This window comes from Varroa jacobsoni, unplaced genomic scaffold (assembly GCF_002532875.2).
Source record: "Varroa jacobsoni isolate VJ856 unplaced genomic scaffold, vjacob_1.0 contig01034, whole genome shotgun sequence".
NCBI lineage: Eukaryota > Metazoa > Arthropoda > Arachnida > Mesostigmata > Varroidae > Varroa > Varroa jacobsoni.
In genome coordinates, this window is record NW_019214571.1 from 992 (window position 1) to 73,080 (window position 72,089).

Below are 72,089 nucleotides of genomic sequence, written 5' to 3' on the forward strand. Positions count from 1 at the left end.
TCGCCTTTGCCGGCAGTCGGTCGACAGTCGCCGCTCCGCAACGGCCGCCGACCACTCCTCGAGCTGAACTCGAGGCGCCTGTGTTAGCAGGCATCCGTGGACCGGTCAGATATTTAAAAGTAATTATGTGTCCGACTTCTAACAGCTCCCCCTAATTTGAGGCCGCTTTCGCTGGCCGACCTCGACTATAGTCCGCCGCGGTGCTTGCAGTCGCCGTGTTCCTTGTGGTCGGGGGGAGCGCTAGCACTTCTTGGGTCGGCTGACTGTCTATGGCGACATCGCCGTACGCGTGGACACACAAACATACGTCCATACAAACACACACACATACAGAGTGCGTTGTCTTCAGAACTACGCAGTGCTCCTTTGCTGGCGCGATCACAGGCTGGGTCTGCTGATTCCTCTGATTCTTTCTGCTCGTATTTCTTCTACTTGAGATTCTTATGATTCAGGCCGCCTCGTTCCTCACTCGCCTGTTGCCCCCGCTCAACGCCTCTTTGCCCCAAGCGTATCTTCTCTCTTCGTTGGTGGATTGCAAAACTCATGGGTTCAACATTTATTCATTTGTTCGCCCCAAATGTTCATTCATTTTGTATGCGAATCAGGGACAGTATCATACGGCATTAGGATTCGCTGATCTTTGTAAACCGGACTGAAGCATGTGGAGGTGTGAGCGGAATGGATGACAAGGTCAAGATTTTGATTTGTCGCCTAGGACAAATGGTGATGAGACTAAAACTGCTTACATGTTTAGTTCGGTGAAATACAAAGTTACTCTTCCTGCTAAGACTAGTGTATTTACCCTGTGTGAAAGTGGACTTTTTATTATACATCCACCATTAACTCATACTCCGAATGATAAAAATAAAATACACAAGCAACTGATTCAAGTAATTCAATAAATAGCACCATTTCATACTATCCTTGTCGCCTATTTTGAAGTATTGGGGTGTCTTTCTTTTTAGTGTCATGCTTGCTTTAGCTAAAGCGTAGCATTGAACCCCAAACACTCAAAATTAGCGTACCCATATCATTGTGTTGGAGTGTCTAAGTTTGACGTCTGCCTGGCACCTTTGGCAGTAAGTAACTGCAACTTTGCCAAGTTAGCGATCTTTTGTTTCTGCTCGTTCGTCGACAATGAAGTAGGAAGATGTCTTCGGCGTATCCTTTGGCAGATAGCGACGCAAAGAAAGATGGTTTTATCCGCTCAAATATCGCCCACTCAGCAGAGGTCGACTCGTATCGAATCAACTCTGTCGAAGCTAAGCAGCGTAACGCTAAGAACGGAACACAGACCCACAAACTGAGCTTTATCTGTCGGTTTCGTAATCTTGTTTGTGTAAAACAAGAAACCGGCCCAGAACGCTACTCCTGGGACCGCCACGTTCTACGATCCCTGATACTGCACACAGCAAACACCACTCAATACGATGCCACTCAAGTAGGGATCTTATATCTTCGATTTGCAAAAATCTTTGCACGTTCCTCAAATAGATTTTCAAGATATCACGATCCCATTGAAACACGTACGTTCTCTGTTACCGCAATGTATTGAGCGATATCATTGTCACAGAAGTGTACGAAATAAGTCAAATATTTTATAGTTAGACTCATGATTCTGGAGTATCGAAAACAATAACTATTGTTATTAACTTTCACTAACTAGATGTATCGTATTTAAACTTTTCAAATGCTTAACAGTCGAAAATCGAACGGTAGGTAAGGTTGATTTTTTTCCCGTCCAAAAATCATGGTAATTTCTTCAAAGGAACATTTCTTATAGATGTGCGCAATTTGAATTTCTCTCAAGAGCAGTCGTAACAATGTTACGTAGCCTGCCTATAAGAAGCTGTTACTGTATAAGAACGTAATGATTATTAGAGCATGTTGAACGCGTTATATGCGAACACGGACGATAAAACTGATCTGTGTCCTATCTTTCTGATGCCTTAAGGAACGATTCTGCTCCCGCCTGTACAGTCCTGCCGACGTGCTTTTTTCTATTATTGTTCAAAAATATTTTCTTTTGTTGTTCGTGTAAGTGTAAGTATTCTTTTTGCTTTTTTTTTTTCTGTCATAACTAAGGACATTGCAATTGAAGTACATCAAGCCTGTGTTTTCCCTTTCGTCGCGCACCGTTTAGGGTTGTTCAGAAAGAAGCAAGAGCAAGTTTGGTCTTGTATAGTAAACGCATAAAGAGGTGTGACCGTCTGTTTCTTGCTGTCAAGGAGAACGACTAATGCGGCAAGAAGGCAATAGTCTGGCGAAGATTGAACAGGCAGCCTAAAGGTGGGTTGATATCCGGATGCACTTTGGAATTCTCATGCGATCACCAGCCGAAGGGCTGCTATGATGCGCTGTGGTCAGAATGCCCCTGTCGACGCTATGTTGGCGGCCAAATGTCTAGGCTGCCAACGCGTTTGCTGATGCCACTTTATGACGGTTGTGGAAGCAGTAATAGTAGGAATCAATGGCTATTCACTTACAGACAGATATGCCGCAGATTTGCCCCATCGTCTTCTCTTGCTCTACCCCTTCCCCATATCTAGTCCCAATTTCTACAAGCCCGCATCTTCACACCCCGTGTACCCACCCCATGCATGGCCCCCGTACTACTAACCTCACAATCTAACCCCGATCTAACTCCTCTTCTTCTTCTCTTATAGAAGCCTTCTCATAGAACAAGATAGAACTATGTAGAGTCTGTATGGGAACAGAAGGATGTCCGTGGGATGATGCCCTGGGGGAGTGTGGTCGTGGCCGCCGCCGCCGCCGCCGCTTGTCTCAAGGATGTCAGGGGCGGACAGGCGTCGAAGCGAGGTGGGTCGGCCACTCAGGCAACGAAGGAACGGAGTTGCCCTACATCAGTAACAGCAGCATCGAAAGTACTTTCCTCGGAGCACAGATATTCTCTTTCGTTCATTGTCTCGCTCGGATTCTTCCTGACTTTCCCATTCGTCCCAATTTCGTTGCCCATGAGGTCCCCGCGGCTACTGCTTTAGTAGTCTTTGTATCCAACGTTGAGCGGAATGGCGCGTGGCGCATGTTGCGAGGAAAGCGAAAAGCAGTGCGCTCAAATGGCACCTCACACCTATAAGTGTTCGCTTACCACTCTTGCAGATATCTATACGTAGAGACGTACATAGGCTTAGACCCTCACCCAACAGATAAAATAGGAAGAAGAAGAAGAATCGAGGAAAGGGGGAATGAGAGAGGTGAGGGAAAGGTATGGCCAAGCCGATGCCAGAGCTATCAAAGCTTCGCGTCCGTTGGCAAACGAAAAGCCTTCAATGAATAAGAGCTAAAGTGCCACCGTTGCTGTGAGATGACGATGCAGAACAGAATTAGACAGAAGCTTTGCAGGTAATAGGCAACATGGCAGGTCATAGTGCGCTGATAGATTTTGCTAGTGCATACCAGCATATCATATACAGAGGTCATGATATAGTTTCGTCATCTGTTTTTGTGCCATGGCGTATATGATCTAACGAGCGTTGACTAAACACTCCGACTCAACTAATTATATTTCATTAATAGCAGGCTAGCGGGATCCATGAACGTTGCCAATGCGTAACTGAAAAAAAAGCAGTCAAATAGTGCTTCTGGAGTTTTAATTCATGTGTCATTATCGTTTCCGCAAACACATTTATACGTGACATCGTAATATACGTAAATAGCCTACATATAAATGCAAAATTTTCGAACGAAGTATTTCCACATGACGCACCGTCTTGGAAATAGTCAAGCAGAATAAAATTTTGTCCTATCCAGGTCTTCAGGGCTGCTTTACACAAACTGGCAAAAGCAATATTTCTAGGACCAGGCAATCGCGACCCGAATCTCACCATCCAGGTAGTAATTAAGCTCGTACGTAATCGTGTTCCACGTGAACTTGACGCTGGATACAAGCGCCGACACCTCTCTCGCAAATTCCGCCACTGAGTTCCATTTTCCATCGTGTGTTGTAGGTCCTTGGCAAAAATCACCCATAGAAAGTCCTGTACGTTTGCTGTTGTAGCTTACAGGTGATGGCCTCCCTGCTATTAGTCCTGAGTTGGGCCTGTCTAGATTCACGCTCGCTCGCTCGCTCGCTTGACACTTCAACCCATGATATCTGCAACTATCCTCCACCTGTGAATAATGGTGCCACCTTCGTAGCTTCGATATAGTTGTATGCTTCTCAAAGAATATTTGCGGTACGCTAGCTAGGAAACGTCTTCAGATATCCGTTCGTAGATGCAGAGTTTATTGAGTCGTCGTCGTCGTTGTGGCTTCGAACGGACTTCGGCGGATTCGATATCACTCAATTTCCTGTATACAGGGAAACGAATCGTGAGTTCACTGTTCCCAAATTCTCGCTTATTGAGTATATTCGTAACTAAAAAATCGCAAATTTTCGAGAGAAGTTCGGCGAAAATATCATGCCCTATCGTTTGAATTCACGCGGGTGTCTGCATTCATAAGACGACTACAATTCGTATCTTGCCTTTCGCTTTACCTACCACGTCTGAAAGCTGCTACATCTAGCCAACTCGTACTATCTAGGGGCACCGCTGAAAGTAAAAATCCAACCGTGATATCCCTGTCAGAGGAAGCTCTACGCTAAGCATGAATAAACACTATCCTTGGGCAGCTCCTTTATTGCCAACATTCTCCATAGGTCCTTTCGATTTTCAGGTACGTTCTGCGATAATTTCTCTGACATTGAACGCACAGATGATGCTAAAAAGATGTGAAGATATATGAAAAGTAAGCCAAAGTTCGATCATTAGAAAAGCAGTCTTTTTTTACTATTCATTTTCATTTCTTATACTGCGAACACACACTCAAATAGCGATTTTTATTTGAAAATAAAAATCAACAGAAAATAACGCAAAAATCGAATATATGCTTAAGGCGCTTGCGGATTTTCATATTACGTCCTTGAGAAGCGGTAGCTTTAAATTGTCTCACTTTAGCCTTAGCTTTCTTATAAATGTGACGATACGAGTATGTATTCTTGAGAGCGGAAGCAACCTTAATGAAATATTTCGCCGTAGACTTGCGCAATCATTGAGAATGTACTAACGTTTTTAAGAAAATTTTGTATATACGTTGTTCTTTTATTTTTGATATTAACAATGTTTTTTTTCTTTGAATAATTTCTCATTTCACTGTATATAAAATATCACGCGGTAACACATACGACACTTCTTTCATGATCTTTCTATAGTATCGACCGTTTAATAAAATCGAAGTTATTCTAATCTGGAGTACAGACGGATAACGATGACAGACTAATCGTCGTCGATCTTCGCTAATCGTTGTATCTAAACAATAAATACATCCGTCTCCAAACGTCTGCAGTTGAAGAAAACTCTAATGTATGTATCCTAGGTAACGTGTTCGAGGTTCGGTAGGAGGTTAAGTCGAATACGGGATCAACTGCTCGCACTAGAATGTACCTAGCATTATTATACTAAAGTAATATCAGATTCGTCCAGTTCTATAGAGTTTAAAATAATTATGCAGCACCTTACAATGCTAACAAAACATGTTCGATCTTTATAAAATAATCCCAAATTTTCCGCAACGGAAGCGTACCCGTACCAATCTGGCTTGGCTCTTCTCTGAAATCTGTCTGACCATGAATGATCTTTACCACAATGGTCAAGTGGTACGAACAGCTTTCATAAGCTGCGCATACAATTACCACAGTGAACCAATCAGGTTTCATGCTGAATAAGTTTATCGTATACAAGAAGCAAAAAATAGCCACCGGACCCCTCGAATAAGATTCGATCCGATGCCTGTACAGCGTAACGGCATCGGCTAAATATGGTCTCATCGACGTACGCATACTGACTGCAAGTAAAACTTTCCGCAGTGCCGACAATCCTAACGCCAGCCGCCTGCTGTGTGTTCCACGCGTGAGCGAGGAAAAACGTCGTTGTGCTTAGATGGTAGTTGTGAGGTATATAATTTTGTTTTCCTAGACCGCCGCTCGCCTCACACAGTATTTATGAGATGCGGGACGCTTGATTGTGAGATGGCCGTCGTACAGTGCGAAAGATTCGTCATTTCCCACTGACCAAAAGACCATCCCGTCTGAGTTCCCTTTCCGTCGTTCCGCTGTTTGCCGTCGCTTGTGCCTTCTGTGCACATATGTTTCCGAAGCTGCTATTCATTCTGATGCTTACTCCCGGGCCGCGGCGTCGTTCGCGGCAGCTCGCTTGCCGTTGTGCGAACAATGGTAGCTTAATTCATTAGTCGGTATATAAGAAGCTTCGCTTCGGTCTGTACTTGTTTGGGCCAGTTGTGCGCAGGCCGCGCTTTGCGGACACATCAAGCGTTGAGTTTGCCGTTCACTGCTTGCAGCCTATTGGTCCCATTTTGCCGCTACTGGCCTGAAGTCTGTTCTTAACTGCTGTTGTTGCGGTTACAAGCAGCGTCGCTTCTGCTGCAACTATTGGCATCTTTCGTGTAGGCCTTTCCTGCTGTGGTATATTGTAAGCAGCACGCGCAGACAAGGTAGACCGGTCACTGCAATCGTCTAGGTTAGCCTGTGCAGTTGATCGTTTTTAGGCGAAGTTTTAATGAGTAACTGAGAGCAAGAGCCCAACAAGTCGTTGTGAGCGTGCCCGAAACTCGCATGTCTCACCGCGCCGCTTGCTACACTTTTTGGCCTACACAGAACAGTGGTGGCCTCGTGTCGCTACTCTGCGGTACGAGCGCCTGTCGCCACCGCCGTGCGACGCTGGTCGCTCTCGTAGCTCCTCTTCTATTCGCCTTGCCTCCGCAAGTCGTTACCGCCACTCGGAGTAACATAAATTGTCGCCTATCGGGTGTTTGCGCTTGGGATCGCTCGGTGGACCGGCGAGCTGTGACAGCGCCGACGGCAGTGGCAGCAGCAGGGTCGTACTACTGGCGTGAGCTGGAGTAGTAGACAAGAAGAGAAAAAGAGCGAGAAATAGAAGTGGGGCAAAGCTTGGAGACGCCGTTCGAAGGCAGTGAAGGTCTCCCAACATTGTGGAATAGAGTATACATGGGCCCAGTGTAAGGTAGGATAGGGGGATGAGGGCCAAGGGGCCGTAAAAGGTTGGAGGGACGTTGGGCTGAAGCAGACGACAGTCGCCGACGACGACGACGACGCCGCCGCCAGTGATGGAAGACTGAAGCAGCTTCGCTTCCCTAAAGCTGTCACAGTGTGCGCGTTCTATGCAAGTCTATGAGTGTGTCTGTGAAGTGGCCAGCAGTAACGGGACAGGGAAGACTGTACTTGGCAAACAATGGTCTTCTTGTTTTTCGCTATCCCCGAAGTTGCGACTTTTGTTTTCCGTCTCTTGCTGCTTTCCTGTCTTTTCCCTACCAGATCCAGTATTGGTTACGCCGAGGGAATAGATGGCTGCATGCGTCCGACTAGCAAGAAGTTGTCGTCCGCTTTCTGTATCGGCCGACGGTGTCACTTTCGCCTGTTTTTGAAGCTATCACGTCGCCCCCAAGAGTGGCGGGTGCCGGCAACGATAGACTCCCGCGACCACATCGCTCGACCAAGATAGGATGTGCGTGCGAGCAGGAGTTGTTGACCTGCCGTCTTCGTTCCCTCGCTACACAGCAATAGTTTCACTTGTATAGTGCTGGTACTCGCATATGGCTGAAGTGGTGCGTATAAACTAAGCACTATTCATACGCTAGATCGTTCAAGACAGATTCTACCAACAAGTGTTTCATGCGCCCGAGTCGAGCTAAGCTTTACGTATATGCGAAAGTACGTACTTTCGCATATACGTGTATATGGTACAAATAGAACTATTTTCTAATTTATTCAATGTCGGACAATTATATGTGTTCCCAATATTTTTAGTTTTCGTTAGCCGGATATGGAAAACTATCTTCGAGAACAAACAGTTACAGCAGAGCTTCAACATCAGCATACGACAATACAACAGACACACATCGCTGGTTGCAAATGTTACCGAAGAAATATATGGCGTTTTACAGTACTTCATTTTGATAACAGGCGAAAGCATCAAAATTACTGAATTGATTTAAGAACAGTTAGCATCATCGCTAAAGAGTTACGTTTCAGGACAAGGACAGGTTCAAGTGATTTCAGGACATCGTGTCTGATCCCTAGTTGTTTCATGCAATATTCCATCTAATATCTTGGTTAATTTAACGTTTAACCTACCGAAATTTCTTACTCAGCAGTTCCTATTCTGGTAAAAGCGATCAAACTGACCAATACGAGTAGATCTAGCTTTGAAACTAAATAAACAGTAAAAAAAAATGTCGAATTTTAAAACAAACCTATAACACTTCTTCCAGAAATAATTTTTATCCTGAGAAAAATGGTCAGTCATCAATTCACAAGCAGAACTTCTAACCAAGCAGTTACAGTTCATGCCCGACTATTTAAGGCCACAAACCACCTGCAGTTGTAGTTGCAAACCCGACGATAATCTGTGACTGAACCAATGTAATAATTTAATAGAGCTGCGGTAGAATAGAGCGGCAACAGACAGCAACGACTGACATTGTAAATGCGGGGAACGAAAACCCCATCCGCCAACTAACTCGCTCTCTGGTTAAAAATTAGACCGGTAGACTACCGGTCTAATGCGCGTCATTTATCCTCTGAATAATTGGGCTATATCTCTTCAGATATCAGCGTCCGTAATCACAGCTACCCGAGTACAGTGGACAACACAGCCAGTACCCTTTAGCCAGCGGCAACGACGACGGCGATGATAGTGGTACCAACGTACGCTGCTGTTTCAAAGTTCAGCGAGTGAGAATTTATAGGCCGCGATAGGATGACCCCGACCACCTAACACACTATTCGCCAGATACAGCATAGGCACACGCTTGTATATGGGGATGGATGTACGAGTCTATATGTGCCTGCGTGCGAAATGCGATGGGCGGCACAAAGGTGCTAGCTGAAGCCCGCCGGCAATTAACAGTATACGTCACTGGCGCTGATAACAAGAGAGAGCTGTGCGGTCCTCGCGTCGACGAACTGGCAGCTCGATGAAATTTCAGATCAGCGCATAAACGGAGCTCACCGAAGGAACCCTAAACACTACTCTGATTTTCTACACAGATACGTTTGTAGTGAAACAGAGAGGGAACAAGTGAAGGATGAAGAAAAAGAGCGTGTGTTACAAAAGTGCGCAAATAAAGCTTTGCAGCAAACCGCCCCACCGCCATACGCTTATCGACTTTTTCGCCAACCTGTAGCAATCTCCGAATCTACTACGAAAGGATAAGATCTGAACGCTGGCAAAATCCTTAAAGTCACTAGTGGGCAGCTAGTCGAGGATCGGCTTTTTTTCCCTATAAATTATCTTATGGATTTGTACAAACATGTATGGTGGGACTTAGTTGCAGTTTTTCATGAGTGAGAAAAAAACATTGTTGGAGATAGACGTTGGGAAATTCGATTTACAAATACAATTAAAAACAGTCGATCTTTCACTGTTGATCTTGTTTAGAGTATTTACCACTTTGATGTCTCGTTTTCATTATCGGTCAAATTGCTAGGCAACATAGCACGGCTTTCGCACCCAAACTCGACCCGACCCAAGCAAAACATTTCCTTACTTCAACCGGGTCCAAGAATGCCACAGATTTAGCATAGGTGGGAATATCATTTGAGTTATCGTGTCTATCTCCTAGGGTGGTTATATCAGCGAAATGTATCTAATTTTGATGTTTTATCACGTAACTGCTTGCTACGATGTACGTCGTTTATGTGCCTTTTGTAGCCGCTTGCGGTTGTCGTTGAAGAGCGGCGGGAGTTCGAATTGTCTGTCTTTCGTTGACTCGATTTACGTCGATCCTTCTATTTTTCTTTTACTCGGTCGTTTTCATCTTCTTAGCACCAGGCGACTATACAGTGAGATATGGCAGGTAAAAGCGGCGGAGCACAAGCTCAGTCGCTAGTTTCTTTCCGCTCTGTTCCACTTCTATCTTGGTATCTGGTTTGAATCCTTGCAACAGTGCGAGACGTCCTATGCTCGTCGTATTCGTGTCTTGGTCTGTTTTCCGCTCGGGCACTTGCCCGCGGCGGTACACAGATCTCTCTTCGACCATGAACGAAGAAATAGTAAGATCTCTCAGTTAGACTCGAAGGGAAAAGCGAGAGGCTTCCTTTAATTCGTGCTGCTCGACTGCTGGAGTGGCCGTCTGCCCGCCGCTCAGAACGCGACTTCCGACCAACGATCCCGCCGACTCTGAGTGCCGCCATGATTGGACCGACGCGCCACCAGCGACCATTCGAAATATTCATCTTTTGTAGCAACAGCGGCCAACAGCTTCCTTGTATTGCTTCAACGTATCACAAACGTTTTCAAGCGGTTCCCTAGCTATCAAACGGTTCACAACGAACAACCTCGAGATTTGCTCTGAGTAGAAAGAAGCAAACCAACAAGATATGTCGCAGTACCCCGGTCATATCTCTTTTTCCTGCTGCTACAACGACGACAACGATGACTACAGGGTTTGGAAATGGCAAAGTCGAGCCCGGCGAAATGGGAAGTGGGAGCATTTCAGAGAGTTTGCTATCTTCTGCCGTGCCTTTTCCATTTTGGAGGCGCGAACATACTTATATCCTGCTAGACTTTCCTCTGAAGCGTTTCTTCTCTATTCCTTAGCGTTGTCACCCACTCGAAGCCCTCTGGCCTGTGCAGTGAGGACTAACAAAACTCAAATTTAAAGTTGCCCTCTCGGCGATGGCCCATGACATCGAGGGACAAGCGGCGACAACAACAACAACAGCAGCAGCAGCTACGAGACACCGATGGCCGTGACTACTGTTAAGGCTAAAGCCTTCGCGTGTTGCCACACAGGCCCTTTTCCTGTCTCTCTGCCAACCAACTGTCCGACCTACGGACTGAGTAGACAAGCAGCAAGGCAGTTGCTGGGTTACGTAGTCAATTTTGGCGCAAGTGGCACTTTTGTCGTCTCGGTCGATTTCGGACGGACATAAGGTTTAATTTTATTTGTCTCCGTATAATCGCAGATACGCTGCCGGCTAAACGGGAGTGCGGGCGAGTGAATGACCATTTGTAGCTCCGCTGTACTGGCGGACGCCGAAGTCGACTCCCGCCAGAGATTGGCAGATGAAGCTTGCTTATATGTACATAGTGCTATGCAGTAGTTAATAAGCATTTGCATCTTATGCTACCAGCTGGGCCGCTCGGTTAGTTGCCCCGCCGAATGGTCCTATGCTGCGGATATCGTCGCTTATACAGTGCACATATAGAAGCATGAGCAGCGCCGACTTTGTCTCATACTCCTCTTGAATGTATATATGTATACCCTGTGTGTGTACACGTGTGAGTATGTGAGTAAGCATGCGTGAGCATATACATGCGCATGTGTATCTACACCGGTATCAGCTAGTAGAGGCGTCCCTCAGGGCCTTAGACGGCGAAGAGCGGAGGACCGAATGACGACAGGCCGCTGCAAGTTTGAATGAGCTCTGCCCTTTTTGTTGTCGTCGCCGCTGCCATCTTCCTTACAGCCTCTCACAGCCACGTTGTTCCGTGTCTCTGCCCCCAGCAGGCCCGTTCTGGTTTCCCCCGCAAGCATAGTGGCGTCGAGCATTTCGTCCATCCCCTTTCGGATACCCACCAACCGTGGTTCGCTTAGTGAGCCAATATCACTACTGTCATTCCCGCCGCTTCCGTTGCATGTCCAGAGTGTCCGCGTTGATATATTTCGCCTCTGAGACTACGGCCACGGTGGCGACCAAAGCGACAAACTGCGCGTTCGGTTCCCAGTTCCCAAGTCATCTTTTCGTACAGCTAGCAGCAGCAGCAGCAGCAACAGTAGTGGTAGCATACGGCCACACCATCGCCACTTTGCGCCGCTACTCGACGCAGGAGCTCAAAAAATTTAACTGCATTTCACGCATGGCCAACGGTTTTTAGTAGCAAACAGCTCATATCTGCCATTTGAGTGCTCCCCTGTGCGTCCCGATTCCCCTTCTGCCCGAACATAGTGTTCACCGAGCCCCAGTTACCGCCACCGCCCCTTTTTCACCCGCCTGTAGTTCCACGCGAGGGACCCACCTCTCAAACGCCCCTACGCCAGTTCCGCTGGCTCATTCACTGTTACCCCCTTCTTCTGTTTCTCTAGCCACTCTCACGTTGCGTCCAGCCTTGGCCGTTTCTGCTTCCAACAGGATAACGGGCAGCAGCAGCGGCTCTCTCAGCTTAAACAGGCTCACAGACTTCATGGCCCTCAAGAACCACTATTCCCCTAACCTCCTTTGCTATCCCGCTAGGCCTGGCGGTACCTGCTTCTCGTTTGTCCCTTCCAGTTGCCTTACTTGAGCTTTGCATCGCGTTCGCATGCGTAACGTTTCAGTCGCCCAGCCGCTCGCCTCCGGTGCTCCTAAGTGGCCCCAATGGCATAGAAAATCACACTTTTCCATCTGCGCCCACGGTGGCATCGCTGCCGACCGGTTGGACGGAATTCCTAGCTAGCCGCTCTACTACTCGGCTCAGAAACGTTTCGTGGTATTCCGCCTTTGTCTAGAGGCAAAGAAGAGCCTCGTAAGCTTCATTCGCTTCGCTATAAAGGTGTCGATGTGCAACTCTCCCTCTGACCAATGGGATGAGGACGGGCAGCCATTTGCGAGGGCAAGCACAAACGGCTGAAGGGGCATGTGCGCTTCTTGATGAGACTTCGTTTATTTTGCCAGTTCCATGCGACCCAGATACATTCGTTGCATTTTTCAAAATAGACAACGAGAATTGCATGTTCAATTCTAAAATCTTTGTTGTGAGTTAGTTCTGTAAACAACGGTAAAACATTAATAAGTTATGGATCCATAATGCTGAGCGAACTAGGCCCCGGAGATGACCAATTGATCCGTAACAACCTACCATTTCTTCTATTACTCCGCAGTACTATTTAAAAAAAGGCGCTAGGCTGGCAGAGAGTGAAACTTAAGGTAGAACGTGCGTTAATCGGTATTAATCTCGGTAGAATCAAATCCAGTCGCCGGAGTTCGGTCCGACACTACGCTGGGTGTCTATGTATCATTCGGTCCCAGGTGTATTTACTCATTAATTTCGCACTTGCAAAAGGCCCTCAGTAAACGCCCTTTAAAGAAAAACTATGAAGAGGGATGAAAAAGCATTGATTTTTACCTCGACGCCTACCAGAAAAGGAAACGTTTGTTACGGAAAGTGTTACGATAGTAACTTTATTGTAGAGCTTAAGCTTGAAAGAAACAAAGGTCAAGATTATCAGAGGCAGACTGACCACATTTCACGCTGTCGAACTACTATAAATTTGAATTTGCGTCACATGTATGTTTTTGAAAATCATTCCTCTGCACCGTAAAAGACAGTCTCTGACAAATGCCTCCAATTAAACATTTAGCATAGACGGTTGTCGAGGTTAGACCTTTTGATTTGAGCAAAGCGAAGCTCACCAACACATTAGCTAGCTTACGCCTAGTTGTATTAAAATATACAACTTCATAATATCCATATGCATATGTATTAGAATACATTTGTATCTATAAAATCCATCTATCTATCTATCTATCTATCTATAAAATCAAAAGTTTAACTAATTAATTAGATTTACGCGATCGGCAATTGTTTATTATATAGCAGGTGGATATAGAAAAAAAATGCTCACGCTCTTTTATCCATCGTCTATGGCAATATGGCCCATTGATGTTACCTGATATTACACGTGTGTGCCGAAGTACTGCCAGTGGTGTTGTTAATGGTATTAATTTTTCGAGTGTGTGTTAACAGCGAAGTACGCTCACCGACCTCAATTTCAAACAGACCCCACCATTGTAACAGCCACAGCCAACAACACTATAATGGGTGACTCCGCCTTTTATGTATTGCACGTCATGTACGTATTGTCATATACAAACCATGATTATATTAACAGCCGCCATGAGAACGACCGTTCGCGAAATTATGATACGATTAATCAAAACAAGGCTACCATTTTGCTTGCTTTACTGTTCAGCTAAATTGTCTACCTAAACACTATTTCCAGTCTGCTTCACACGGTCACTCAAACTTATTCACCTGTTATAAAATGGCAGCGGTCCGTATCTGAATAATTGCTGACGATAATCCTATAATACCGCGTCTATTTCTCCTCTGGGTTTTCTCATTCTTGTCCGCTCCGCGAGATCCCGTAATGTCAGTCTGTTAACCCCCTAGACACCGTCTTCCCTCCATCACTGACGGTGCGTGGTCCTCCTTGTCTACCACCTGCAATAAGCCGCTTGATTTATCTATGATAGGTGCTACCTCATGCTGGATCCGCCTATGTACCAAAAGGCTATCCTATATATGCACACACGTACCTATACTTATTCTCCCTTCTAGGCAGCACGATAAATTCATGTGTCTCAACGAACGGAGCAGCACCAAACTTGCCGATGACGACAAACTGTGCCCCTCCTTTTTGGATCCCCCTTCAAGTATCATGGCTCACACAAACGCGAAACGTACACATGGTCAAACATGTCCATATTTGCACAGATACACAGAGAATGTGCGCCGTCGCAATGAAGGAGGGACATCAGCCAGGGAGGAAGAAGGTGTGAATGATGACTTTAGCTTGTAACGTTACAGTGAGAAAAGCCATGGTTTAGGTAATGCACGTCAACGCATCTGGTCCGCTGTTTCTTCTTGTTTCACGCTTTTTAATCATGTATAGACCAAGGGCTACCCAACAAATGTATGCCCTGTCCTAATCTCACCCGTCTCGGCTGACTACAGTTTGATGTTTCTCTGACAGTCTGTCCGCTTTCGCTGCGCCATCCGGTTCGTTTGTCTACGCTAGGGTTAGGGGATGCTAAACGGCACGACGTAATACACGACGCAAAGCGGTAGACGGGCCGCGAGCCCCCGGTGGCTTTCCATTACCCATATGATGACATACACATGTTCACCAACAATGTCGACCTTAGGCCCACTCTATAGACATTAAGACAGATTCTAGTGGAGGGTGAGGAGACCATATGAACCCAATAGAACAAGGGACTGCATGTCATTGCTGCTGCTGCTGTTATGGGTGGGCGGTTTTCAAAATGCGACTTTTTCAAAATGACTAAGCTTACGAACATATGATTATTCTTCTTGTAAGCTCGTCTTTTTGTAGGTGGACTGTATTTCACTTTTATTATGTTTCTTTTTCGTACTTCTTTTCCAATAATGATTTAGATACGATAATAAAATCTTGAAAAAAAAAAATAAAACTTTCGATTGAATGCACTCGTTTCTGACTCGTCTGAGCTCAATGAAATTTTTTCCTGTTTCATGCTATTAGATGTGCGATGATTATGAACTTCTCATTCTCGTCTCTCTCCTTTTTCATGCTTTTACTGAGTCCCGTTTTGTCCGATCTTCCTTTCGTTCTCCTTCGACAGGCAGTCTCTGAACTACCTGTATCAATATGGACGCGATCGGTTGTTGCCCGGTATGCGACAGACAAGAGAGGGATAAAACTGAGACAAAGCGAAACAAAAGGGAGAACCGAGATGCTTTCGAATCGACGACTGCTGTGAAGGACGAGACAAAAACAAAAGACAATGTTGTAGTTGTAGTAGCAGCAGCGGTAGCGGTAAAAAGAGCAACAGCAAGGAAAAGGAATATGCGAGCTGGAGAAGCAGGAAAAGAAGGAGAACCGGAGAGGAAAGATGGGGGCGCGTAAGGTATGGGGCAAACGATTGTGAATGAGATAGCTGCAAATATGGCGAGCGAGATCAAGAGGGACAGCAAGGACTGAGAAAACGAAGGAAAAGAAAAAAGGCGGTGCGGGCGACGCGCGACTGAAAAGAAAAACATCGCGGGCCAAAAGAGCAAAAGACAACTAATGCTACCTGGCTTACTTCATGAGCGTGTTGTAACTCAAGCATACCGCTGCAGCTTCTGTCGTCGTTATCGTGCGAGATCGCATAGTTCCTGATTGTGATGCGGCAGGCTAGGGGTCCGCTGTTGCTAGCGGCGCCATTAATGCTAATGGATTTAAGTGTATCTCGGAATAATTTGCCTCCCTTCGATTGGACCCTCTCGACGGCCGTCGTCCACGATTGGTACGCGTATAGCATGCTATCTGAGCGTACAATATCCTTTCTAGGACACGCAGGCAGTATTTTACCCTCTCGCTATTTCGCTTTCTAATTCTCTCATTTCCTCGATCCAATGCAGCGGACCCCACACGAGTCGAGTCGCGTAAGTGCAGGACACTCTATCCCGAAATAAGCTACTGCTCCGCATTACTTTTGTACAATTGCAGCAGGCAGCTCTATCCGCACTAATAAAAATAAATAATATTCCTTGCAACGCTTTCTCTTATCCATTTCATAACGACTCGACGCGTGTTACGGTTCCACGCAAATCGCACCGACGGTATCCAGGATGATACCTGCTGTACCATACATATATTTCTGGGATTTAAGTTTATCGTGATAGCATGAACAATCATTTTTGCTTTCAGGAATATCAAAGTTTGAATACAAGTAGTTTTACTGATAATTTTTCGTGCTATTCGTTGAACTCGGTTACGGGATCGACGTAGTATATGCACGCACGTGCTTTGTTCTGCTACCCCGTGCAGCACAAAACTTTCGGCATATATACCGCAAATCGGAGTGGAACTGACCTTTGGAAAGTCGATGACTCATATCTAGGTAGTAGAATTATTCGTAATAAACTATAATAAAGAAGAAATTGCAAAACGTCAATTTTTTGTGGGGCTTCAATTGCATTGGTTTGCAGAAGAAGCTTGTAAGAAAAATGGACCGTAGATAATGTACATTTTTGTTACTATAGAGATACGTTCAAACAATAGAAACCAAATTCGTCAAACCAGATATAGCACTTTCACTAGTGGATAGTAGATAGCATAAGCAACAACATTAGAACTAGCCCATCCACTCATCAGGGACGTCTTTACAATACAGACCCCTGGAAACACGAACTGATCAATTGACTCTCTAGATATACGGAACGATTCATTGTCAATCGCCAAGCCCGATTTGAAATAAAACACCAGCTAACTATATAGCAGCTACAGGGAACTGTACAAACACAAGCTCTTAGTCGTGGCGCTGCATTCTTTCTCGGCGCCATGCGTAACCAATTTGGGGGCGTTAACGCAGGTTGGGTCCACAGCGCCCGCAGTCCTCATTAGTGGTGGTCCTCTTGTCGTTATGACATACATTAGTAGAGTGGCCGACCAGAACTCAGATCCCGTCGAGTTCGTTCATCGCTCGGCTGCCTCGTCGTCTTCATGTCGACAAGGGCCGCTTGTAAAGACTGAGCTGCTAGCTAGCGATTCGGATCTAGCCGAGAGAGCTAGCTGATGTATTGGTTTTGCTCACGCGGAATCATCATCAAAAATAATAACTTCGCCTCGCGTCGCCCGCCGACGCCAGCGCTGCCGCCACGTCCTCCTGCTCAAGTACTCCACTATAGTTATATCCCTGTCATGTCGTCTTTTTCGGCTGCCCCGCACTCGTTGGCCTCCTGTGCCCGTTAAGCAGGAGTTCGAGAGACTGAACGAGAGCGCTAGACAGAGAAACACCACCTAACCTTCTCTTTTGCACTCATTACGGACGCTGAAGGCTCTTCGGCCTCAAGCCCCAGAGTGCATACAATCAGCTCAGGCGCTTCTTGTCTCCGGAGGGGAAGGTCTTTCTCTTCTGTTCGAATAGAATCAGGTAGGAGTAGCAATAGTCAGGAAGATAGGGGAACACGGGGGGCAAATAGTAGGGGGCAGTAGCGGAGCAACGAAGTATAGAAGAGGTTTGTCTTGTGTTGTTCTTAATTGGGTCGCGGCACGCTCGAGCACGATTAACATTCTCGACCTACACTATGCCACACACATACACACACAGATCGAGACAGACACAGATACACCGGCATACAAAGCATCATGGCATACATGCGGAAAGACACATCCGTACGCATTTACACAGAGTACAGGCCATAGCGAAAGCAGCAGCGTGGTTTCTTTAGAGCAACGCTTTGGTCAGCTTGTCGCCTTCGGAGCGTTTTGAGGGGGGTCAGCTGGCTCAAAAGGGCAGGTGAGAACAGAGAGTCTAGTGTACAGTCTTTCCCTATTAATGCTATCTCACAAGAAAGGGGGAACGGGGGGAAAGCATTGTCTTGAGTCGACAGCATTCGAGTCAGTTAGCTTCGGCGTAGCAGCTTCCCTAGAGGACGTCCCATATCTGTGCTCCATTTCCCTTCCCAAGTGCCTCATCCGTTGAACGACGACGCTTTCGAAATGTTCCGAAACATCGAAGCAAGACGCCAAGACAACATCACCACCAGCACCACCTCGAAATAGTTCTTTGTTGGCTTAAGTGTCGTCGACATTTTCGATGGCTCAAGTGCCTTCTTCGACAGCCGAGATGCAGGTTGAGTAGCCAGACGGCGATTAGGACCGTCGTCCACGACACCTGGAAGTGGGAATGGTTTGGCATCTGAGAACCCGGCCGTTATTATAGTAGACAAGAGTTCGGAGATGAAAGACGGCGAAAATGCTTTAAGCTCACGGCCACCACAATCCAGTCAGGTAAGCCAACCTTACACTCTCCAACTGTCTCTCGCCCTACCTCTCTCCCCTTTACAAAGAACAACTGCCGAGCATTTCCGTATCGCGTCCATGTTAGTATTGTGGTTCGTAATGCTGTTGTTGTTGTCGCAGTCACTGTTATTGTACACTGTTGTTGTTATCGCCGCAGTTCGTCGTAGATGTCGGCGATGACGACGGCGGCGGCGGTAGGAGCAGCAGCCCTCGAGGACGTGGCAGTGGCTGCTGCTGCTGCTGCGTTAAGCACTCTTGTCGCTATAAATCATTGCAGCCTGGGCGAGCGGCACGCTGGCTCATCGCAAACATCGCACCACGCGGAGATTCGACAGACAGCCTGTCTATCCATGAGTGTGTCGTCCACCACAAAGCCGAAAGCCATGAGGAGGGGCACGGCGTTATGTACCTCCTGTCCCCTGTCGTTCACCTCTTCTGCACAGTTGTACGCGGCCCATAAAGAACTCTTCCCCTGAGCAGGTCTGGCTACCCCCTACCCCCCCCCCCCAACACGTCACACCCTTTTCCCAGTTTCGGTCACCGGACTGTTCTGCTACATGACGACAACGACGGGGTATGTGTCCACGCCGGCCGGCAAGTGGACAGGACGCTTGAGGTTGGAGAAAGGGGAATGTCCACCGTCGTGTCCCGTGCGCAGTTGAATGCACCGGTAAAAGAGGAGAACTAGAGAGGCAACGTAGCTGAACGTAGGGCCAACATCAGGGACCCTGGCAGAAGTCTCTGCAAAAGACACCACTGCAGTTGCTTTAACCATCGCTGTAGCGTCGAGTGCCGCGGCGGCATGACCCGTGATGAATGGATACGACGTGCGGCCACGTTGAACCCCTAAGGCTCGTCTCGTCACGGCACGGCAACGCTTGGTCAGACGCTGAGAGCCGCCCCTAAGCATCTCACGACGAGGGCGATTAAGGGCGTGTGACCACTTGGCGGTGATGTATACGCCGCATCAAAGGGCCGCATCACTCATCCGCCGCAATCGTTCAACCAAGTGACCACTACTACGACTGCTACCGCTACTGCCGGTAGGACAAGCGACTACCACCGGCCCCGTTTGATCCCCGTCTATCCCTCAACTAGTAGTCAACAAATACCCTCCCCCTTCCCTTTCTAATCGTTGTATCTTTGATAGCTGCTAGAGGGCGTGAATGATGACCCTACAAGAACGAGCTAGATAGAGGAACTCATGTCGGGTTTTTGGAGACATTCATTTCGCGTCATGGACAAACTGTTGCTTAATCTCACAGTTGATTTGGAAAGTAGAATTTTGAACAAATGGTTTATCCAGCGCTCGCAAAGCGTTGTTCTAGAATCAATTTGCTTACGTTAATGATGACTCATCGTCTATTGATTAGCCAAAAATAGTAACAGCTTGCAGATGTTTGAATTTGCGGCTTCTTTTATGCAGTGATGTACTGGGTGGGCAAAATGCCATTGATGCTGCCTGGCTGTTGTACTAGCTGATTATGGGAATGCGAGTTCTTCTGAAAAAGACCATAATAAATGATATTGTTTCCGAAACAGTTTGTACAGAGACTAATAGATAATTTAAACTTACTAAATGGCAAGTGCACTTTTCCTTAACTTAAGGATGAGACGACTGCTCACTTTAGGTGCATTCTTCTTGGCCGACCTTCGAATACCGAAAGTATGAAACGACCTCCAGCTCTAAAGTTCTTTGCGATCCTACCAAAAAACCGTGAAGTGCACACGCGCGTCCTCGTAGCCTTTCAATGTGCGTAGCTACAGCGTAGTTGATGCCTTTTTAGTCAGAAGTAATCGAACTCGCGGTTTACCCTTTACCAGCGTCGCTCCCACCTCAGCCACCACCGAAAGCAATTCAAATACAACATTTTGAAGCATGAAATATATATGTTCTAATGGTTTGCCGTAATTGCGCCTGAATATCGAACACGATAACATAATACTGAGCAAGATATGCGGTCATAAATCAGGACCATATTTTGAAAAGGTTTGCTTGGCACTCAGACAATGTGCCACAATGATAGATTCGTGTGTAACGTTTATTATTGAATTGGTTGATTGCAATACAGATGGCTCTACTGGATAGAGAGGAGATTCGCTATTACATGATGTGATACTAGATATAGGCCTTCATACATAATCTTTTTATATTGCCTCACATTCATGAGCATATATTGAAGACATCTTTCCGAGAAGTGCGCGCGGAATATTTTGAATTACCTAAATTATTACCAATCTCGAAAAATGCAAGCATATTTCGAGATTGGTAATAATACTGGTAGATTTAATTAAATTTACTTACTAGCGTTATTTTGTTCTTGTAATCCACTGTGTATCCAAGATATCTGCGGTGCGTGCAGAGGTTTACAATGCATGTTGGTCCATTTTGTTAAAACGTATACTAATCCTCAAAGCGCATGGGAAAACAAATACGGCTATGTGTGCTATAATTATAAGAAATTCAGTTATAAATATGACGTACTGTCTTTCCGACATCGTTAACGTTAAATTAATCCTATTGTTGTTCAACGTGCGTTTAGACAAAGCCATTAAAAGTTCCGATTATTGTACCAGCTAGTCTGAATCGGCTGATCATATTAGTGTCGTCACTCGGATAACCGCCAAATCAAATACAGATGCATTTTGACGAATCCTCAAATTAAGTCTCTTTTGTGATGTACCTATTAGGATCACGTATGAACACGTGTAGACCTGTGAAGCTTTGCACTCTGTGTGGACAAGGAGATACGTGGTCATAAACTTACAGATACATCCATATATAGCGCGTCGTTCAAAAAGCGTCTAACGAAATGTATGCGGTTCTCTGAGACATAAGGCTATTTCGCTAGCCTCGAGAATAGAACACAGATTGCGGATGACATACGTTGCCGGACCGACTAACTATTCCAATTAATGTCGGACACACTGCGAAGGCTTAGGTACGCTTCGACGGCCGACGGCGGGGACCTGATTCTACGTTTGGATCTGCTCAGACAATCTGCTCCCTGGTTGGCCTCGTGTCGAAGTGGACTAGTAATGATGACTACGATCACCGACAAGAGAGCAACCTGTTGGTGATCACATGATCACACTCTGTCGTCCACAAATTTCGTCCCCGTCCTACGAAGAGGCTTCACGAAGAGGCTAAGTCGGTGGCTTCAGGAGGGAGTTTTTTGGAGCTGTTTCTCTTCTTGTCGAAGTGGCCGCCCCCATGATAATGTTCCCCGCGTACAATAGCTGCTCGCTGCCACTTGAACGATGCAGCAGTTGGCGACTAATGCTACGATGCCGTCTCAGTTCTTAGCTACTACTACGTAGCCTCGGCCAGTTCGTGCCGAGTATCATGTACAAGCATTACCGGCACTGCATGCGACACCAAATGCATCATAGACATGGCAATTCGCGACAGGCCACCCTAGGGGGAAACCCATAGCTTAGGTGCAGAGGAAATTATACCTACGATTACGTACCCTACGTAGTTCCATGCTATATATACATGCAATTAACATGTATTAATTACAGGCGGATTTTCGACCGGCAGGACCTACGTGCACTACCGGATACAAGCCTTACACCGCTTCGGAAGTAAAACTCTGACGTATGTAGACAATACTATACATAATACATGTATGCTTGCTCTAGAGATACGTCAAATAACTACGTTCGATTTTTCAGTTACTTAGAGCCATGCCTAAATAATTTATCCCTAAAGTACATCTTGGGCTGAGTACATATAGCGGTACAAACGTAGACGGACCATGCCGCTAGGACGACTGTGTATAAGCACATTTTATTAGATCATTACCCTAAACGACGCTTAATTTATTTAATTTTCTAACTTTCCAGAGAACTTTCCAGTTTTTCACTAGTTCGTGAAACGTGATTGTCTGCCGTTAAATTTTAATGGCAAGCCGGAACGTAGACGCATATTCCATTTATTAACTTACGCAATTTGTGCGGCACGCGGAAAGACCCTTCGATATCTGGCAAGCCCATTTAGGCAGTGTACCCAGGTATTATGGCTACTTCACTTAAATTCAAAATAATTTGAATAGGTAATAAAATTGAACCCCGTTTACCATGCTGCTCCCTGTTTGCAGGTTTAGTACGCATGATGTGATGTTGAAATACTTTTTAAAAAATCTACAGAATAGTATCCGCAATACGCTGCTATCTACGATCACAAGGATAGCTGAACAATAGAACTTGTTGCTGCCAAGCTCGCAATGTGGAAAATAGCTACATTCGTATGTGCGTATGTTGAGCGAATTTGTGATCCTTCACCGACTGGTATGCCCTCCTGTCTTGACCATGTGCTTCTCCTGTTTTATCGTGGCCCTGTCCAAGGACCATTGGTCAAACCACCTCAGATGAAATTTCGGGAGTAATGTCCTAGCTGTTAGCCCGCTAACGCCTGCTAAATTCGGCCTCAGCGCCAATCTACAAACAATTAGCCGACCGCGTCTGTAGCCACTCTTCCCGTTCCTCTATCGTCTGCTTAGTTGCTTTGTTGTGGAGCGTTTGCGTCGCCTAATTTGGCCAGCCAAGATTTTGAAACCTTTACCGTTAATACGATCATTGTCCATTGCATAAGCTAACGCTTAAAGTCAGAAAACTCGTCTGCTTTCAACTTCACGTTTCATCTTCTCCTAACCTTAAATAAGAGGTTAACTATGTCTGATTTTGCCCACGAGACACTATAAGTCAGCTCTCAAAACTACTCCATTTTGTCCAATTGGTGTGAGGAAAATGGAATCGTAGTCCGAAAATGGCAGGACAAATGCGTCCCAGTCGACTATGTTCTAGTTAAAAAAGGACCAGTCGTTTGTCTCGACACATCAACTTAGCTTGGCATGTGGTCAATCTGTAATCAATGCAAACCATTTACCTGTGGTCAAGGTGTTGAACGCTCAACACCTTGGCCACAGGTAAATTGAAAGGTCAAATCCTATTTCGTTCCCTTCGAACAAACGTATACGATTATGGGAAAAGCAACGCCCACACAATGCTTACATGTTTAAATGTAGGAGCGTCTACTTAGAAACAGCTAAGATGAGCCAGGTTTGGAGCAGAGCCAACCGTTTGAAACAATGCTTAACGGTAGGTACCGAGCGTAGAAGTTGAAGCCTTTATATATTAGAATATCTCACGATATCGGGCTGTTGGATTGAGTTGACGCCCAGTTGTTTCGCCATGCATAATCGTTGTACATGCACACCTGCTGCAGCGGTACTTATTTCGGTTGCTGCCGCCGTACTGATGGCTAGGTACCTTATGAGACACGATTAGGCAGTGTGAACTGTGGTCCCAGCGATGTCAGACTGAAACGGAGTTTGCCTAAGGATATATTTAGCTCTATCGAGACAGGCCACAGTCGATCGGAAGCGAAGTCTTGTCGGTCGGGGTCCACCTTACTGCTGTTGGGAGCAAGTTTCGATGAAAAAAGAGGAACTTTAGTACATCAGACCTGCGTTTGACTTTTCGATCACTGAACCGCTAGATATTAATATCATGTCATGGCAGAAAATTTCACTTAAAGAGGTGTATACCCACACAATGCGAGAATATATATATATATATACACCTTACTTTGTAGTTGAGGCGTAATTTAGCTGATGCATTGCGATTCTATTACTAGGGTTTAACCAATGTCTGTTTTTGTTTGGTTAGTTTTGTTGGAAGGAAGCTAATTAAAAGAGATAATGGGCATATCTTTTCATTAAGCTTCAGTTGAGCTAATATCGTTAAAAGCACCATTGTAGAATATTGTTTTTTTTTTAAATTTTTAAAAGCGATAATTATGCTTTTTTTAAAAGCCATTGTGATTGATCAGCTCTAAGGGTGATATCCGCCATTTTTTAAGATGGTAGGGATAAGGTATGATGAAGATGGTGGGATGGTAAGCGAACCGTCATCAGCATATTGAATAGTGTTTGGCTTGTCCAGTGACCTATTAATTAGATCATTTTTTACTGTATATATCTTCGTGTGTCGATGCTTCCGGTGCATAATAGCTCCTAAAAAATAGTTTGCCTTCCTTAATTGCTTGATATATTAGTTATATAGATATAGTTTTATAGATATAACGGTTCTTCCTCCAAGCACAAAACCTAGCAATGAAGAGCTTTCGCGGATACTCGCTTTCAAGCGACATAGGCAAAATTAACCTGTGTCCACAGTCTTTACCAACAATCATAATCTACAGTATATTGTTAGTGTACGATAGTATGCGACACTGCTCTCTCTCTTTGCAGTTAACGTAACTGATGATCGAACAAAATTCAGAATGAACTCAGCGTCTGTAGCCATTGAGGTTGGTGGTCGGGCACGATCCATCTATGACTACAGTCTGCTACTATCAGCCTGCTCCTTCTTATCGAGGTCATTCATTTATTTCGTATTTGGTGTCCGGCGACCGACATCGCCATCGTCTTGAATTCGAAATGTTCACCTTTCCTAGGAACCCATCTTCCACTGCTAACCTCACTCCCTCGTCCACCCAATACTTCCCCAGAGTCCTCATGGCACCTCAATAGTCTTATCGTCCTTGCGTTGTGGCAAGTACTTCTTTATACTCGGTTTGTACGCTGCGGAGATGCCAACGCTCTACGACCTCCGTATGCTGCTGGTATGTGCCGCGCTGCAACATCTGCTACTACCACTGTAACGTGCACACCCAACAACATAAACGGCCTCTCTTGTATTTCTTTTTCAGTAAGTTCCTGCTTTGATTTTGTGTTAATTATTTTTCTAATTTGCGTCTCGCTTTCTTTCCTTCTGTCTTTTTTTCCAGGACGGCGTCCTGGTAGGCGGTACTGTCGTCGCTAGCCACGTTGGGTGTTTTCTTGTCGTGTGATCCGCCAGAAGCAGGAGGGGTGGGGGGGGGGGGTCGAAGGACAAATGAGCTTCAAAATTCCTTTTTTAATGGCTGCAAAAGAAGAGACGTTTAACACCTAGGCGATATTTGAATGGGGTGGAGCGACTATTTTATTATGGATTACGATAGGAAAGATAGAAAGACTTAGCACAGTACGATTACCCTGTCAGGCTGCTTTTTAGTGCTATACTTAATGTGTATCGCGCATTGTCAAATGATTCTAACCGCTGACGTAAAAAATTGTAATTCAAATACTTAATGCCCAGGAGCCGTTCTATGTACCAATTAATCTAAAAGATTTGGTTTATACTTCAGTCTGTGTGTATGCATTTCTATAATAAAAGCGGGTGTACAATCGAATGTCCACTGAACGCCAATCTGTAAATCTCAGACCAATGCTCCTGGGTCTTTGCAGAAACCGCAGAAAATATCCTGTGTTGTACTGGTGTGATCCGAGTCACCCGTTTTCTTATATCCTACAATTTGTCTGTCACCGAGTCGCTGATGTCTCCCGACTGATGCGGCAGGGTTGGATGTTCGTCTCGTCAAGGCCTGCCTTCTCCAAGAAAAAAGGAGGATTCTCTTCTCGCCCGTTTCCAGACGAATGTATTTTACTGCGAAGCAATACGACTTGTATGACAATGGTAGGAGCAGGAGATCCCATGGATAGGGTCGGACAGATATATATATTTACCACAAGAAGGATTCGCTGGCTCATGGGAACTACATCGTCCCATTCACATGTCGATCAGGCTGATCCCCAGATACGTGTTGATCGTTTCAAAAAGCGAAAGTTTTGGGATTTAAGGTCAACGTTTACGGAAGTATCACGTAATATATTCTAGATTTAGACGCCCCGCAATGTTATCTAATATCTTCCTAATTATATATATATGAATACGTCTTAGCTATATACCTTTTATGTTTAATAGTTTTACGACTGGGCTACTCTCTCGCTCGGAAAATTCATCCAACATCAGATAGAGTAATGCAGACAACAACTCCATACAATGATATCTCACCAGAAGGGAAGCTGTGGGCCGAAAGATGGTGGTTGATACATTTACTATCCAAGCGCAGACGGGATTCTAAGTGCTTGTGTTCTATTGAAATGCGATAAATCTACAGAATCTTAATAAGCGACTTTGGAAGATCCCTTTTTAGTTTAATAAACATAAGTGACGGATATGAGATGTCAATAAAGTGGTGATTAACATAAGCCCAAGCTCGGTGAGTAAGGCCGACATAATTCTACCCCACTGATTTCTTTAAAAATAAATCGCGCTTTTTTAACTAATTTACAATTTTAATATAATAGTTTATTAAAAACAATAGTGCTACAGATAATGACTGTCCAAAAATAATTATTCTAACTTATTCTCCTGTTTCGGAAATTAAAAAGCCTTGATAGAATAGTGGTTCAGTGTTCCATAGCGCACAGGCATGGTCACATACATACACAATATCTCATCTGATAATTTCATAGCATGACACAGGACGAAGAGTTGGAGAAGCAAGCGATCGCCGTGTGATGTCTGATCTGTTCGTCTCTGACTAGTTGTTACTGCTGTTGTTGTTCTGTCTGATGAAGTTGTGGGCCGCACGATAGTGGGGCCCTCGAAGCGGGTCTGTACCGAATGGACTGTGAAAAAAGACGACATTTGTGCTGGTCGCTGATGCGATAATAATTAACAACAGTGAAGAAACTTACCGTTTTTTCCGCTATTTCTTTTCTTCACCTTTGTTGCGGCCACCGTTGCCAAAGCGGACGACGGGTGAACTTTCGAATATCTTCCAGATGGCACCGTGACTTAAGATCCACTACTTCGAAGGCCTTTATTATTTGTATATAAGTCGAAAATTACAATGATGCTATATAATTTTTTGCTCTCGTCCTTACTCACGCTGAATTTTCTGTGTGTTTGCCATTAGGTTCCCTCTTCGTTTGCCTGGTGCACTGATTTCCCCTAGCTAAATGAGATGTTCATGTCCGCGTATCGTGCATTGTATATGTTTTATATGATAATCATTGTATACATGTGAAACTCTTAAACATTGCTGATTTAGTCGTGTAATACTCCGTCGCAAGCAGATCTATACTGATAGAATATGGAAAGTCAGGAGGCCTTCTTACGGTGGCAGACTGATAAACTTCGATAAAGCACACATTTGAACATATCGAATCGTAAATCGTATGAGAGCTGTGCTGTCGTAAAGCGCATAAAAATGCCGCCGTATACGCACCTTTAGCAATGTAGGATATCAATAGGTCTACAGCTGCCGTCTTAATAGAAAACGTTATGACGTTACTAGGGAGCGTATATTGTAATTACGTAATGGTTTCCGTTAAGGTAAAAAACGTAAAATAACTAGTGAGATGTTAACGATTTTTCCCTTTATGAAAGCTTATACGTAATATGCCAAATACATTTTTGGCCCGTTCACTTTGAGTGAGCGAGAGACTGAGAGAGAGAGAGAGAGGGAGAGAGAGAGAGGGAAAAGAGAGGGAGAAAATCTCGAAAGGCAGTCGATTGGCAATTTTGATAAACTGCGGTGAAATCTAGAGCATACCACCTTTTTAACATCTTAGCTATAAGAATATCAATACGAAGTTATCTTGCGCCTTATAAAAAGCTTCTTCTGATATGTTTCTAAAGGCCATCTAAGTTATATTAGAGTTTTAAGAACCACTCGAATGTCAGCTTAATTGACGGAAAGGCCAAATATATTATATTAAAGAGCTTGATTGTTGTTAAGGCTGAAGTATTGACTTAGCTCTAGCAAATCGTGGACCTTTAGCTTTAAGTAAACCATTTAAAGTCTTTGAAAAATCGATGACGTTTTAACTCAATCAGCAGAATACATAATATCGTTAACAATAAAAAATATAGCCTAATATATATGTATCACTATAGGTTTGAAGAGACAAACAATCTTGGCATCTGCTAGAACTGTACACGAACGATAGATAACCAGATCGTAACCCATGCCATGATGTCTCCATGATCAAATATGTGTGATTTTATGTTATGATTTAGTATCGAAATATCTTGCGAAAGGGATCCATCAGACTCGAGTGCGATTAGATCATCTCGGAAGAAGACGGTCGCTACCGGATGACCCGACCGGCTCAATACAACGTGGTCTATTAATAATTTTCCCTAGAATATCATCGATTGTTTAGGTGTTTTTTTTTCTTTTTTTTCCAGTAAACATTCAGCTCGGTGAGCCTTTAGGTATAGTTGTGCTAGAAGAAAATTCACAGAATGACAAAGATGAACATATGTCAATGAATGATTTTCAATAAACACATTGATCAATAGGGCACGCTTTTCTGTGCCTAACGATTGCCTGGATTCAACTTAACCAGCCGTAGATCGAGTGGCCTCTATTATCCCCATTGAAAAAGTGAGTTTATTGAAATATCCTTGAATGCAGTCTAAATACGCTAGATAATAAAAGCTACTAATTATAATATACTGGAGGCAAAGGAAAACGATTTTTTATTAAACAAATTCGGATGAAACTCGTGCGTTGGAACCTTTGAGTCTTCTTATAGTGATGGATCATAAATGAATTACAAATTAAAGTTGTTTTTTAATTTTCGTTAAACGTTCCTTCTCGCTTCCTTTCTTTGCGCGACCATTAAGAGCGGTCATTCCTAATCTTATCTCCAAGCGTATCTGTATGTGTTCCGCTGTTATCGTTCGGAGTCTGGCAGAAGAAGTTATCTCGTAGCGTACCTGAAAAACACGAAACGGCGACGAAGATGTCTACAGGGTAACACTCATGCCTCCAATGGATAGTTCGCTGGTTGGGGGCTGGTGGAGGTGCCGTTTCTTCTACATCCGCCGTTCAAACGACTACTATTGTCGCCGTCGCTAGTCTATATCGAGTGTCGGTCGATTCGTCCGGACCGTCTACCTACCTATACATATATATGGCGTACGTATCTTTGCGTTTGAGCGGCCAAGCACGTTAGGGTTTATGTCACACAAATTGAGTAAATTAATAATGCCATATCTTGACCCGACATCAAGCCATTGAACGGAACGAAGGCTCGTGAAAAGTACAAAACGGTAATAATAATAATAATAATTATACCGTTTCATAGTATTGTCGTCGTCATCATCATCAGAGTCATGACAACAACAACACTAAGTAACGATCAGGAATATAAAATACGACTTTCGACATTGTTCATACAATCAGGGACAGACGACAACAAGTTAAACTGGTAGTAATGGCACGTCTGCGCAGGAACACTGTTTCCCTAACGCAGATGGCGTCGTATTTATCTTCGCTCGAATATATCTTTAGATTCTTCTGATGTGTGACGGGGCGATCAATATGAAACGGCAACATGAAGCCTTCTGATGGCCGCACTCGAAGAAGAAACCCCGTCTATAATAAAGAATATCTGATCAAATTTAATGGCGTTGTCAGTCGATGTACGGGTATATACTGCGTTTCGACAAATGCGTGTCTATGTGTGTGTCAACTCCAGTGAATGAGTTCGCGTTGCAGTCAATTTTGAGAAACGGTTCCACGTAAACGGTGCCGTAACGGAGACGTACACTTTCTGTGTCTTACAAATACGCAAACATCAATACATCGTTCCAAACGATATTGTCGCTCGTTCGTACAGTCAGCAGTGTCGCATAACTCAGTAGAAGTAGCTTCGTGCAGAAATATATGATTTACCTTTTGACGCTTAAGATTTTTTATCAGCTATTGCTTAGCATAGATACGGGCCGGACGGCAATGACGCCACCCTAGCTGCCCTCTTATTTCTATGATTTCGACCTTCACGACACAGCGTATTGAGCTCTACGATAATAAAGATAATACGAATATACGTAAATGTAAATTTCGCTTGTAGGTAATTGGTAGCGCTATGAGCATGCGTTTCAAGATCTTCTCTAGCAACCACTTGTGTGCCCGTAGGAGATATTCGCTTGGCCTCCATAGAAAATGAAAAAGAGTTTTCCATAAACGTTTATGTCACATCACGAAAATTTCTGCCAACACCACACTCTGCACGCATCACTACTTAGTTAAACGCAATTCATGTTAAAGACATTAATCATATTTCTCCTTATTCCTCGCTCTGTTCTAAAGACTAAAGCTAATGAGCTCTGCGTTGAGCTGAAGTTAAAAATTCTAATTATCTTAAAGATCAGTCAACTTCAAGTGAAACTTAAATTCGGGATCGCATGACTGTGTGTCCGACGTGCTTGTCGCCCCACCTGTCGCCGGGTCACGGAACAAAACTCAATATACCAGAAAGATATCCATAGAACAGGAAAACATAGTTGCAACACTTGATTTTAAGTAACCATTTCGATCTGCAAAAACGTTTACAGCAGTAAACTAGGATATGATAGCACAATAATGCCCGCCGTCTATTGACGCCACACTAACCAGCCGGCTCAATAAATATTCACGTACGCTACCATATTCACGGATAGTCATTTTCGTACCTATGTTTGGATTTTCTATGGAATTTTGTCAACTCCTAAGTCTTAGCGGTGACGCCTTTCTGAGATCTCGTACGCTTGGTGTCCATTTACTCGCTGATAATTCAGAAGTCCAACCGTCGTGCCCAAATGTGGGCTTGCATTTAGGCATGACAATATGTGTGTTTTATGCCCAATAGGTTAATAGGTCAGTATCAAAGCGAGCTGGATTTGCTCCGAAGGCTCAAGAAACAGGTTTGCCTATACGGCGAAGTGCTATAATACTAGCCGAAGAACTTCAATGTTACAGCTACAGCTTGTTGCTCCATTGCGGAATCGAAATAGCTGGATGCCAAGGGTAGCAACGTAACTCTTCTTGGCGGACACAAATGTCTAAACAAAGCGCGTAAACTCCAACTGCGGAATACAAAACAGAGTATCGAAGTTCTGGGACGCTACATGCCGCCCCTTCATAGGATTTTAAGCACAATAATAGAATACATCTGGAATCATTCAGAGCGTAGGAGAAGCACTCACGTAAATATTCTATCCTGGCAGATTCAGGAGAGCTGTTATCAATATTAAACTGAAAACAAATACTGCTACTAACATTGATTTTGAATAGAATAAACACACTAAAGATGTATTTTAAAGAGCCGACTGAATCAGTAAACTAATCCAATAAAGGAGAGATACCTTTTTCCTTGGATCGAATAGTTTTTGTTATCAGCCGCCGTCGCTTAGGCTTCACTATGCACTAATACACGTGCAGAAATAACTAACGATTTGTTTATTGCAGACACCTGTCCATATGACACAGACTATAAAGACGAAATTAACAGGAAATGTGCATTATTGCGGTTAATTTTATCTTCGATCCATTTATACGACTTAAACGATATATGAAAATGGCTACACAGATACTATAGATAATTAAATAATTAACATATAACGGATATTCTTTGTTTTGAGTTATTGTCTCTCGAACGCCCTGGTGGAGGGGAAGAAGTACGGTCTCTGGTAAGACCGCATAGCCTCTGCTTGCGCTGAGACTTTGTTAGTTACGCTCATATAAATATATCTATTCTCGTTGGATGATGTGTCTTTGTAACGGCCGCTCCCCGAGATAAATCTAGATGGGTCCAAAAGTTACATTCCGTTCAGTCCATTTAGACGATAAGGTCCTAAGCGCGTTTCATCTCATTGTAGCTGCGGCGGCGGCAACACTGAATCACTTCGGCGCGTCTTTTGATCGCTTTATGTATGTATGTATGTGTGTGCGTGTCTGTGTGTGTGTTTGTTTGTGTGCGTGCGTGCGTGTGCATGTACGTTTGCGTGTGTGTGTATGTGTGTGTGTGTGTGTGTGTGTGTGTGTCTGTGCGAATGACGAAGGCGTAACACGTAAACAACGACGAAGACAAAGCCAGAACGTCGCTGTCAGCGGCAGTAGCGACGAAAACGGTGTTGGCTTCAGCAACATCAGCAGCAGCAGTAAGCAGAAGATTCAGAAAATTGTTTTTATTATTTATTACGCTCATTTAGAATTTCGTTTGAGGTGTTCAAGCCTGACTGGTGCATCTTTTCTTGCCTCTCATACTCTCCCCTGTCTCCACACGCGGCCAGCTCGTATCACCGTTGTTGTTACTGCTAAAGATAATAACAAAAAGCAACAAGTATATGACGACAACGACTGAACAGAGTGATCGCACTGTGTTAAGCTCGTAACTGCACCAAGATATAATAACAGTGGTACGTTCTCATGGCAGCTGGCGTTACTATTGTAATTAATGCCGTAGTACTTCTAGTGTTAATGGATTGTAGCGTGCCCTAATGTCAGGCTTTCGTCATTTTCGTAAAGCCTGTTTAAATCTGCCGGCAAACGGATTAGCCAATCCGCATTATAACGAATCGAATTGTAAAACTCTAATTGCAGTCCTATATTTCTATGAAAATAGTTTATATTGCAAGTGAGTGCCGTAACGTCCTCAAATAAAACCTCGTTCACAACATTCCTAAACAATTTTAGCCGAATCTCTTAGGGAAGGTTTCAATAGCTAAATACGGTTTTAATTAATGACATGAAGGATTGAGCCTAGCTAGTCCTGAGTCGTCTTCAGGGGCCCACTCCGATTGAACAGTATCGTGAGAGCCCGAAACACTGCCTATAGCTACGCACTCTCTCTAATGGAACTTATCAGTCTATCTGTATCATTTAACTTTAACTCACTCGATGTATAGAAATCAACTTTCATGCTAATAGTCATTTTACGATAGCTGCTTGCAGCTACGTTAATAATCGCTGAAACAAAATGGGGTTCTCCCACCTTCTATCAAGGCTCGTTACAGGATCTAAGAATAACTTGTTGCAAGTTGAATTTTCAAGGATTTTTTTTATTTTATAGTGCATAAAGTACCTTAAATGAGCGTGTTGGCCAACTTATTCAATTAGAGGATAAGTCGTGTAGTAGAACTGATTGTTCTTCATTGAATTTAATATCTAGCGCCATTGTTAGTTCAAAGGATCTCCGGTTGCGAAACACAATAGTAGTGCCCTACTCGTGGAAAAGAAATATATGTAAATTGTCCTGTCTCACGTAGGAGGGCGCGTTGTTTATAGCGCAAAGTGAATCTGCCCACGCGGAGGTTTGCCGCTCATCTTAGGGACGTAACTTAATTTTTCCTTAGATGTAGATAAAAATATAAATCACGAAGATAAATTTGTTTGACTACGTGATACTCGGCGAGCGCAGACGACTGCTGCAGAACTTCCATGCGTCTGAGGGCGCGTGAAGGGAAAGTTTGATATCACGATCACAATTGTAGGAAAATATATCAATAATTGACGATCGAAGGAGTTCACGTTTCGGAGATATATTGCGTTATTATTTTCATTTTATCGATCATAAACTATGTATGATCTCTAAAAACAAAATGTTTGTTATCTTAAGCAGTATGTAAATATAATATTACATACGAAAAGGCGTCAGCAATCAATCTCGTTCACACCGAAGGACTAGTCAGAGGATCCCATGACCACTGAGCTCCCTGCTCTTGTATTACTGAAAACCCCTCTTATTAACGGGCATATTAACAAATCGATCTCGTGTTGCGACCATTTGTAGCTGGCTGTAGATGTTTTTGCCGGTATGAGTAAATTCCTCATGTATGAGATCCAGCGACTTGTATAAGTTACAACGTGACTCTAGGGTAGAAATGGCGTAAAGGCACCTTGTTTCGCGCTGAGCGAAAGCTTAAAAGCTGTAGCGGACGTAAAACTCGGAATATCTATTTTGCTCATTTAGAAATGTCACATAGCAACTTCTGATCTGTCTCATGCAGGTGCAATAAGATCAGCAGATCCTCTGGTCAAGTGGGTTCAATCATGTGACGCCTTGATAAAAGCGCATGCTCAGGCTCAACAAGGGAAAGTAAAACATGTGTGTGGAAAACGTCGAAGACGTTAGAGGTGTTTCGGTCTTTGCCAGGATTGCTTCCTATAACAGGTACAATGTTGCCGGCAAGGCGTCGAATGCACAACACGCCGTCCCATTAAGAGTGGACAATTAAAATATTAATAGTATTTAACAACGACAACCGGCAGCAGCCGTAGCGGCAACGCACGCACCAAACTAAGAGACTGAGGCTGGAAAGAACGGGTGACAAACCGAGGCATCGCCACGGATAGCGGCAGTCAACAAAAGACAAAGATCATCCCTGGCACTTAAAAACGGAGACGTCTGTCTCCGTCCGTTCTGTGTTCGAGAGGAAAGAATAAGAAAAGAAGCTTATCGATATTTGACGTGACCGCTACAACTACTGTTTTTGTTATACGAGATACATTTGTAACGCACTGAACTTTAAAGCGATCTTCACTTGGCTTCGGTAGACGTAGACGTAGACAACCAGGCCAGATAGTTCTGTCGCTGCTTAGACGGGTAAGAAACCTGGCCGCAATAATAAGATCATTCGAGCTGCCCGACTCAAACGTATGATGTCTAGAAGTGTCCTAAGTACATGCAGGATCATATAGTTAAATAACATAGGCACGCATCTGCTTCTACTAAGTTCACGGTAAGTTTGTACGTCATTCGACTATTAACTTTGGGATCCTGGATTGCTCTAAGCATTGACGTTGACTGGATGTGAACCTGGCTGTCATTGCTCCAGCCGTGTTTCGAACACATGGCCAGCGTACTCCGGGCTGATAAGATTTATTCGTGTACTGATTCGAATTACATGCTCCCCAGTCATTTGGGGTAATGGAACTCGTAGAAAATGCGCGCTTGTCTATGAGGGCCATGAGAATTGTATTAGGCCTACGGTGTCCGCAATGACGAGGAACCCTGAAGAGGAATCGTCAACCACTGGAACGCGCGTTTCAGTTAAGCCTTCCCCACAACTACGGCGGGACGTTTATCTACTGTACCCTAAAATTTGCTATTCAATAAATTAGAACACTCTTTTATTGGTAAGCCTTTTGCGCTCGAGGAGCGAACGGCCCACTATACTTTGAGTCCTTTACCCAGCTAATTGTAATGCATAAACACAGCCATATCAGTGGAACTTTAAACAGTTCCACTAATATGCCTGTATATAAATGGACAGCATCGTTCATTGTGTGAATCTGTTACATTATACGCAAATGGAATTAATTAGAGCGAGCGCGAAGCGAGTAAAAAAAGAAAAAATTGCCTAGTCCATCCGTTGGCCATTTTGGACTACCTTGTTCTGTTGCAAAACTGTATCTGCGTTCTGTTTCTTTTTGTTGTTGGCAGGTGTGAAAATCTAAAGCATTAGATTGCTGTGATAGTTTGTCTCAACTTTTGCGAAAGCTGCTTCCGCTCTAAGCACGCCACAACAACGTAAAGCGTTCTGTATAGCCAGCGATGGAGAATATTAGCGGTTCGCAACGATGTCGAGGGACGACAGCGTTTAGCCATGGAAATCATTGGCCCATTTCGTGGAGAAAAACGATGGAAAAATTTGAGAAAAGAACTTTGTCTACTAGAGGAACCAAGGGGCTTTTGCTCAACCGTTGACCAGTAGCCAGGCTAATACGTATTAACTAATAAGTTGGCAGAGTGACTGGACGGTGTCATAAAATCATATGTTTTGCGAGCGGCATCGTAGGGCGATAGTGGAGAAAGGTGATTCCGTACACGCGAATTACACTGTAGATCCTGCTGGTCTATTAGTATGTGTGTGTAAGGGTAAATGTGGCGAGGTTGTATGGGTTAGGTGCAGGTGACCAGCCCCAGGTTATTGTTGGGTCAGCGCCGTCGAACCGTTGTCATCCATTATGGTAATTAAATAAAGCCGAACTGTTGCGCGCGCTCCGAAGAGTCCACTCGTATAGAAACCGTCGGGTCTGGTTGATCCCCGATTTGAAAAGACTTACTTTGCGGAAAATGTGTCAAGACTGAGCCATTTTTCCTCGCGACTGTCAACATGCGCCGCCTTCACCTACCCCATCACACGTTGGCTATTGATTTAGACCGATTAGTTGATAACGTACTGGGGCAGACGCCCTGAAGCCCGGTGTTGCCCATCATGCCAAGCATGACCTGACCGCATGTAGCGGCCGCCGCCGTACGGCTCACTCAAATCACTCGCCTGATTTGCAGCAACGCTCCATTCTGTGACGGGTACGGATTGCGACAGATAATGGAAGTGAGCAGAAGGAGGAACGGAGCAATAACCTTTCTCACATCATTCTTCCGACGATGACGTCGAACGTGACAGCGGTAGAATTCTCATCAACATCGCTGTCTCCGGAGTCGACAAAATATATGGTTTGTTCGTGGTCGGGGCTAGACCGCGCATCGCTGCTCGGCGTGCTCAAAGTCATGCTTGTGCTACCAGCTCTACGATCTACTACAATGACTACAGACACGAAGCCATAAACTATATCAACTGACAGCGGAACGGCCAGAATCCAGACTGGCTAAGTCGACCAGCACACACGCGAAGCAACGGCAGTAGTACGGCCAGGCGGCCGTAGTGGTCACGTGTCGATATCTATGGACTCTACGGAAATTTAGCCATTCTCGTTCCGCGACCGGTATACCGCAGCCTCTCTCCCCCTCCCGCCCTTCAACTGATGCCCACGAAAGTGACGCCGGTGGGCTAGCTCTACTGCGAACGCTGAGGCAGACCGCAGTCGCGTAATTATGATGTTAGCCGCAGACGCGTCGAATGGAGCAGGCGCGATCAGCAAACACTCATTGTCCCTAAAAAGCAAAACAGAAATAACTGTTCTGTAGGAGGTATATGTAATACCTCGCGAAGCATGAAAGGATCAACGCGTTCCGTCAGCCCCATTCGTTGCTGCCGATCTTTCAATTGGAGGGCTGAGAAGATGAAACTCGCTTTGGACGGAACAGATTGACGGTTATTAAAGGAAGGATAGCAACGGAAGGGGAAGGAGGGGTCTCTGTGGGGCCGAACATTAACAGATTCGAGGCGCCGCTACCGCTAAAGGGTGCTTGAAAGGGATTTGAAAACGTCACGCCTTTTTTCGCAACCGGGTGAATGAAGTGAATATAGTATGTATATGTACAAGATGAAGATGAGGAGTTAGCTGTAGTCAGTTACAAGTGACGCGTTTACAATTCGAGATACAAAGTTATCGCATATTACGAGAGTGCTTTAGCGCTCGGTTTAATCGTATGTTAATCTACGACGAAAATGCGTTTGCTAGCTGGCTTGTTTGATGCTCGTTAACGTACGATAGCGCCAGATAATTTCAACTGTTAGCGCGGGACGCCGCTACCAAAATAACAATAACCGGAGATTGAGCAATTAAGCTATTTATTGCGTGTATTTAATGCTGAATTAAGATGCAGCGTTTGGCAGTTGGACCTTCACAGGCCAAAGGACGCCGGGCAGATGTCTCGTTTCGATTTTTATCGTGTAGCATCCGGCCTAAGCGTTGATGTACAAATTGGTTAAACGATAAAGGGAATAGCCGTTGCTGCCGTCTGTGAGGGTAATCGTGGAAGCTAACCAAGGATATAGTTGAACACACTGAATACGTGGTTGTAGCTCGGTTTTATCTCTTGTTCCATTGAATTTCTCGAAATAGTCCACAACGACAAAATTAGCTATCAGCTCTATAGTCCAGGTATAGGTAAAAGAATGGAGTCAAATCAAATCAGCTAAATTATCATTGAGTCCTACCGGGACGTTTAGGCGTAGAAGGCTCAGGAAGGCGTGATGACCGTCTAATCCTCTTGTATTGCACATAGGTCTTGATAGCGATTTTTACAACCTATCGATCGATATAAAATTTTATCGCGAAAAGCCAAATAAAAAAAACTCGGAAAAAACTTACACTTTGGACGTTCCGGTTCGTTAACTGGAGATTATGAGCTAAAACAGAAGCTAAAGCTGACACAATATCAAAAGTGTCATCTGAATATCTGGAAGTAGATTTAATGATAGCATTCAATAGTGACGCTTAACGAATCGATCTTGTCTAGAAGTGCTGTTTAACTTAGGCGAAGTTCATGGCGTTCATTTGAATGCTATACCAAGCAGAAGTTTATTTCATAGCCGACATATGTTTTGGCTAGCTGATGTGTTAAGCTCGTATTGTTGAAACGGCAAATATCTTTGAGGCAATACCTTTGTAATAGGTTCCACAATGAAAATAAACTTCGACTGAATGTCAATACGCTGATCTCACGTTCACATGCATCTGTGCATTCCGCTGTCGATCAGCGGCTTCAGATGACGCTGTGGACGGCTAACTTGAACCGAAGCACGAGATATTCGTCCGTTGACGGCGTCTGACTGCTGCCATTAAACAAAAGCCGATTGGTTAGCTCAACACATGCCGTTAACATGAGCCCGTTAACCCATCGGCAGCCAACTCGAAGAAAAGTGTCTCCGACATTACTCTACGCTATTAGTGTGGCGCATCCACCGATTTAAGCACCGGCAGAGAGTGTCAAGAAAGGTTTGGCTAACTCGGTATCACTGGCTGCTGCGTCGGCAGATACGACAACAATCAGACAGGTTTCAGAGAGCTGATTGAAATACAGCTGCTGCTTATGGCGTTACTGGGTATTAATGCTGGTGCTGGACTCACAACGTTCTCTGCTAGTAGTAGTAGTAGTAAGTAGACTTCTGGTTGGTGGCCAGAGCCCGGACGGACCAGGCGCGGAGGGCGACCCCCAATATCGTCAAACGAACGACAAAAAGGAGAAGCGAAGCAAAAATCTTCGGAAGAAAACAACACAGCCGTCGTCCACATTAGCCTATGGTATCGAGGGGGAGGTGCATAAGCTTGGCTTCAGTGATCGTTTGATCGCCGCTGCCGCAGCGCATCTCGTCGTCATCCCTTCGAACCATTTTGAGAGGGAAGAAACGATATCGACCGGTCCATCGGTCGGCGAGCCAGCAGCAGCGACTCTGAATGCGATGTAAGGTGCCGTCCACTAGAACGAGCACCAAAAGAGGTTCTCTATGTTCTTATACCTTTCGACGATACAGTGCCAAGAGCTAACTAATAGCGACAAGCTCGTAGCCAGCCTCCGGTTCTAGGCTCTAGTCGACTGTCCAATACTATCGTTCCCTCTGACGCTCCCCCCGTCTCTCTGATTCGGCGCTACTGCCGATCGCAGAAAGGTCCTTCTCGTCGTCGTCGTCTAGTCAGCAGAGCCAGAGGGAACGTAAATATATCCCAATAAACAAAGATTTTGCAACAAAATACATTAAATCCGAACGTGCTCGTGCGCCTGAGAAGACCTGACGCTTGGTGTGATCCATCTCCACTCACTGCCGCTGCTGTCGTGTGAGCGTGAGACGATCAGCGGTGTATGTAGCGAATGGTAAAACGATGAACAGCTTTCACACTCTGTCGACCACAAGAAAGAAAAAAACAAAGATCTGAACAAGCCCGCACCTACTCTATTCTGATCTCTGCACAGAATGATGTCGCTGTCTGATTCGTCAGTCGTTCCTATCTGTTGCGTATCACTTCAAGGAGGCTCCCACCGCTATCCAGGCCGTTGTTGGTACGACGCCGTACTTCGAGATATACACGAGACGCATATGTATCTATACGTAGACATTATTCTATGCGCGCTCGTGCGTGCGTCTGCCCTTGAGTGGCCGTGTGTGCGCGTTGCTATCCATAGCGCAGACTGAGTGGAAGAAACCGCGCCAAGAAGATACCGTTCTGTAACTACGTTTGCCGCTACTATTGCGGTATCACTGTTCAGATGAGTGCGTCGACCGCCGCCCTGATGCTCTCTGAAATCTCGTAAAATTTTATCGTTCGTCGCGCCTTTTACTTGAGCTTTGCCGAATCGCTCAAGTCGACGAGAGTGAAGTAAAGTCAAATGCTTTCTGCGTAGATGATCGGCTACACAGAGCGTCGCCGGGGAATGATGGTGGCAATGCTCGATAGCTCGTGGTAATGGAACGCTATACTTATGCATCTATTTGAGATGTTCGCTATTTTTTAGGTGGCACGAGAACAAAGGACGAAACACGTTTGGCTATTCATGTGGCAAGTTCCTCTTGCGGTAGAACTGTGGGGATGCAGTGACCTTCCGTATCGCGTAAGTATTTGGTGACATTATAATTTGGCCGACTGATAATCTCACCAAGTTCAGGTATTACTTTGTTCATCTGAGATTTATGTTAAACTCACATTGCAATGATTTATGAGGTGGTCAATAGCTTCTTCAAGTTCTTCTTTATTTCATAACTGTAAGTTTTCCAAGCGCTTTTGTAAGATATCAACAGATTGTTTTTGATGTAGCTCGTCTTATCGGCTTATGACGTTCAAAGTTAGTACATAAGCTATACGTACATGTTCTTTAATAGAAGAAGAAAACTGTGCGTCATTTATATTTATTTAAGGACTAAAAGCGGCGTGAGCCTTTCAAAAATATTGGGTGAACGCTTAACTGCAAGATTCTGTCGTCGTGCTAAATGAACTATCTGTGTTTCCCGTCGTAGGGCAATTTGTTCTATTATCAGAGATAAACCAACTGGGAATACTGCTTTCCCGATTCCCTTATACATATTTCATAGGTCGTTAATTCGTAAACGTTGTTCGAACACGAAAGATAAAAATCCGTTAGAGGAGCGTTTTTATTTTTAGCTCCTAATGCATTATTGGTAAGTTCAATTGCAAGGAAACCTAATCCATCTTCCCGTACCGGTTCGCAAAGCCTTAGAGAATGCTTCTATAGACGCAAGGCTTTCGGCATAGTAGCTAACTTGTAGCTCATCCGATACTCTTTCGGTAGATTTGAGATGATAGGGGAAATTCTGAAAATATCGCTTGCCAACATCTGTAACCATGCGCTTTCTTTCTTTCTTTTCTCCGGTTACTCAATACAATATTGGATCATCTATGCCGCTTCGCAATCACAGAGGAGGCAGCACCCATTAGTAAATCCTGCGCGGTTCAATTTGGAACAAAAGTTGTTACGTTTCCTTTGTTACCTCCACTGTTGCTAATGCAGTATGATTCATTTACACATATCATTTTGTGTTTATTAACATGTTTTTATACAGTCAAGTGAACAAAACTACTCGACCGAAACATGTATCGAATACTGGAAACCTTCGTGGAATATTTAACCAATTGTCGTGTCTAATCTACCCGGAATTTACGTGGAAGCAAAGCTAAGGCTTCGCCGAACTCATGCCACTTGATAACAGCTTGTATCCCACAAACATGTAAAAATGAAAGAAATGATGATAAACAGAAAGCTCTGTTTGAGATCTATTATAAATACCATTAATTACAGTAGGGAAGCACTTGGTGGTATAAACATTTTACCGGTGACAAACGAGATTTTGTCTATTCGCGATGAGCACGATCTGAAGTGTAGTTTGAAAACGGTCTTGTCTACGAACTTGTTTTATATAGATGTCGCTGCCACACCACAACCTCAAATATTCGATATCTCCGAGACAAAATTTTACAGCCTCGAAAATCAACATCGAAATTCAATTCTGGTCACAGATAAATCAAAAACGTGCAGAATCCCTACAGGAACGAATCGATTGCTAACAGACAATACTTATCTACAGACTTAATAGAAAGTAACGTTTAGAAATAACATTCAGGTGTCTGTTTATTTCAGGTATAAATTTTACCATAAATTTGTTGTGCCATAAAGCTATTTCTGCCAGCATTGTCTTGAACTGAAACTATCTACTCGATCGTAACAAATAGCATCGCTTGAGACGCAAAGGGGATTTCTACTTAGAACAGCAACAGGGCAGACTTCCATGATGATTTTATTGTTGCGGCAGTTTCTTTGATTTTTTTTTTTTCTCACTGTTTCGCTTAGGGAATCGTCTACATTCTAATTGGCTGCCACGATCGCCGGGACGTGCGTCTCTTATCGCAGGATTGTGTCTTTTTCTTTCGTTATTGTACAAGTACCAACTATCACAGTCGTCATCGTAGCCATCGTCAGGATAATTGGAAACAGCTTATGTTGGCCCACATCGTCAACTATTGGAACTGGGAACGCATATACGATCGTAAATAGCGGCATCAGCAGCAGCAGCGCTTGTAATGGCTCATTTTCTAGCTTTGTGCCCTGTTAGAACGTAACAATGTATAAGGTAAGAAAGAAAAGTAGAGGAAGGAGCAGGCACGTCGATTAAACTTATCTGTACGACCACGTCGGACATAATCAGCTGGCATTGCCATCACAAAGCAGACGCATCCTCAGCAGGCCACGCGGACGACGTGCAATACTCGGCTGATCATGCACGTAGTGCTGTGATAGCTTATTATTGTCGCGTCGTGCGATAGAACGATTGACGGCGGCATTACGACGGAGCGGTAGCGACAAATTCAAGCTGAATATGGCGCTGATTGTTAACTGTCTGATAAAATGAAAGAGAAATTACTAGGAGGTCTTGAGCGGAAGTAACTTACCATTTTTTTTTCACTTAGGACAACTGTTTAACTTTTAGTCGTTAGACGTAGACAGGTTGGACCCGATCATTTCCCTGTGCAGGCCGCATTATTTCACTATTTGACGCATTATTGCATAGGCCTCACTTCGGCGTAGGCTCACCTTGTCTTGAACCTAATTGACCTCAAGAACGTAATGCACTAGAGCGTCAAAACCTTGAATTGTTGCCGATTAGTGAGTACTGACACCTATTTTTATGGCCATTTCACAAGCTGACCAGATCATGTGCTAAGGCTTTACTTTATTACATATAGGGTAGGTCAGGAAGAAGAGAAAAACGAGTTCAATGAACGCTGTGAGTGTTTTAATGTCCAACGTTAAACAAAGTCCAATTTAGCCATAGGATATGTCAAATGCAATTAAGAAAAAAGTAGGTACTACTTACTTCTCACCTTTGTCTCGCCTATAGTTTTCTCCTAACTTTAAATTTTGCTTTGTACTGAACCAGCTATTGCCTGGCATAGGTTGCATTGTTTCCCGGTATTTCTCGCACCATCTGCTTTCGATAGGTGCAACAAAAGAAGGGTCCTTTACCGAAATCCGACGGGAAGTAAGCGAGCACGAATACCCTGGTTATTAATTAGTGGCTTATAGGTTTTTGATGGGTTTGTGGGAGCCTCTCGTAGCTCGTGGAGGCTTTGCCACTGCCGAAAGTCCTGCCAGAGCAAGGGGTGAAACTGCTAACTCGAACGGGGAGGTGAGGCTGGAGAATTGGAGGAGTACATCAGACTACTGCGAAGTTGAAACGTCGGCGGCAACGCTGGCTTGAACGAGTTGTAGAAGTGAGCTTCCTTCAAATAACTCAACTCGAGTAACGCCATTTCCACAGCTTTCAAAATCTCTGCCCTAAACCAGGATTCCGACACCCCACTTCCGCCTTCATTTCGCACATCGCCTGTCTTCTGACTCGCTGACAGAATGGCATAGACTCTGTGCGTCGAGCACTGCTGTAAGCTAAGAGGTCAGCTTCTCTTTCAATCGTGCGAGTAAGCAAGTCCAAGAATCTCACCGGTTGCTCAGCCACGCTGGTCTAACCAAGGAGAGTAATGGAAGATAAAAGAAGAGGACGACGGTGGAGAGAAGGTGGGCAGTTGCAGAGGGCAGCTGCAGCAGCCTAATATTTAAGCCTGCTCACTTGGTCGTATGATGTATCTGCCTTCACTAATATTCGCTTGGGGCCTAACTCAACTGAACAGGAATGAGCATGCAATACCTCACGCATACAGGAAGGCCGCTATCACGGTAGTTGGTAACGGGACGGGCGCGGCTGGCTACCTGAGGCGAAAAGCAGCCAGTGACCACCCCCCAAAGGAAGAGGGAAGTGAGTTCGGATGTGGCGTCTGACTCAACGCCGCAACCCGCGGTAACCGGGGTTGTCGCAGCAGCTCAGACGCAATCTCGGATGACCGTTCCTGCTAGGGTCATACGCCTACGACGACAGCTACAGCACAACCAGCAACAGCTTCTCCAGGCACTCTCGACTCGATGCAGGTGTAGAGAGCTTCGTCGATTCATTCGACACTGCAGCTTGCGAAAAGGAGGCTTCATGCTTGCAACTTTTCAGGGCAAGTCGTATCAACACCGGCAGTTCTCGACCTCCTTGTCCTGCCAGCAGCCGAACTGGTCACACTACAGCGATATTGTCCACCTATCGGCAGCATTCGCGCAGTGAGACATGGTCGGTGCAATGTCGCTGGCCGAGTTCTCGCGGCCGTTGGCCCAGTAAGCAACAGAAGCAACAGCCGTTCCGTAGGAAAATGAACTCATTAATAACGCGACGAAGCCGAATATGATTTCTCGCTGCGGATTAGACCATTATGGCCTTAGCTAAGGACTCGTAGACTGGGCCATCGAGGGTATATTAACTAGTACTACTACTGCGCTGAAGCTTACACGTAATGACAGCTTATTTCTAGTTTAGTCATGTCTCTATTCACACATATGTGCATAGCTCTATCCAAAGCAATATTCAAATACGTTCCACTCCCTTCCCACTCGTGTTAGCTCGTGCTAAGAACTGGCCTTAAGCCAAACTTTCCAGCTAAAAGAGCCCAGAACGCACATCTAGCTTTTTATAAAGTAACTATAACTTCCTGAGCGTTGGCATAAAATTACCTTAATCTTAGAAATGAAATGATTGTTGTGTGTATTTACACAGCCGTTTGCCCTACAGTTACCCTCTAGAAAGAAACGATATATACAGTTTGGTATCCTCACCTGTTATAAGAAAGACTAACACCTATAAAGTAACTTAATCACGACAACAATACGTCCGGTGTCACGATGCGAGAACGTCACAAAAGATACGTACGGCGCGTATACGTAGACAGACTAGATAAGACTAATCGTATGACACGTGCTAATAATTCATAAGACAATAGCGCATTGACGCCCGACATTGATGACAGCGCTACCGTCGTTCCCCGGCAAAGGATTCGTTCGCCTCAATGGCTGATACTTGACAGAGAAGCATTTATCATTGCGCGTTAGCCGGCATAATAGTCCAACTGCGTTTGTTCCAAGTTGTTAAATTGTACTGACGACTCGAAACCGTTGGATCGTTTCCATATGTCTACCGGCCAAGATGCCACTATGTTCATGCTAAGCTAGAACACACAAGATGCTTTCCTAAACCATTTGTCAAAAGGCCCTCTGCCTATTTTGTCAACACCTTTATATGTAGGCTGCTGTACCAAAAACGGGACAGTCTTGGCGACCCGTCTGCTATGGCACGTATGTTTACCTGTTATTGCTGATATCGATATAAGGCTTGCTTTATTTCGATCAGGTCATAGATTTATAATGGCGCAAACTTTAAGTGTGAGCGAACGTCGACTTTTCAGTGCCTCTAAAATGGACGAGTTCCAATTTTTTAATAGTAATAATAAACACAGTATTATAATAATAATAATAATGCCTGAAGTCCACTGTTTACGCTGATCCCCGTGCGATTTGCACGTGTGCCCACAATTAGAAAGAAGTAAGCTTTATCCTAAAACTTCCAACTGCAAAACTGATCAAAAAAAGCTTAAAATCCACATTTTATTATATTCTATACTAAAGGTTGTTTTTAAAGGCGCATTTTTCATATAACTGATAAAAATCTCAGGTAAACTCATTATGTCAAGGTCAGAGGGATACTCTCGGAAAATGTAACAGGCAAACTTCTTTATAACCTGCACCGCACTCCTAAGCATAAGCATGAGCTATCCGGCCGTTTTCGGTTCCTTCCCACCGAAAAATTTTCTACTATCATCGAAACGAGACTACTACTACTACGAAACGAGAAATGACCGGAAATGAGAACGTTTCTGCTCTAGCTAAAATTAAACTTCATATATATAGTTATATTTTGAAGAATACAAAACTGTCAGGCTTATTTCGCACCCTTGTTCTTCGAGCGAAGCCATCGCAGGAGAAAAAATAGCAGGACACTGCGCCGAGACATGGTCAACACTACGTTGAGTGGAATGGAGTCCGTCGTATGAAAAGCCAATGCAAAAAGCATGTGAATCAAGAATTGGGTTGCTGATTATTTGGGCTTCAACTCAAGGCAGGGATTTTGGAAAACGTCGTTATCTCTAACAACGTACGTCAGAATCAGGTCTTAAAGCGGCCGACTTCACGGATATATTCAAGTTCGGTGCCCCGATTGAAATGGTCATAGCAAAATCTGATTCTAAGAGTTGATTTCACGTAAACGGTTAACCCAACGAAGTGTACTGTAAAAATTTAACCAAATGAGCTTGCTAAATTGACAGCGAATAATCGATACCGTAGACCTGACTTAACGGCCTCGAGCAATGAAAGAAACTAAATAAAATCTGACACAGGCTAGATATAGGCTTTAGAGTCCACTTTACAAACTGCGCAATAACTTTTTGCGTAGGGCCTGCGTAAGGCTTAATATTGCACTGCCACTTCGGCTGAAACTAACAGCCAGTGGATGGGCTTCATTAAGCCGAATATTACTTTGTCTGGCTTCCGTGGCTGACTGGGTCGGCTATTCAATAAGTATGTTCTTGAAGATCGCTTCATTTAAATCATCGACAGAGAAGTACCATGAAAAATTAGACGTAGACTGTTGATTGTACTCAAGCTTTGCTATATTTCCATCATTTTTACGATTTAGCGATAACTGTAATTTTTTTTTTTATAGCAGTATGGATTTTTGTTTATATGTCGAGGTTGTTGTACACAGTGTGTAAAGAAATTTAGTAACCTATCTATTCCTGACTCGCTTCGATATGGGCGATGCCAGTTTGGCGTTCGTCTAACAATTTAGTGTGTTATTGGGATTTAGAATAAACGTTGTTTTTATGTTTGGGATCTCATTCTAATAACAAGTTCCTGCCATAGTAACTTCCTTGAATATACATGTTATTCAGCTACACACATGTTAGCCGACTTTCAGTCAACCTTCAATTTGCTAACGGTTTCATCGACTTAATAGCCACTTCGTGGATGGCAACATATGTTGAAACGCTTCTAGATTTTTTCATAATAGGCATGGTTTTTACAGGCCCACTGAACTATCCTAAGGACGTTTCCCATATACTGACAAAATTCTATAGCGAATTTACCAGGGGGAGTAGATTTTATCCAAACGAAAAATGCTCTTATTTTTTGTATTTTAAAACAAATGTATTCATATATATTAAAGGATTTTAAAGAAAAATGTATTGTGTTTGTTAGCTTTAAAAACAAATTACATCAAACATTGATCGTAGCAATCATTTTGTTTTATTGAGAGATGCTTCTGATATATACGCGTTGGCGGACTCAAAATCAATTCACAGAAAAACTTAACACGGTACAATATTTTGCTATCTTGCCTTAGATATGTTTTGTTGTAGGCTCTCAACTATCCAAACACTTTTAAGGGAAGTTTATATATGCTTCCTTCGCATAAACTTGGGCCGTATACGCGTGTGTGTGTGTGCCCATGAAAGGCTTCTTGTCTTATGTGTAACCCGGAATACATGTTTAAAACAGAAAAACAATTGCTTTGTTGAAGCATCTGAGACATTGGTTTCTGGTTGTTTATATTCTGGAAGCTTTTTTCCCCCCCAAACATATTCCAGCTAACCGATAATCATATTTATTTTAAATTGATTACTTATGCATTGAAAATCACGATCGTCATTCTGAACATGATTTTGGCAAACCCATCGCGTGTTTGCGGGTATCTGTGAAGTCAGAGGGCCGCAGTCGATTATGATGTCCCGCACCCATTTTCCCGGAGCTGGCTTTGTTAAGTTCCTGTCCGTGGATGTTCTATGAGGTGTTGTTCAACGTCGTGCTACATTCATTATTCAGGTACATATTCATCGTCGTTGTCTCTCTCGGCCGTACTCCTACAGCTGTTGCTGGTTATCAGGCGAGCTGTGCTTTGATCATTAATTAACTTATTGTTGTGATTAAGCTACAATAACTGCACTTGCTACTATAACTGCTTCTGTTGGCACGAGCTGAATTTGGATGTTGGAGTTCGAACGGAGGCACGAAACTGCGTCATGCCGCAACGCAGGCTGTAGCGTACAAGCGATGTCCAGGTGAGGTCGCTAGTGCGCAGTCCTGATCGTGATAGTGCTGAAGGCGCCAGTTTCAAATTGTTGTTTTCCGATATTCGTTATCCTGTCCGTTGATGCGGACCTCTTCATCTTCTCCGTCTCCCGCTCCTCTCGCTTGTGTACGTGCCACGGGGCAAACAACTTCAATTAATAAATCAGGCGAAGCAGATAGAGAAAAAGAATCTGAGGGAACCGAACACAAAGGAATAACCTGTCGGTTTATCGGTCGGTCTGTCGACCAGACACCCAGACCCCTCCATCTTTGGGAAGATGATTCACCAAAGGGGGGTTCAACGGGGAGAATACAAAGTGGTGCAATGATCGACCGTGGATTCTGGCAGAGTCGACATCTTCATGATTTTGGCTCTGTCCTCTCGCCCGTGGCCGCAACGACTGTTGCTGGCACCGCGCTTTCAAAGATAGGTACATCTCTCAACCCTTCATGGCAGCTTGGAGCGGAAAGAACAAGGCGGTGCCAGTAGTCTATGGGCAAATCTGCTCCCATCTTGATGCCGGTCGACAGAGTCGTTGTCCCTGTCAAAAAGAGCGGGGCAATCGGCCAATGAAAGGTACACGCCATTTATTCAAAGCATGGCGATTCATCGAAACAAAACGACCTCTTTCTCTCTCTGGCTCAAACCTTCGTTAACTCTCTCGTTTGGTAAGGTAAAGGGATAGCCTTTCTTCCTTCGAAATTGCTTCCCTTTCTCAGTGATAAGCGAGCATTGAACTGGGGTAAAACGGGTTAGTTGGTAGTCGTTGCCCCTTTGTATCTAAGTTGGATTTGGACGCGTCTGCGGGTTCGTTTTCTTTGTATTGATTCATTTGCCCTGGCTGGCGGACTCGCTTGTTTCAACGAACGGTGAAACCTGGCAGCGCTTGCGATAGCTTCGGCTCGCGCTGAACCGTAATAAAGAAGAGACATTTTTCATCCTTTGTTTTGTCGGTGACGTCCATCGTTCGCCACTTCTCTTGGGGCCGACGGCGGCCTTTTCCGTGGTCTCAAAGTCCCCGCTCGGACTGCTATTACACCTCCCTCCCCCCCCCCCCCCCCACTGGCCGCCATCTCTCCTTATTCTCTTACGTTCGGTCCGAATATCAACATCGCCTGTTCTGTTGGCTCTAATTCTCTCACCACTAACCTCCCTTCTCCATTCGTTCCGTCCTAAGACCTCGCCTTTTTCCTCCGAAGGCCCAGGCTCACCACCACCTCTCTTTAGGAAGATTGGTGAGCACGAGCAAAAGTGTGTGGTCACGAGTTGAGGAACACGACGTCGGGGTGGAACGGGGTTAAAGGCGAAGGGTCGCTGATTAGTTTTGATTCCCGTTTAACTCCTTTTTCCATTGGGATCTCGGAGACATCTAGCCAACGCCTTCATAATTATCTACCGTTCCCATCTGCCCCTAAAATGATCACGGACTATCATTATTAAACAAATCACGGGCCCTGACAATGAACGCTCGCCATTTGTGTCCGCATGGATAGACTTAACCTCGGCTTGATCAATGTATGAATGTATTGAAATGAATGACCATTGCTATCACTCCGATACGCATTTATTGTCAGTGAAAGGAACAGGGCTGGAAAGTTTCGGTATTCGCCATTTCATCGATGCAGTGGGAATCATAAAACCAGGATCTAGAAAGAAGGCCACGATAGGTGGCAACAAACAGCTTCTCTGATCTCCTGTGACAACGCAATGTCTACGACCCTGCCTGCGCCTGCATAAAGAGGCCTCAACAATCAAGTGCAGCTTTACGGCCCTGCAGCGACAGAAAGTGACGCAAGACTGAATATATCTACGTATTGAGTGGGAACGTGCAGAGACGTACGGACGTAACGCCAACGCATATGACGACGACGGCGTCTGATAGTGGAGAAACGGATGTCACTTACATTCTGTAGTGTGTTGTGGATCAGATATTTTATAGAGGGCGATGGGAGTGTCATGAACGAGAACCTAGAGGCTGCAGGTGGTCTTGAGATAGATGCGAGACCTGACATCGGGTAATTTCGAAGAGGGATTTTGAGTCGAAACTGAAGGGGATAGCCCACCTTAGACAAAGAAAGTTGTGGAACAGAATGGGACGCTGGCGGATGTGTAGGACCATCGTCGCTGTGCCTCTTCTGTCTTGGTGAAATTGCCAGACAGGTTCGTTGTTCGTTCATAGCCTGTGTCATATGTCATGTCCAAGCGGTGCGCTCGGATGGACCGGACGACCGAAGCGAGGTTTCCTAAACCCGACAGTGCAGGATGTGTGCCCGTGCGGGCAGGAAAAGAGGGCAGAACGGTAGAGGGGTCATACAGCCCAACAGTACCCAGCCAATGAACAAACCGACCGACTCAGCCGAACGCCCGCTTAGCTCTTCCTAGAGCCATTGTTCCTCAAATGGGCTATCACTTAACCATTTCTCAGTGTCAGCCCTAACAACGCCGCCGCCTCTCCCACTAGAACAACGGCAGGCACTTCACTTCTGTCCTTTTCGTGTTCCTCTCCTCATCGTCGTCCTTATCCTTGATCCACTACGGCGACTACTACTGGCGCCACCAGCGTCACGGCGGACATCGCCCGTCTCTCTAGTTCATTTCCTCTTAAAGTTGCTCCCTGGTTGTACAATACACCCACTCACTCATTCACCCTGCAACGAGAGCAACCGAACGGGACAGATGCCGGCCAGTTTTACGATTGTAGGTCAGTATATCGGTTTTATTGTGCTTTCTTCATATCGACCCCGTCTTCTTTCCCAGCGAGAGTGGATCAACTCCGTGTTGCCCACATTACCCACTCACTCCTTCCTTTCCTCGTTGCCGACTACCTCTTCTTAGCTTTACCTTATGGGTGCTACATGATCCGTGACGGCTTCGGTTATTACCGAGGTCAGCCAAAAGAGAAAGTATGCCGCAACAAACAAAAATACCTATATTTAATATGCAGCGTTTTCAATAAGCTCACTTAACATGACACTTTGCCTAGCTGTGTATTTAATTAAAAGAAGATTCTAGTTGCGACTATTTTTCTTTGTTTATTGTGCAGTCCTTTCTAAGTGAACTGATCTTGATCTTGGCCATGTAAAAAGTATAGAACAACCCCAGGAGCGTTCTCTAGTGTCCGCTGGTTTCTCGTCGTTTTGTGTCATTGTAGACGCAGTAGCATTGACTTACCTAAGGTTCCGCTTTCTTGCGTTAAGCATTATGCTTATATTTATACTTAGGCAGATTCTGCTCATCATTCGGCATTTATTATGCACTAAGGGACGAGCTGTCTCTGTTTTCAGCTTAACGGTGCCATTTTCCTTTATGATCACATAAACAGCCATCGACCAAGGGGTCGTAAGAGACTAGTGGCAAATTGGCTTTAGAGGGCTTTCTGGGTCCAAGTGGTTTAATTCCACAAGCTTTGCCCTCCTCGTCCTGGCCCTTTTGTCCTTTTGTTGTTCGTCTTCCACCTCCTACTGCACCCTTTGTTTATTCTGGTTCTACTTTCACATTCTTTTACCTTCTTCCTTCAGGCCAAGAGGCGAGGTTGCACCGTCGTACAGTGCCTACACATCTGTCAGTCTCATACGCATCCCGCTCTATAGCCGCCGCTCCGTACAGACAAAGTACCGAAACATAAGTACACACGCAAATCGCAAGCGGCCATTGAGGCCTCGCACCAGCCTCCGCCGTAGCAGAGATACGTCTCAATGCTTTCTCTATTTCGTCCTTTTCTTGCGCTTGTTTCGCAGGTACCTGAATCGTCAGCGTCTTACCGCTGAGTACCCGCTTCCTCTCGGCGAAACCACTGGTGGGGAGATTTTGCTATCTGGCGACAGCCAAGCGACCGGCACAGCCGAACTTCTCTCTAAGGAGCAGCAAAAGCCCAGCGAAACCTTGCGCTTGTTATCAAATTTGAAGCTTTCCGCGGTTCTTCGACAGCTGCTGGCGACGGGCAGTTTGTCCACGTCTTTCTCTTCTCTTCTGGGGAGGTCGACAGGCGACGGTAGCAGCACCGGTAGCAGTAGTGGGGCGTTCAGCGTAGCGTCTCGCCGCTCGCCTCTGGTTTCAGCTGGGCACGGTGCTCCGACTGACATGGTTGCCCGTCGTTCTCACAGTCCCTACCCCAGGTTCGTTCCCGTTCAGTGCCATTCGCCTTCCGTTCGTCGAACTGATGGGTTTTGGCGGCCTGTCCTGGCTTCTGAAGAGGCTGCTGAACCAGTTATAGTCGGTGAAGGGCCAGCTATGACGTCGGCCTTTGCTATAGCCGGCTCAGGCTGTTTGGAAATTGTCGGCCTTTGACGGGAGTCTCGTCGAGTTTGCTCCAGAGCAGCATCACCACCAGGGGAAGGGTGGCCCCAAGCTGGATAGTCGTGTCCTTCCCGGCCGCTGTCTGGGTAGCAAGGGGGTGATGATGGCAGCCTCAGTGCACCATGGGCCTAGTGGAAGTAGTAGTAGCAGCGGTAGCAGCAGCATGGAAGATTTAGGATCGGTGCGGTGTCGTGTTCAGTTTGCCTAAGTTCGGTTGCTTAGGGGGTTAACCATTTATCTTGGGATGGGGGATGCCACTTCGGGTTGAGGGAATGGGGCGAAGGGACCAACGTGAATGGAGACGCGAACGCTGGTAGGCTGTGTATGAGCAAAGAGGCAGGCAAGGCAAGGAAAAGGGGGCCGAGGAACAGGGCATCACTCAAATTTGCTACGACGTACACCCACGCGTTTCTGACTTTCCGTTCACCACTATGTAGCCGTAATCGGAACGGCGGTGTAAGCTGCCCTCCTCGTACGGTGTCATACGGAGCTCAGTGTAGGCAAAGGAAAAAGAAGACAGCGACGAACGACGACCCGCCGGCAATGAGGGAGCTACCGGCGCAGAAGAAGAAGAAGGTAAACGCTAAACTACGAAGAGCAGTAGGACGAACGACGCCCGTCTGAGCGGCAGCGGCTGTCGAGCAGGACAAGGCGGAGAAGGACGAAAAGGAAAAGACCTCAAAAAGAAGGAAAGTTATAAAGGCCTTCAAGAAGCAACGGCAGCTCCTTCAACTGCCTTCCTTCAGCTTGGACGGGTGACTTTCGACTCGTGACTGCTGCTGGGTGGCCGCTCTGCTCGGCTCGTCGGGGAATTTATTGGCGCACGTCAAAAATTATTCTCTTCTCTCGTTCATCGACTTCTAGTTGCTGCCGCCGTCGCTGCTGCTGTTACCACCGAGCCAGCGCCGCCACAGCTGCAGCCACCGCTCGTTTCATCGTATGTGACTAAGTATCGGTATGTGTGCACGTCTATGTATAGAAAGGAAGGTATGACGTCCCTGACTGGCGTTGTCGTCGCAGCCAACGTCAGTCTGCAGCGATGCCATAGAGTAGCATCACGCAGACACGCGCTCACACAGACAGAGTTACGACTAGCCGACCGCCCCAACGAGAAACAGAGACAGATACCTCGATCAGCCAGAAGGCAATCTATCGTGGGTTGTCCTGGGACGACACGTAAGTCCAAAATGACGAAGGTAGGACGCGCCCTCGCACATAGGGCGTCCAAGAAGAGAAGGAGGAAAAGAAAAAGCATGAGATTGAAAAGGGATAGAGAAACAGAGTAGAACGAACAGGGGTTTTAGCACACAGGCCAGACTGCTGCAATGTAACCCGTTTTCGCCCGTACCCCCAGGATGGGTTGTTCAACCAGTATAGCAAGCATCGGCGTACTAAGCAGGCAGACCAGCGGACATCTTGCCAGCCAAGCGGCCGGTCAACATCCAAAGTACAACACAAGCCGCGCGTGGCGGCTGTAGGGGCTGCCACAGAGGCTAAGGTCGCGCTAGGAGTAAAAAGACATCACAAGTCAGGCGCGGGAGGGTCGCCTCGCAGAGTACAAGCGGGGACCTTGGCTGCTTCTGGTGCTATAGCTTCTGCTGGATAGTCGCCGAGATGGTCATTTGTTTCCGAGAAACGATAATGGCTAACGATGGCACAAGCAGCGACGGCGGTGGCAGCAGCAGCAGCAGCAGTGGCGGCGATAGCAAACGCAGAAGCGGCAACGATACGAGGGGTGGGCAGGAAGTAGAGGACGAGACGCTGGAGACAGAACGCCGGCCGTCGGTCACTGGTAGACAGACACCACACAACGACAACGACGACTCCAGTGGGGTGAAGCATTGCCACCCTGATGCAGTCTCCGCTCCTGCCGTAGCAGTAGCTTGGGCGATGTTGGTCGGATGCCATGGATGGTCAGTCGGCCGGTCGTCATGCGATCGGCGGGCGATATTAGATAATATCCGATGAACGATGGCTGATATCAGCCAGAGACACGACGACAAGCGGACAAGCAGCAGCAGAGGCAGAAGTGTAGGGACCAACTACAGCGACACCGGCTTCATAAGAGTAAGCCTCACTGAGGCTTGTTTCGTTCGGGACAGCTTTGGTTGGTGGAAGTTTCTTTGCCCGGGATCGCCTTTGCAATTTGTTATATAACAGTAATCGCAAACATCATGAACAGCTTAGTAGGTCGGCGTAGCATCTTAAAAAATTGCAATAACATTTGTAATGGGATGCTTTTGTTCTATTGTGTTTTCGAAACGAAGCTGACAAAAAGCTCAATATTATCATTGTCTGACATGCATAAAAGCACCACATAGATATATAGGTCTTAAAAAATACTATTATATTTTTGAGAACTTTTTTAGTGACACTCGTTAATTTTCGGAATTTACAAGCTTTTCGGGTGTCTTCGTTCTACTGTAGTACCGTAATATACAGCGCTATTTATCCGAGGACATCGATATAATTTTGTTGCGCCAAAGATGCGACTCTATCCGCTTATTCCTTAATTAGCACATCACCCTAAATACCTTCCATGCTTAGTTGCCATGTCAGTAGGTACACAAGCTGCAGCCATCGGGCACGCCGTATCCACGGGCAACCTTAACAGCAGACGACGTCTGTCAGCAGGCTCGTCATCAGTCCGATACTTCCGCGTCGCCGTTTATCTCGTCAGTTGTTTTTGCTGCCACACTTACTCAAATACTCTACTATAGACAAAAATTTCTTTTCAGATTCGCCCGTCCATAATGACAAGGGTGTTCTCTAGAGGTGGGAAGTATATTTATGTACGAGTCATGTTTCCCCTTGAAAACACACACATTCACTCACACCCAGATAATAACCGCAGACATATATTCACATACACAGTCATAGACAGACCGTTTAGCATTTCTTCATTCTCATCGTTTTGGTCCAGCATTGACTCGATGAGGCGGATCACTGTTTAGACTTTTACGCCTTGCTAAGGGAATTGTCCTATGTAAAACTACGCTACACTCAAAGCAGTCAATACGTGTCTCGCTGACTCGGCCTATATCTGTGTCTCGGATTTATCCTTCACTTTTTCGTTTTTCCTTTCTATGTCCATCGCTATCGATGGACATATGTGAGAACCACGCCTTGATGCTTATTCATATTGGGCGTTCGTTGGGTGATGAAGGATTGATCTCCTACGCTAAGGCCGATCACTTATTCTGGCCATTACGGCAGTCGAATCAGCTTCTTCCAGGCAGGCCGCGTTGACTCTAGTGACTTGTTTGGGCAAGGCAGATGCGGGCGCCATAGTCGACACAAATGGTCTACTACGCTGTTATTAGTACAGCTATGGCATCGATTACGCGGCGGGGCCCAACTAGCGATACATGAACGAAAGCGAGACATGATATACTATGATGCTTCACACATCATCAACGTCGCGCCGGTAACAACAGCGTCGGTATCGACGACGAGAGATTCTGTGAAACGATTGAATCGCTGACGCCGCCTCTTTAGCACGTAAGCGCTCGCTACCGCTTTGGCCTTCCGAGTCCCCGCGGTCCATTCAACCCCGTGTGCCCAACAGTATCGAAAGCTAACTGGTTGGCGTGCTGGTATCCACAGGAGAAATACAAATGTGCCTTCAAGACACGATGTTCCTTTTTTTCCTTTAGTTTGATTATTTACTGTCTTTCCTCCAGCTTGTGTGCCTTGTCGGTGCAGTCCCTCAAACAGCAACTGTGGTGCTAAAGAATGGCCCTGGTTCCGACAAACACAACGTCATCATTTGAAATCTAAGCGGCGGGCGTTGATTGGAAAAGAAAGCAGTGCGCGAATGGATTTACTACCGACTGTGTCAGACCGAATCGATACTCGGTCGTCGTTAGATTGACTAGACTACATCTGAAAGCTAACCAAGAAAAAAATACAACTCATTCATCGACTTTCAACAGAGTATACAGGCACGCAAATACATATACACAAATTTGCTTGGCCGAGAGTTGGACGTACGTTTCGATCATTGCGTCCGTATTTTGCTCCCTTGTGGCTTCTTTAACATCCTCACATGATGTAATGAAACCTTCGAACTTTTAGGCAAAACTGCCCGGGATAGAAAACGTATTCCCTTCGTGGAAGAGCTCATTTTCGTTGCCTTATATATTGTGGCTAGTAAAAATTATTGACACCTATACTATTTAATCGGTCTTAAATTTTATGCTATTTTATTGGCATACATAGGGCTATAGCAATACTCTACAAAAACAACTATATTTACCCACATTAAAGGCAAAAAACAAAACCCAAGTAATCACTTTTAGTTGGCTACAGCTCTTCTAGAAAGACAAGCTCCGTTTGGACATAAACACGAAACAGGTTTATATGAGTCGGTTTATCGAGCCGAATCAAACATCAATGACCTGAAGGGAATTTAAAGACAAGATAGTAATAAAATTCATCGGGGTCTTCTTTTCGCTTTCTATCCTCTTTTACCTGTCTCCTTTTTTCTTTACTCTTTGTCTCTTCGGCGACGCCTCGAGGGACTTCAGAAAAGGACATCAGACATTCTGATCCAGGATCGAGAATATTATGGGGAAAACTAGGAAGGAGAATAAGGTGGGAAGGGGTGGATCTTTCCACACGATACATCTACATGGCCTGGCCGGCGAAGGAATCTCCAGACAATCCCCCGCTAGAGGCACATCTGAGAAGCTCGAGCCATTGCGATAAGCTGACGTTTTCGTCCTTTTCCCTTGCTGAGCAACGATCTACGAACAACTGATATATTTCACCGGATCACGCCATCTCTGCCATTTACTGTACAAGATGTACGGGATAGAACGACGGCTGCGTCCTGGCGACCGCGCGAATAAAAGAGAGAAGGAGAACGAAAAAAGCAAGAGAAACAACAGCAGGGAGCACACGTGTCTTCTTCGTTGTCGTCGCCGTTGTCAACGCCCCTTGGAGTCGGTGGCGGTGGTTGATGCTTGAGTAGTATCGCGAGGACATCGTGGAGCTGGCTCGTCACTGGTGTGGTCGTAGCGTTGTATCGTAAAGCAGGCAGGCAGTTCAGGCGGGCTAGCTGCCTCTCTTTTGGCCCGCTGAACAAGAGACGATGACAAGAGTTGGAGAGCAGATGAGTGGCAAAGGACGCAAGGCAGCTGAGAAGGCTCACCTCCCCTAGGAACGCTCACTCCTCTTCGGATCTCCCACTACTTCTCCTGCTCGCAACTAGGTTCTCCCCTTTCTAAGGGGATGCTTCCACTTTCCACTTCACGAGGACACGATTCGATATGCAGCAGCGCACCCAGCAGCGGCGATCGTAGTGGTCGTGGCTGAAGCATGTGCAGTGTTACACAAGGGCACAGCCCCGTGTATTACATGCTACCCATGGTGTACCACAAAATACACCACTTACCGACTACCGATTAGAGACGAGCTCAAGTCTATGAGAGGAAACTGACAGGAACTGCGCTGGAGGGGGAGGAATTTACCCTAACGTTGTTCCTCAACACCGTACCCATGGGGTAAGGTGCAAAGAGACGATAATGCTCATCACGATGTGCATATACGTTAGATGATGCTGCTGTTGCTGTTGATACTTTTCGTCCATTTGCTATCTGCCAATTGCCATCGAATAGAAGAAGAGCCGACGGTATGAGGCAGTAAAAGCAGACAGACAGACAGACAGACGATGGACAGGGTATCATATGATGTCCCACGTGCGATGTAGAATATGGTTCAATGACTCCCAGACAAATCAGTAGTGATCTGTCGAACAAATATCGGAAAACGGCGTATATGCACTACTTTTACTACTACTTTTAGCATCTATAGATGCTAAAACAACACATACCAAAAATGTATAGTAATGACAAAATATCGTATTAGCTGCAAAGCAAAGTTTTGAAATATGGTTGACGATACGCCAAAGAAGAATTGATTAATAAAGTTCTCAAATAGCCTAAAAGAGTGCTGAAACGTAGTATCCTCCAATAATTCTTCAATAGGTCTGAGGAGAAATAGTTCTAGTCCATTTATAGATTATTAAATACTAGGCTTCGAAACATAAAAAATTACGAAAATGCTGCGTTTTAAATCACTAAGCGGATAAAAGATTCACATTAAAAAGGCTGGGTTAAAAAAAATCAAGTTTTTTCTAGGGCCTTAGAGTCTTTATGTTTGAAAACATAATCATTTAGGTGTATTATAGACACTTGTGCTAAGTACAGGCATACTATGCATGCCGTGTAGCATCAAATGTCTGTGCGCGTATTTTTGAACTATTCTATAGCACACATGTATAGTTGCCCAAAAAGCAATTTATCTGATTTGGTGCCTTTTTTGCCGAGGTCCTATTTCGTAGACTGGCTGCCAAATTCGGTATTCTGTCCAGATCCGATGGATAAGTCAGCAGCCGTGTGGTTTTTGATTAGGGCAGGGGCAATAGTTAACAACAACAACGGAGATCGCATGGTATCGTCAAATTTATGATAAAACGACGCGCGCTTCTGTTGACCTGAATGGCAGGCCTATGCTAGAAGCAGTGTGCTGACTACCGATCGTCCAGAATAGCGAGACAGATGCTTATTGGGATTCACTCACCAATATATGTAGCAGCAGCAGCATCTAGATCCTCAACGTTGAACGAGCGAGGTCGTTAGCAGTGTTATAGCGACCGGCGCCTTGTCTCGTTACGACAGAAATCGCGAGTTGAATTAGTGGTGTTATCTTGAAATCTAACGTTGAACCAGCCACGGTTAGCAGGAGAAGCAGCAGCAGGAGCCCAGGCTCGAAACGCGTCGGTATACATTTACACAAACACACATCCCCTTACAGGCTTTATGTGTACGATTCTGATTTTGAACGCCAAGGCCTGGCGCGTTGCGCTGTACGTATATATATATATATATATATATATATATATATATATTTATATGGAGGAGTGGGAAACGAGGCCTTCGCTTGGCAGCGAGATAGTTCAACTCTCTACGAGAGCTCGTATGAGCAGTACTGGCAGTGGTAGTAGTCCACTTATGAGGCCATTAATGTGAAATGTGTAATGCAGCGTCCCTCTTGTTTAGTATTCCGCAGAGATCATGGCTATAATTGCGAGGGACAACGACAACGACTAACAACTAGACACTGGGGGCATTTTGGGCAGGGCACGCGGACAACTTGGCTAGGAGCCCAAGAGGAGGCAGTGGGCTTCGGGGTTTGTGGGCTGCATTGCCTGACTTGGATTCGTCCCTCCTCTCTGTTCATCTCTCTCGCGTTCTTTATTTTCCTGTTGTCTCTCTGGTGGCCGCGCGTTCGCGCTTCGTTCAACGAAAAGTAGCAAAGTATCACGATCACCGACAAGAGGCGGCGGACGGGGAAGCTCTCAACATAGAGGGAGAAGGACTCACCAGGAGAAGGTCTCCGGTAGGCGGTAGGGATACAGGGAGCTGACGGGGACAGATGTTATCTTGCTATTAATACTGTGTCGCCCCGCTTCTCCCTTACCCATGCCCACAGTTACAGCACTGAAGCTGCTACTGATGCGGTTTGTTGTCGCGGCAGCGGCTGCCGCGACGAAGACTGGTGCTGTTTTCCAAGCCGGCCTGCGACCGCATAGAAGGGTAGCTCTTGGCCGGTTGAGGGCAATCCTAATTGCGGACATTTTGCTTTTTTCAAACGACACGATGCCGCTACCAAATGCGACAGGGAAAGAGAATGCCCAGACGAACCAGTCAGTTAACCGTGAGGACGCAGCAGTCCAGGCTTTGAAGAGGGTTATACGTCTACCTAATAGGATGGTCGTCTGTCAATTCGACATAAGCTAGATTCTCAACACATCACGTTATGTACACTAAAGCGATGTATGCGAGTAATGTAACACGCTTTCGTTCTATGAACTTGTAACCTGTACGTCATGGTACTACAAATGTTCTTAACAAGTATATGTTACCAAGCAGAAACACATGCCGGTTAAAGACGAATTTCTAGCGTCTGTGTTGAAACTGACTTTCCTCACACTTCTCGCCTTCAGCGTAACTGTGGTCTTTTGAACCTTTGATCCTAAATGATGTTGACAGGCTTTGCTTCAGACGGGTCGAACTGTACCGCAGCCTTACCAACATCATGCATGCGTGCATAAGGACATACATCGAATAGGCATCATATCATGCCCAGCCGTCGAATAAGGTGGATTCCGTGCCGCCCCCCTACAGTATAGATGAGATTTGAATACTGAAATCAACTACGCTACCTAGTAAACAGAATGGGATGATTGCGAAGCTCTACCAGCAAATACCGTGCGCGTACGGAAGCGAACCAGACATAGAAATACTTACCGATCAATAGAGTTTGACGGCAAACATTGATCTAACCAGCAGTTAAACTGCTGCGACAGACAGAATTAGCCCTAATCATAAACGTCATTTTAGCATCGATAATTCCTAGGCAAGCGATATTGACAACCGATTTAAGAGAACGGGTTCGTTGTCAAGTGTATTGGCTAACCAAGTTGTTGTCTCGATTGGCAATCCGCATGTAACAAATCACTGTTTCTAGAGTCTTCTATTGAACTCGTTTCGGACATGGCATAACTTTTTTTTTTGCTTCCGGTCTGGTTAGCCGTTTATATGGGGGCGCACCTTGCGCACCATACGCACTCGATCGTACACCTGCACGAGTTTGCCAACAACTATCGTTAGTTGCTTTGGTATCGCGGCGTCATAGGCTATCCATTGCACCACCGTTGGCCATTGCTAAGCGTTTTAACCATTCAGACGAGCTGAGGGGCTAGAGCAGTACCGAGCGTTTAGCGCACCCCTGCTTCGCTACAAAGCGGGAAAGTGAGAAAGAGGATACAATAGCGAGAGAGAAGGGGCTATGAGAGAACGAAGCTAGAGAGAGCGGAACGTACTCCGATTTCAAAGATTACAAGTTATTTATGATCTATATATACCGAGGCGGGTAGCGTTGCAGCGGTCTGGTGGCATCTGCTGGCGCTACTGCTGTTGTCTTTGTCATTACGATTGCCGCCCTACAATTCTCATCGACTTCCTAAATGTATGTATCTGCTTGTGTACGCAGCGACAGTTCTATAGACGGTTTAGTTTCTGTTCCGACAGTTATGGCATGCTCTCTTCATGTTGGCAGTGCCAAAAGGACCAGTCTGCTGTTACTGCTGCGGGTATCTATGTCTGTGTTAACAACAACAATTGCAGCAGTGGCGGCGTATAGAGAATCCTATCGAGTGACCAGTAGCCGCAAAAGTAAAAGGATTTCACCAAAAGCAGAAACAGCAACCGGCAGCACAATGGTCTGCGTAAGAATGGTCAGTTGTAGAGCAGTTTGCTTGTTTGTGGCTGGCAGCCTCAGTTGATTTAAAGCGGCACTCTCTGAAAAAGACATTCGAAGAGATAAAGAGATAAGCTAAGAGCCAACGGCATCGTGAGGCGTTTCCATAGTCCCTTGAATAAATGGTCGACTGGCCCTTCTATCGCAGATTACTAAAGTGGGGCAAGTTCTGTCCTGAGCGTATTACTACGACAAACGGCAACCTAATATGGGAATACTAAAGGTTTTCGAATTGTGCATAGCCTAGACTCCTTTAGTTTTGCACGAAGGCTGCTGCTGGTGCCACTGTCCGGTGGAACCCCATAGCCCCCCGCAGTCAGAACTGGTTTAACTGCGCTCTCTTTCCCTTTCTTTCGTTTGTTCGAAGTAGATGTTCCTTTTGTACCAGCCCGAGTTCTTCACCTCCGAAGCTAGTCTGACGCTACGTTTCGGACGTTTGGCCAACTCGCGCCTGCTCTGACCATTGGTCCTTTGTTCTCGTTCTCTCTCAAGCTGAGCAAGGCACTAATAATGTACAATGGCAATACTTGTACAAGTTAACCCTGATAACAGTTAAACAAACAACGGCAATGTGAATATATATTCCACTTTTATTCAGCAACGACACTGATTAGAAGTGACCGGTTGTTGGTTGGGCCAGGCCAATTGGTCCTGCAGCTCCCCAGTTGCTGTATGACATTATACCGCTATCGGTATAATGAAATGAGAAAGCTATCGGTAATGTATACGAAAAAGCTAGGAGGCAAGAAATGAGAGTTGATCATTGGCAAGTTGAAGCGCGCGGTTTGTCGAGCTCAAGCACGCTATTCCAGTGGCACGGCCTTCCACTCTGTCTCTGCATGGGAATACAGAACGAACGACGGGAAAGACTATGGAAATGGAAAGAAGCAGAGGGTCGTAGGGTAAACGTCAAATGGTGCTGGTGCGCGGAAGCCATCTGCTTTTCTTTTGTAGATGAAGCAGAAAAAGGAAGGTCATCTAGCAGGCTCTTCTTTCAGCCTCTGGGGAAACATTGGGGGAGGCAGAAATAATGCCATTCTGTAGGATGCGCTACGAAGCAGTTGTACGTACACTTGTTTCTAACTAAAATAAACGTCCCGTTGCATGATTCAGAGATAAGGGTCTAGGTGCCCTACAGGCTCACTCATTCAGAGTATTCGCGTTTTGCAGAAAATCTGCGACTCATGCAGGCGGGAGATTTCGATGAGAAAAGTTAGCTCCTCGATTAACGCTTACTATTACCTTGATCATATAGAAGTCTATAGGAACTAGAGGTGATAGTGAAACAACTATTGCTTTTTAATTGACAGCACACAAAGTAACGCATAAACATGCTACCAACGGAGACGCAGTTTAGCGTTATAGTTGACAGTGAGCAATGTCAGGCCGTTTACAATGAGATGGATTTTTTTGATAGTTTAGGTTATTGCGTCTACATTCGCTAATGGTAAGATCAGCCACACGTAACAGACACACTCAGAAGAGGCCCCTTAATGAGACATCTTGCTTGGATATTATTATAAGTGTACTAATAGTATATTTCACGTACTGTGTACGACCCCTTACGGGTGTGAAAAGTAACTGCGGAAGGCATTTTTGTTTTGCTTTGCTTACGGTACAGTTAATAAAGACAGAGGTAAAAATTATAAGATTCTCGCATAGAATCCAAATCCATGTTTGATCACACAATACAATTTTATATAGAGCTCTGAACGAATATAGTCGCCCATATAATCGCGTGTCCTTTACGCTAGCTTGGAATGACATATTGTTGAACTGTGGAAACAAAACCTCTAAAGGATTCCAAGTGATCCCATGACCGGTCTATTGCAAGTGGGCAAGTCCGCGCGTGCACAAACAGATCTGATCGAATTTAGGTAAGTACGCCCGCATAATGGCTATGCGATAAATTGGTTAATTTTTACCGAACATTCTCCTCTCAGTATCCACAAAGGTAATCATTTAAAGGTATTATAACAATAAACATTAAAAAGATTTCATTTCGCCATATTAATAAGGCCATTTTTTTTTATCAAAGGCTAGCAATTACTGATAGAAATGAAAAAAAAATCGTTACACAATGTAGAACACGTCGTTAAATGGCATTGAACGAGTGGGGCAAAGATCAATCTGTTTTAGGAGCTATCGTTATTTTGGCTATTTGGAGGAACAGATCAATGGAAACTCCTCTAGTGGTCATACTGCCGAAAATATTCAACCAACTCCTAATAGATCTATGATGATAGATAGCCTTTAAAAGATTTCAGTAGATTTTAAAAGCTAGATCAAGCAACCATTTTAGCAAAATTCATTCTGATTGACGGCTCGCTGATCATGATAATTAAAAACAAAAAAAACCAAAGCTTATCAAGAGTTCAAAGAACGGAAACGCTCCCGCCAAGGTACTTTAAAATCAACACCATAACGAATAAGCGTATCTTAGCGTAGAAATAAGCGTAGGTTTAGTAAAGCTTATCTAGTGAAAGCTTTCACGAAAGATCCAGAAAGCGATCACGTGTAGGATTTGTCACAGTAGAGAAAGGGGCATCAACTAGCGACATAGGCAAACGTCTAGTAATGGAACAATCAACACATCATATACGCAATAAACAAAATGTAATTAATGCAGTAATTCGGATAATGGGATACTTTAGAAAGGGTGTTTACAAAAACTGAAAAAAAAAAAAAAAAAAAGGAATTTCTCGTAATAGTTTCTTTTAAATTTATCATATGCCCTTGATACACGTAGTACACACATGTCAGCGAGCTGAGAAGTACCACCCATCATATACTTATGCTATTTTCTAAAATGAATAGCAAGATTTAGGTACGTATGCCTTATCGACTACGATACAACTCAAGGAGATACTGCACAAACGACCTGCCCACGACCTGATATAGATAAGGAAGCCGCATGATAAACGCTGACAATACGTGCGTTATGTATAAGTTTTAAAAAGAAGAAAAAACAAAATTTTATAACCGCTTCGTGTAAAAAAGAAAAATATCTTAGTGTATTCTTTTCCATTATCAACTAAGCGGGTCTAGAGAAGGATTAATAGTTGATCAGACGTTAAGGCCAGCTGATAAACGCACCTCTGAAAATGGTCAAAACAAAGTACTGAAGAGACACACTGAATGAGCATTTGCCTGAATTCTAAATGACAGCCATCGATTTATGGAAAATATTCTAAACAATTTCTCTGGCACCAGCGAACACCCTGTATAAAACCATATTCCGGATGTATAAAACCGGATACGCTGTACGCGAACATGTTAAGAAAAACATTATCTCAGACAGTCGAGCAGATATAGCACTGTAAAAAAAACGCTAACATAAAAAAGCAGGCAATGAAACAGCTTGAATTAGACGCCCTTAATACACGCATCTAGCTAGAACGGTAATAGTCTACCAAACCGAATTAGCTCTTCTGCCCCACGGCTAGACATACTTAGATGACATGATATTTACAGGTGTAGAAATGGCCACGAGATTATAAAAACGAAGGCACTGCAATTCGCAAAGGATAATATGAAAATTCAAAGCAGTATTGAACAGCTCGATCGTAAGATGCCCTTCATCGGATCCAATTCAGCGCAGGTTCAGCAAAACAGAACCATTATGAATACTGAAGATGCGTTAACGGAGGACATATAGTGATTCCAATAGATTCGCATAAAAGCACTTCAGAGATCATTTGATGTCTACATAAATTCAACACATCACGCAGGAAAAGAAGAAACTTTCAACAAGTTACCGGCTTCAGCTAAAGTACGACACCGTACTGTATAATGTGCACGCACACATCAGTTGCAACAGACATGACTTTACTACGACCCGGTGAAAGCCCTTGCGAATTATCATATATGTATAACGAGAAAAACATCTCATTAGGTCGTACCTCGATTCGTTAGAGATATGGCGACCAATGTCAAATTGTGTCCCGACACAGGCGCTTGCCACGAAAAAGCATTGCAGTTGTCAGGGGCCAATCGTACGCCAACTTAAGGAGCAGACACTTACGCAACCTACACTGCACCCCGGGGCAACGCGAGACGCGTCATACTGTATCAAACAATATGGTTATTGCTTTACCGAGCAGCCGGAAGCTTACTTCTGTTGCGCTCTGTGGCAAAGAATTGCGATTCTGATAGCATAGTTGGAAGAGCGAATGTGTGAGGGTCAGCCATCCCAATCTGAAAAGAAACCAGGCTCGTGTTTTCGATGGTTAGGATGGCCTGTCTTTCCCAACGTTATATCAACCAGCCAAAGCATAAGTGGAATAAATGGTGGATTTATTACGGGATTATATAGTACACGGAGGCAAAGGCAAAAGACCTTTCCCTATATAGGAGTGCGCCAGTAGTGACTTTTAGAGTACAACATTCCTGTAGCTAGCAATATCTTGGAGCCTGTGCTTAACTGCGGTACCAAAACGCGGCTGGAAATTCGATAGGCAACGTCTTTCCTGTGTTGCTAGAGGTAGCAGCAGTACATTTCGGCTTGAAGAGTTTCCCTATTGATACAGCTGCAGTAGGAGCGGCGTATCGTTGAGGTGTGCTGTTCAAGGCGGTAACTTACGAGGTCCCTATCACGAGCTCCATCTATCGCGATGTATCGGTCGTAAACAAGTAAAAGTAAATAGGCATGCTACAGACCCCCCTCTAACCCAATTTTCCTAGCGTCTAGCTAACCAGTAGTTGTCCGAAGTGTTGTTGGTTTCGCGATGATCCCCACAAGCCCTTGGTAGAAGAGGGATTTCCGCTGCCCCCATGTGCTGCCGCGCAACAGATGTTGTGCGTGGCCTGTTGCTAATAGCCCGTCGTTGGATTGGGTTTTATGTCGATTAAAACGACATTTTCGCTGTTATTAGACCGTATGACGGATTTATGCGTCGTTGTGATAGCTTTATGGAGCGTTTCGCCATATATAGAGTTCAATAAGCCAAGAGTACCTACATATACCTTTCCCTTAGCTACTGCCATTTCAGAAACATGGCGTTCACTTATATATATGTATATACACTTTGTGGCACAGTAGATCGGACCTCGTACAGAATTAAATGAACGTAAATCCCCGCAGCGCCGTTCATGTATAAATCATATAACACCTAAGGTGTACAGTATTTGAACAGATTTAAAACAAATCTGGCTTTCGGATCGCCATTGTCTTGGATGACCTGCGAGATATATTCACCTCTCTTTTTCCGTTTGTTTCTGCTGTAATGTTTCAGTGTTCGAACCAACATCGTAATACAATAGCTAATCAAGGTGGATGCTCTCTCACACCAAAGGCACTGTTTGTCTGAGGTGCGCTCAGATTGCGACAAGGGAACAGTTTCAGCTACGTCCGATATCACATCTGCCCATCTGGCACGTACAGATGGTATCTTAGCGTACTCGTGAAACACATATCATACTGAATTAAAGATTAGAGGTTGCTGGGAGAAGCCTTCTTATACGGTGCATACACAACTTGAATGAAGTTAGGTACGGATCATTTTTACGCAAACTGTGCGCCATAGCACTAAACGACTAATGATTTTATGACAAACCTGTCCAGGCCTTACGCTTTTTTAATGTCACTATTTTGTTGCTCGCCCAGATACATAACCTATGTGGCTCTTTTCAGGAGTGATAATCGCTGCGCAGGCATCCCTCCAAAAGTCATTGCCAATGTCGGAGTTTTGCTCAGATGTACATCGTTACGTGTATCTTTAATGTTCCTCCTACATTTGCACCGAGACTATTCCTGCATCAGGTCCCAATTTTAGCATTCTTGCGTTTTAAAAAGCGAACATTCCCTTCTAATTTCCTTCGTGGCGTCCGAGCTGTTTCCGAGGTGTGGGTGACGCGTTTGTGTGAGTGCGTGTGTGTGTGTGTACCCTATGAGGGGTTCCCTCCTGGCCATTTCTTTCCTGCCAGCTATGTTGTGCTTGTGTCTCTAAGCGATGGGTGCTGTTGTGCCATGTCCTCCGCCTCATTGGGCTGTTGTTCTCGACGCACACCGAGAGTAACGCAGAAGAAAGACATAGAAAGACAGGTGGCTACCGGCTATCTGCCACTGGCGTTGCTGCAGTGGTTTGTTTGCCATCTCGACGCCGACGCTGCCACTACCACCATCGCCGCTGGCAGCGCTGCCGCAAGCTGTCCAGGTTGCGGAACACAGAAGGAGCAGGGTGAGCGCGCAAAAGAGAAAGTAGAGAGCTACTGCAGTGCACTTGAGTCATTCTAAATCACCGGCTTGCCATTCGATATCCCGCTGGAAGGCGACTTCCCCCTGCCCCTTGCCATCCGGGTGTTCCGTGCCTTTTCGTCTTTTGCCAGCTCGAATCCTGGGGGACATTAAGGCCATTGTCTGGCTCATTCCGCCTCTGCTCTCAGAGCCGCAGCAGCAGCCCAGTCCTCCTAGGCTTCTACTGCTGCTTGTGCTCTTTTTCCTCGTTTCCCCTTCCTCGCTCTTCCCCCATCTCTCTCTTTTTCTCAGTCACTCGTTCCTGGATGTCCTGCTGCCACACCGCTGCTGCACGGGGTGGGCCAATCTCTGAAGCCTCCAAGATGAGCCTGTCCGCCCGCCCGACCGCCGGCGCTGTCGTCCTGTATGGTTCCACCGTTGCAGTATAGTCGTCGTCCACAGGGATCCTCAGCGGGTCGGCAGGCATGTCGAGCGATGTTGGCCACGGATGCGGCGGTGGCAGGAGGTTATCTGTTGGTTGTCTCTTTGGCTCCTTCGCCTCCGCAGCTAAGGACAACAATATCGGTCCTAAATCAAACGCCATGTGTAACTGATAGAGCAATGCTGCCTCTGCCTTTGCTTCTACCACCCCCGCCCCCACAGCGCCAGTGTGTGTATGTGTATATCGGTGGGCCCTGTCAGCTGTTCAGTAGTCCGTTTGCTCCCTCAGACGAGGACGGAGGAAGAGAGAAATCGACTCTTCTGCCATATCCAGGACCACTATGCGACGCGCGGTGAGGACTAACAGAAGGGATGGGGCGTTGGGCAGGAAGGGGTGTTTGGAACGATGGGGGCTGAAGATAGCTGAGAGAGATATGCGGGCGGGAGAGGAGTACCAACGGCTGTATTAGCGAACAAGGAGAATGAGGAGCCATCGCCAAATGAGGGGCCAGAAATGTAAGAAAAGGGGAAAACAACAACGACGACGACGCAGGATGTCGACGCTATATGAGGAGGGAAGCGAGCATTACAGGCCCCTAGTCCACCAACCAGTCAGCCAGTCAGGCAGACACAGCACCAGAACCGCGAGGGGCCTGGAAGGGCGACACGGCCTGTGAGACGGGAGAGAAATAGCGAACGAGCGAATACTGGTAGACTGAGAAATAGAAAGACCTGAAGAGAAAACGGTGAGCGGTGAAGCGATACGGCGAAAAGAAGGGAGAAAAGCCAACAAGCGAAGGGTCATTATTCCAAGGAACGAGCGACACAGTCGGCAAAGCCAATGGATATCGCCAAGAAAAGAAGATGAAAAACCTACAAGGATATCACACACACACACACACACGCGTATATATATATACAAGCACACGTATGTAAACACAACCATATAGCACAATGCGGTGACAACAGTGAAGGCAGTGATTGCGCCCTGGAAACAACCAATCGGCCAACGGTTACAAACGACGAGAACAGTGGTAATCTATGACGATGCCAAAGTATGATCTACTTGCGTTGCCTTTAGCTACTGCCCGCCACGAGTTCATCGTGAGGAAAAAGCCTTGGCCCATCCAAAGCTTTCTGCATCATCTCAGCCCCCGTTTTGCTTAACCAAGCACCCGAACACCCGCCTGCCCTATTGCCATTTGCACATTGAGGGACCATCTACCTCTCCTTGCATGCCCTCCTCATCTAGCTAGACCCCAGTGGCACCGGATGCCACGCCCTCGCTTTCTGACATTCTGAGGATGACACCTCCGCTTAATCTGAGTAACAAAGAGTATCAGCTGGTCCACTTGCTTAGGCCCTGGCGCAGAAGGATCGGTAGGGCAAACACAGGTTCCCGCGAATTGGGCGACAACGGTAGAGAGACGTTAAGAAAGATAAAGGAAAGGAGACGAGAAAGCAAATCGAGAGAGACCGAAAAATAAATATATACAAGTGTGAGCACCTACTGTCAGTATCTATGTATATGTGTGTCTGTTGGTGGCGTCTCTATGTCCATCGGTGCCCCGAAAGCTGTGTAGAAGCATACGTCTGAAAGACGGCGCTATAGACCTAGATGGTGAGAGCATAAACGTGCACAGAAGCTTCATTTATGGATAAGTGCGTTAAGGGACAGTACTCCAAAGAATGCTTTCGAGGACTAATATTAAACCAGCTTGTTTTATTGTGTTGTAGCTGTCCCACTGCATGCAAACTGCATGCAACTATATAAACTAACGAAGCCTCGAAACGAACAGAACGACCTAGCCACCAATGGAATATCTACATAGTAGGTCGTAGCGATATTAGGCTATGGTATCTGGCCACAGCCGACTGCCTTGCAGTGCCCTGGGTTGTACCTAAGCATCGTGGCTAGTTGCCATTTGGTTAGAACCAGTAAAACAAAGCAGACGGAAGTGCAACTACTGACTTATGTAGATAAGTGTTGCACGTTCATAAATATAAAACAACTCATCTGTATCCAACACGTGCATTGCAGGTCAGTGCAGCATATGACAGGCGCAAGAGAACCTCTTACTCGAGCTTTTTAAAAGCGTCTTTCAATATGTTCGCTGTGTATGGCCTGCCATTTTCGTAGACAAGAATAACGTTACCATGTTTGTTGTTTTTTTTCTGTTGGATGGAGACGTTCATTCCATGCAATTGGGCTAAAAGCAGATCCCTGTTGACCGTTTTGTTCTTTTTGAGCATTTCTTAGTGTACAGAACAGTTCTATCAAACGTCAAAACCCCGTGTATCTAAAATGCCTCTCGTTCGTCATATCACTATGGCCCATTTTCTCGCCGTGCTCACGAATTGTTTGTCGGCCGTCTTCCTTTCAAGATGCCTTTAATCAGTTCTCATCGACCTCAAGTGGTTGACCGGGACGCAATACATCCTCTAGATCCAAGATGTCGTCTTCGAGCTTTGCAAATTAGCTTTTAGCAGTCCTCTCAGTTACAGAAACCTTACTGCATGCTCCACAACTATATCCTTATTTGCCACAGCAGATGTATGATCTAGGCAAAAAGCGAAACAGGGTAGATACGAAAATACCCAAAATGTCCATCTTTGGACCTCAACTCGGCATAAAATTCCGCCTATAACGCAACAAAATTATAACGGACTTACATACAGGATAGAGCAGTTTCGAATAGTACATAAAGGTACATCGTGGAGCAATGAAAGGAAAAGGTGACATTAAGAACGAGCTGAAACTGCTTTCTATAAAAAGACAAACGCTGTTCAATAATTGGTGGCCAACGAAGAGAGATGGTGGCGTGTTGAACGTTACGAGTGTTGGAATTGACGTGTTACCAACGACGAGAGGGATGAGGCTTTCTATATTTCATCGCTCACGTTCTCTACGATAAGTAAAATCATTCGTAGCAAATTCACTCTTAAGTAAGACCGTTTCACGATATAAAGCATCATACATACTAAAAAAAAACTAATGCTGAATATTATGACGTTGTTCGATACTCCGTTACCGGCTTGGGTCCATACCTGATATATGAATCACTGACTGACTGACAGATAACATGGTGAAAATAGACTTGGTTCTGATTTTTCTTAAAATAGAAAGTACGTGAAAATATCGCTACGCCCTTGTCCTTGACACGATGTTGACGCAGGGAAAGCTTCGTTGAAGTAAAAAATGATGATATGTCTTACCACGCCGGTTATACTCGTATCGATTGACAACTTTTTTCATCGATTGGAGACTTGTTGTTAGCAGTTCTCTTTTTAAGGGGAGATACGTTACGTCAACGAAAAATATTCGTTGTTGTCGACTAAAAAACAATAACACTCCATTTAAATTTGATTCCCTAAATACTTATTAGTAGTTAACATTGTTGTCCGCGCTTTT

At 45.1% G+C, this 72,089-nt stretch overlaps 1 long non-coding RNA gene across 2 annotated transcripts; it reads left to right on the forward strand.

Annotated features, from left to right (window-relative positions):
• The first annotated feature begins 3,218 nt into the window (after positions 1-3,218).
• LOC111271793 (uncharacterized) lies at positions 3,219-30,201 on the forward strand. 2 transcript variants are annotated; one of them, XR_015315468.1, is made up of 6 exons: positions 3,219-3,363; positions 4,019-4,332; positions 15,407-16,072; positions 22,099-22,174; positions 22,423-22,589; positions 25,370-30,201. It is a non-coding gene; the product is annotated as an uncharacterized LOC111271793 (long non-coding RNA). The 2 variants fall into 2 exon arrangements; XR_015315467.1 differs by lacking the exons at positions 3,219-3,363; positions 4,019-4,332 and adding an exon at positions 6,255-7,641.
• Positions 30,202-72,089: the final 41,888 nt, after the last annotated feature.